This window comes from Uloborus diversus, unplaced genomic scaffold, assembly GCF_026930045.1.
Source record: "Uloborus diversus isolate 005 unplaced genomic scaffold, Udiv.v.3.1 scaffold_757, whole genome shotgun sequence".
NCBI lineage: Eukaryota > Metazoa > Arthropoda > Arachnida > Araneae > Uloboridae > Uloborus > Uloborus diversus.
In genome coordinates this window covers 30,594-97,860 of record NW_026558964.1, presented here as the reverse complement: position 1 = coordinate 97,860, position 67,267 = coordinate 30,594, and the positions used below count along the sequence as shown (strand labels likewise).

General features: G+C 33.1%; 2 protein-coding genes across 2 annotated transcripts; both read left to right on the top strand.

The window, feature by feature from the left end:
• The first annotated feature begins 9,459 nt into the window (after positions 1 to 9,459).
• Positions 9,460 to 37,385, top strand: LOC129233873 (uncharacterized). Its single transcript, XM_054867801.1, has 6 exons — positions 9,460 to 9,691; positions 12,382 to 12,483; positions 19,070 to 19,165; positions 25,222 to 25,392; positions 35,255 to 35,341; positions 37,248 to 37,385. Exons 1-5 carry the CDS (start codon positions 9,628 to 9,630, stop codon positions 35,332 to 35,334), a joined length of 513 nt encoding a protein of 170 aa, XP_054723776.1. The 5' UTR covers positions 9,460 to 9,627; the 3' UTR covers positions 35,335 to 35,341; positions 37,248 to 37,385.
• Positions 37,161 to 39,140, top strand: LOC129233872 (uncharacterized). The gene has a single exon (XM_054867800.1). It carries the CDS (start codon positions 37,365 to 37,367, stop codon positions 38,946 to 38,948), a length of 1,584 nt encoding a protein of 527 aa, XP_054723775.1. The 5' UTR covers positions 37,161 to 37,364; the 3' UTR covers positions 38,949 to 39,140.
• Positions 39,141 to 67,267: the final 28,127 nt, after the last annotated feature.

Genomic DNA, 67,267 nt, shown 5'->3' with positions numbered 1-67,267 from the left:
CTATGAAACGGAGTGTTAACGCCATTTAATAACAATGGCAGATATTTTGGAGTTTAAAAAAAAATCCAAAGAGCTCTAAATTTAAATTTCAGTTATAATTATTTTTTTTCTACACAGTGATGGAAATTTGACACATTTTTAAAATTTTATCTAAGCCTAATTGTTGAACACGCTTCATTCGACACAGCTTTTATTTTCTATGTAGACAGTGCAACGTGGTCTAGGAAGATTGGGCCGCCGTAAATTGGTCGCCGGAAATGTTGGGCGCTCTGAACATTAGGTACCCAACGTTTTTGGGTGTGGAGATCTTTGCGTACCGAAAATGTTAAATACTGGGTTCCGAGATAGCAGATTTGTACGCGGGTGAGGACGTTGTCGTGCTCATGGCATCACCTCATTTAGTAGCGGAAAAAGAGCTGATTTCTTCTGCGGCAGCCTTCGGAGGTGCAATATGAATGGAGTATTGTAGAGCCCCTATATAAAAGCTAAGCTTCTTAGGGATTCTGGAATAGAGTGCTCAGGTCATCAAGTGATTTTAGGAAGGTTTTTTTTTTTTTTAATCTAATGGGGCTGCGTTAGGCGCTTTAGCTTTTTGCAGAACGAGTGCGCTCCCCTATACGACATCCGCGCATGTATAAAATATCGATAAGTGTAAAAAAAGTTTATCAATGAAAAAACTTATATCTCAGTTTGTACTATTTGCCGAGCGATAAAATTTAATGGTAAATTACAAATGCATCAATTGTCTGTTGCGTGCGACCCATATTTTTCCTTTTAAGCTCACTTTGTCTTAAAGCTCAATTTTGATAATTATTAAAAACTCACAATCACAATCACAAATTTTCCAGACAATGTGTAAGAAATTTATAAACTGTATATGGCTTTAAATGTAAATAAAGCTTGGAGAAATTATTTTATACTTTTTAGTTCATTTTAGAAACATGGTACTTTAAAACTTTTTTTTCCATTGATTATTTATTTTTACTTTCTTTTTCTTCTTCTTTTAACAGTATTCACGCTTGAATTTTCAAATGAGCATCGTCTTTGGCAGCAAGATTTTCTTGTATATCTACAGTTTCCATCTAGACTGCGCCATTGAAATTTTTACGCTTTTTTCTAGGGGTGTGCGAGGGGGGGAGGGCTGCTCCGCATTTATTTACAGGAGTGCACTGCGTCAAAGACAAAGTGGCTATCGGTGTGTCGAACAGCTCAACGTACACTACAATGCTCGAAAGATGTGAGGTGACGCGATGCGCACGACGGGAGCCGGACAAAAGGTCCAGATCCAAAACGTCCACGGACATAACATCGATGATCAAAACGTCCAACGGACAAAACACCCTAGGGACAGAACGTTCGGCCGAAATAACGTCCAGCTGACATAACGTCCAACGGACAAAAGGTCCAAGGACAGAACGTCCACATTTTTGGACAGCTAGGACATAACGTCCAGTTTTCTGAGCAGGCTGGACAAAACGTCCGGATTTTAAAGTTCTTCCTTCGTCTCAACCAATTTTGTTGAATATATTTGTGTTTGTGTGATATATGGTGCAATCACCAGCAAAAAATGAGTTTTTAATATAGAATGAGTGATGTGATGTATAGATCCCCCCCCCCACACACACACACTGACATGATGGGAAAATAAAATTTAAATATTAGGGTCCCCCTTTTTTAATATAACGACTCCTCACTCGAGGATCTGCTGTCTCGGAACCCAGTATTTAACATTTCAACATTTTCAGCACCCAAAGAGATCTCCATCTCTGTACCCAAAAACCCGGCACCCAATTTCTTCTTGGTGCCCACTGTTCCCGACGTCCAATATTCCCGGTGCCCAATGAGGCAGTGTGAAGAAAAGGGATGCAAGTGGCCAAATTAAAAATTTGCAGATAACCAGTACAAATGGTAGGTGAACCTCTCCTTTGTCTTTTTGCAAGAGATATTACTACTAGCCCTGGTAATTGCTACTGTAGAGCATGATTTAGAAAAAAAATCAATGGACGCCTACCTAGGAAGTTATTTTTATATGCGTTTTACTCAAAACTAGAAAATGTCCACTTACAGGAAGGGGCGGGAGGGGGGGGGGGCAATTGCCCCCACGTCGGAAACGTCTTGCCCCCCGTCGGGTAAAAGTTAATATTTCGTCGGGGAATCTATTTGCTTTGACGTTTATCGTGAATGATAAAAATTTCCCGGATGTGAACTCGAAAAAAAAATTAGTAGAAAAAAGTAGAAGTATCTGATACAAAAAAAAGAAAGAAAAAGTGTAAAAAAATCAATTCCTTTTGAGGCCACCCAAAATTTAGCCCGAGTTCGTAAAAGTCCTCTTTACGTCGTCCAGATGGGACATAAGGGATAGCTATTATAAGCTACGGGGGTGTGTTTTCATCATTGAAATTTCTGTTTGTCGATGAGCTGGTCGCTGGTGGCTTTGGTTTTGACACCTCAGGGTGTCCATCCCCGCCTCTGCCGACACAAGTGGTGATTACCGGCTAGACAAGGCGTCGTCATTTGGTTATCAAGTTATTACGAGATATATACGTTACGCTGTACGTCACGTACCGCTGGACAATAGCCAGGGGAGAGACGAGAGTTGGCTTCTAAGAACCGGGGGGAGGGGGGTCATCGGAACATGCGGAGAGAAAACATGCATCGGAGATTTTCAGCATGTCAATTCAAACTGTGTAGGCACATTTTGCGTTTTAAAGTACTTCTCTTGGTAAGTAACTGCTAAATTATATTTTATTTTCACCCAGAAGTTAGAGGTAAGTTATAACTATTGTTATTTACAATGGGGTCGTTTCCAAAATTTTAAAAGTATTTTTTTTCTGAAAGAGCATGCTTCAAAACATAGGATCTGACCATTTTTTAAATAATTTGTTTAAGTTTAATATTTTTTAAAAAATACTTAAATTGGAGCACTTTTATTGTTTACGGCTTGTGCCGATGACATCACAAATAATGAAATGCCATTCAGTGTTGCCATTCACAGAACAAAATATTTAATTCGCATTTTTACTCACGTGTATTGGCAACGATATGGTTTATAGCAAGCGTAGAGTGCAATTTAAATTCGCTACTTGATTATCATAAAAATAATTAAAAAATAACTGTTGGGGAATTGAAAATATTTTCTGGGTCTATGTTTTTTTTTTCCTTGCTTATTCTATCAATTTCAGTGACAAAAAATACTATTTTTGACTGAAGGAAACAACCCCATTATGATTTAATTCTGTCATGCATCATCAATAAAATTCTCACGGATACATGGCGGTAGTTTTCTTTTTATTTGATCTTCCATTACTTCTTTAAACTTATCGAATTCTGTAAATCTTTCTACTATTTTAATCCACACATGATGAAAAATAAAAATGGTTTGCATCTAACATGCAAAATCTCGCCAAGTGTTCTTTGATCGCACAATACTAAAACTATAACCCTAAATTATAATTTCACTATTTTGGCGATGAAAATTCTAAGCGTTAAGCATTTTTCATTTCGTTCTACGATAATATATTCAAAAAAATATTTTGCATACTGTCCATTCCAACTAAATGCTGCAGTAAAATAAGGTTAGATGAATTATTTTTAAACTAGGCGGAGATGAAAGCCCTAATTCTTCTGCTAATGCTATCAAATCCTTCTTTTGAGCTTAAGATTTTAAAAAAAAAAAAGAAAAGAAAAGAAAATTATATTAATTTGAATTTTTGGCATCTTGAATTCAAATTATGTTTTTCGCAATCACGAGCGTGTGTATGCGCCTGTGTGTTTGTGTAGGCGCATGTGTGGGGGTGCGTGTAAGTGTATGTATGCATGTGTGTGTGTGAGAGAGTGAGTGTTGTGCACACGCGTGTGCGTGTAGGCGTTCGTGTGTATGTATGTAGGCATGTGTGTTTGTGTCTGCGTGCAGGCATGAGTGTGTGTGTATGTGTGTGTGTGTGTGTGTAGGAGTGTATGTAGAAGTGTGTTTGTATGTGTGTCAGCGTGCGTGTGTGTAGAACATGGATGCCTCCGACCAGGAGAAGCGGATAGCTCAGGACCGGGGGACAGCCGCGTCTGGAGGACGGCGGGCGTGGTGCTGCAGGGGCCCCTGGTCCAAGCTGAAAAAGGAACCGTAACATCAAGGACGGTCAAGTGAGAACAATAAGCAATCGTGATTGCTCAAAAAAAAAAAAACATTTTCTTACAAATTCACACAAAACAATAAAAACATTTACCTGCCATAAAGTTATCCTCTTCCAAAAAAAAAAAAAAAAAAAAAAAAAATGCTTCGAATAGACTTGCAAATCCGAAGTCCTCTTCCAAAAAAAAAAAAAAAATGCTTCGAATAGACTTGCAAATCCGAAGTTTATTAATCCAGGGTTTTCTTGTGTTTAGGATTTCGCGCTATTTACGACAGTCAACCCACTTTTTAGAGGGAAATAATGAAAACTAACATTATTTTGAGGAGCTCGAGAATACCATTAAGGGACAAAACACTTTCTGTTGCTGAAAGCAATCTAAGACACATCGAATGCGTTTACTCATAACAAACTGCCTATGTTTGCCAACACACACACGTGGAATGCAATGTTTTACCTTTTTCTTTAATCTTATAAATCACCGCAAGGTAGCGTATTCGAGCGCTGGAGACTCTAGTTTGGTGAGTGTTCACTGCGAGCGATTATTAGCAGCACGTGAATTGTTTATTAAATCATGGCCCCACTGAATACTTAACGGCCGTGGCAATCGCTGAAACTCATGGCAACAAAGAGGGCGCCACTGGCTACCCCTGTTTTTGCTTCCACTTGGCGTGATTGTGAGCGTTGGCGCTTTGGCATCTGTGAATACGTGATTATTTCTCGACTTATTATCGGACGTACGTCATTTGACGAAAATTTCAATTTTAAAAGAAGGAATGAAGAGAAAAGGTGCTGAATAAACATTGTATTACAAAGGTGAAGAGCATTTCTTATTATTATTTTAATATCATATCAAAAATTACGCGTAATAAAATTTTTTAACTAAACTCAGAAAATATATGATTTTTTTTAATATTAATGCGTAATTCTTAATATATTTTTTCAAACTTTTTTTTTTGAAAGCTTTGCAAATAATTTTCAAATTTTTTATTGAAAATCCCTTGGGGTTTCCTTTTTGGATACAACAGTTCTAAGATTGATGATATATGGCAGGCAGCCCTCATTTCTAATTTTACATGCTCATTTACATGCGAATTTTTTTCTGCTCAATAAATTACATCGAAAAAAAAAAAAAAAAACACGCTCCGCAATCTGTAAATACATTCATTTCTCAAAACTTGAGAGGGTCATTCATTGCCCCTTTGACCCTGATGGGTATTAGAGGGGGGGTATAGGAATTTACGTTAACAATTGCCATTCTTTTCGCTCGTAATGTAGTGCATATTTTACAACGAACAGAATTTAATTAAAAATGTACGCTTGGGAACAGGCCTGACATTTAAAAATTCGCGGGGGGGGGGCAAAGGTTTTGTGTTCGGGAAAAAGCAACAAAACAACCCAAAATACGAGCATAATGCCTAATTTTAGTATGTTTGTAAAATTTAGGGGTGTCATAATTGCCCCCCCCCCCCCAGGTGATATCCCCACTTGACAGGCCCGGTTAGGAATATTCTTTTTCAAATGAAGAACAATAGAAAAGTTAAAAATATGACGGCAATTTGAGAAAATGAACCATTAACATAATTTTAAAAACATTTAAAATCAGAGTGTGACTAATATATGGTTCTACGACGGGTCCGTGGTTCTCGCACGAATATTTTACCGACACTAAAATAATGTCATTTATCTTTTTCCCCTTCCATTTTTAGCACATCTCATGTTATAATAACTTTAGTGTAGATTTTAGTAATATATTAGTGCACAATACGCATAGAGATGCACAAACGTTTAGTGCACAAAAGCTATATTTCGAAAAAGTGCAGATTTTTTTTCCTTACAAAAGGAAATTCATAGCATAATCAAAAAATAAATAAAAATAACACGGAGCTAGAAAAAACTTTCATTTTTCTGAAGCTTAGTTTTTAATTTTTTAAATGTCTGATTTTGAAAATAAGGCGTGGTCTTTATGACGTCACAAATGATGTATTTTGGCGCATCTGTCTACCGCGTTTCTACGTTATGATGATCAAGAAGCGAATTACATATTGCACTCTACGCTTACTATCAATCATATAGTTGCCAACACTTGTGAGTAAAGAAACTAATTGAATATTGTGCTCTGTGAGTGACATCAGTGAATGGCATTTCATCATTTGTGATGTCATCGGCAGAAGCGTAAACAATGAAAGCGCACCAATTAATGCATTTTTTTTTTAAATATTAAACGTAGTCAAGTTATTTTAAAAAATGGTCAGATCCTATGATTTTAAAAATGTTCTTTCAAAAAAAAAAAAAAAAATCCCTTAAAACATTTTCGCTCGTTTTATAAATAATTTTTATAAACTACACAAAAAAAAGTCCGCACAAAAACAGGTTTGAGAGTACACACACACATCGGAAGGCGCACAGACCGGAGAGCGTTCACTTTAGCTTAACGGTAAGGCTCCCACCTTACCGTTAGCATCCCAGGTGCTATTACTTCAATATATTTTTCAATTGTTATAAAGTGTTCACGCAGTAAATAATTTTTATGATAAAATTCAGATTCGGCCATAAAATATTTATCTTATTTACAGACTCGTATTACCTATTCTAGAAAATTAACAGTCATATTATGACGGGTGCAAATTTCTGGGTCATTTCCATTTCATTCCATTTGTAAAAACACGAAACCCAACGAGTAGGATCCTATCGCAATTCATGATCGTGAATAACTTAATTCGAACTCAAGCAGCCAAAATTCAAATTATTATTATTTTTTTAAATTTATTTTTAACATTTAACAAATACATGCAGTAGGGAAAGAAACTCTTCAAATATCTACACATGAATTTGTGAAACTAATTTTTTAAAAAAAAATGGGGAACATATTATTTTACAAAATATCAACACTGTTGATATTTTGTAAAATCCTAGCAGGGGAGAGTTTCGTACAAAATTTATTTTGTCTTAGCAAAAGCAAAACAATGATATGATTTTTTTTATTTGCCATTTTAAAGATGTTTTTAAACATACATTCGATTTGCGATAGCTCGAATGTAAAAAGACAGGCGGAAAACTTCGACTTATCGAAAGTTTGAACATACGATAGTTTTGGTTTTTGATATTTTAATACTAAAAACCATCGAATGCTTTAATATGTACACATAACAGACAAAATTATAGAACTTAAGTTTTTTAGCACAATATGCACAGTTTAATCAAATGTATTGATAGAAAAAAAACAAAAGCATGCTGGAACCGCTTGAATAGAGCTGATTCTACTTCAGGAAATGTGCACATCTTCGTTCGTTTCAAATTCGGATTGGAAGTGAAGGTGAAATAATTATTCTCCCATAGTCACTTCTTTCTTTTTTTTTTTCGTTCTTTCGAAATAAATTTCGAGTAATCCTGGAAAAAACTTCGAGTTGAAAGAAGTTAACTTCGAGTTATTTATAATAATTAGAATGGAATTAAAGACAAAAAAGTCGGGACTTGATAAAAATTTCGAGTTATAGTAATATTTGAGTTATCGAACTTCGAGTTATCGCAAATCGACTGTATTTTTAAGAAAATTAAAATATTTAGCGATGTAAAATCCTGTAAACATTGAATTCTAGTCATAAAAAAACTATTTTCTACACTTGAAAAATGAATGAGAAAGGAGCTTTGAACTAGAAACTTTGTAAGATATTTGATCGCCAAGTTTGGCGAAAATTTGGATATGAATTTCTGTTGGAAAAATAAAATACACACACACAGTAGACCGTCAAGAATACGCAGGAGTCTAAGATCTGCTTAAAAATTTTTGTCATCTTCTTCTAATTGTATAGCATTAGGAGCAGCTCTAAATATCTAGCATTTCTTAAAATAAAAAAAAGGTGGGGAGGGGGGTAATTTTTTCGTTATAGGTACGTAGCGGTGCATTTTTTAAGCTGGCGATTAGGGTATAACTTTGATATACCCCCCCCAAAAACTAAGCGCCAAATCTGGCACTCCCTACGGACCATTTAGGGTTAGGTTTTTTCAGCTTTTAGGTTTTTGTTGTTTCCAAATTTAATATTTTCTTGTATTTTGTACCATTTTTTGAGTTTTTTTTTTTTTTAAAGTTTTGTGGCAACAATTTTTGGATTTCATATATGTTTTAGCGCCATTTCATTTATTCGCCATTTCTTTGTGAAGTGATCAAGCAGATTTCTGATTTACTGTATTTTGCTGCAAATCTGGTTGTATTTTCAAATTATATTTTTTTTCTATTAATTATTTTTATCTTTTAGCTTTCAATATGCCTACTGTATGTAGTGTTGTTGAAAAGTTTCAGGGAATTTTGAACCATAAAACAGGTATTTTGCTTGGCGAGAAAAAAAAGTCGCCAAATTTCCGATTTAGGGGGGTATATCAAAGTAGTTCCGCGATTAGTTTCAATTTTATTTATTGTCATGGACTATTTCAAGTTACATATAAAGTACTTATTTGGCGATACCATGAACTATTTTGTCTTTTTAAAGACTTTTAAGCGAAGCAAGCCTAGAAACAAGATCAAAAAGTCCATCAAAATAAAAAATAATCCTCTGAATAATTAAGTTTCTCCATTAAGCGTAAAATAATCCAACAAATGAAGCACAAACTATAAATGAGCATGTAAAATTAAATTAAAAGAAATTGCCAAACCAACTTTAGATGCTCAATTTACGCATTAAATAATCAGCTGAATAACATTACTGATTCGATTCGAATTGGTTGATTCGGTATATTTCTGAGCATCTTGCGAAAAATTAATGTTTGTTTTCTGTTTCATTTATTAATTAAAATAAACAAGCTCTGAAACTTGTCGTTGATTGGTTGATGCAACCGTGGCTTGTGGCGCCTCCTTGCGGTCAGAATGGGCAAATATGAAGTTTTGAAGTTTTTCCATCTATTGTGGCCATGTTCAAGTGCAGAAATAGTTGCTCCGGTTTAACACAGGAAAGTCAAAAATTGTCAAGGCCTGGTAAGCGCCAGCGCATTCAGTGGGGCCATGATTAAATAAAGTATTATTTTCGGCAAATTTGGCGAAACCCGAAATTTTACTGTGGTTACCTTAGCAGCGCAACAATGAAAAATCCGATCAAACATCAAAGGTTAACTGAGACTACGTTCGCCGATCATGACTGGTAGCTACCGATCGGTTGATCACATGATAGCTAATGCCGTCAGATGAATAACACGCAAAAAAAAATACTTATTTATTGGTCATCGGTTACTCACTGGTTGACCAGTACCAGTCAAGGTCGGCTAACGCAACCTTAGAGGAATAATCTTTTGTCTTAGATGAATTGGCAACAAAAATGCTTTTCGAAAAGTAAACAACTTTTGTATGATTTGTGGATTTGTGCCAAATTGCGAGTATTTTCCAATACTTAATGTACTTTTTTTTTTAATTAAGGTTTAGATGATATGAGGATAATAGGTTTTTATGTTGTTAGGGGTCTCTGTTGTTAAACTAATTCCGTTAGTAATGGAAAAAGAAACTATTGTTTAAAGCATGTGCACACCAACTTCGTACAGGAAGTTTTTTATCTGCGAAATTTTCAACAGTATTTCTCTTGGTAATCATCTTGTAGTATTTTAGAAGATGTTTCAATAATTAGGAATCTGGGGCGGTCGTCTCCAGGGTTCATATGCTCTGGGAAAACCTGGAATTGTCAGGCAAAATGAGACTGGTAAAAATGTCAGGGAATTTTCCAAATTTGCCCCCCAAAAAATTTTTTTTCGCAGGGAATTTTGTTTTATGAGATCTAATCTTCATTTTTATCGCTGTTTCCTAAAAAAAATTGTGAGAATTTTGAGGCAAAATGACGCTAGCAATAAAAGTGGCGACCCAATAAAAATTTCCGCAGCCGCCGCCTTTTATGACCTTCAAGAGTTCCTAAGAAAAAAAATTTTTGGAAAAAATGATTCGGAAGCACAAGCCTGAAGATAGGAGGGTCGATCGGGGAAAGTTGTTTCTTTGACCGGAAAGTTTTTTCAGCCATGTGTGAAATGTAGTCGCCATGTTTGGTCATTCACAAGATGGGAGTAGACACTAACTTTAAATGCCTAATTTCCAAAATCAAAGCAGAATTGGACGTTTTCTTTAATTGCAAACTATTGAAAATAATGCAAAATGTGCTGCAATTTTATTTTAAATTTTATTATTATTATTTTAAATAATTTTCTTGAAAAATGAAAAATTTTGTTCTTAAATCTTACTTATTGCCTTGGATGCAAATATGCTAAAAACTTTTCAACTGAATCGTGGTTTCATGAAGATTTATTTATTTTTGAGCAATTATGAAATGCTTATTGTTCTTACTTGACGGTTTTGTTGTCTATGATTTTATTTTCCCCCCGCCTTCCTCTGCAGCCCCACCGTCGACCAGCCCCTCCCGATGCTGCTCCTCTAGCGAAAACCGTCTCCTGGTTGCTACCATATCCTGCACACACACACATGTCTACACACATGAATACCTATGCACTGTCACATACACACACATACACGCCTACATACACGCACATGAACGCCTACACACATGCGCATACACAAACGTTCGCTTACATACATTACTGGGGCATTCCACGATATTTTTGACATTATGTAGAGTCCGTAACATGACATTTTTTTGCCATAACTTTTTAATTTACCGTTTGATTTGCAAATTATTTTAATTTGAGCTGGTGTGTTGGTAGGAAAAGATCAAAATAAAATAATAAGCTAATCAAATAGTAAATTAAAAAGTTATGGCAAAAAAGGTCACGTTACGGACTCTACATAAATGTCAAAAATACCGTGGAATGCCCCTACTTCCAAAACAGAATTGGATGTTTATCTCATTGTAAACTATTGAAAGTAACATAAAATGTGCAACAAATTATACATTTTTAAAAACTAATTTTCTAGAGAAGAAAATTTTTAATTTTAATGTAAGCATCCTTTAATATGCGAAAGAAAAAAAAATGATGATTATTGGCATTGGCCTATGTTCGGCTGATGTTTATTTTTGTTATTTTGCATTACATGTTATGCCAATCAATGCAACAAGTTAATCATATTTGAACTGAAAATAGCTTGTATTTTATACTCGATATTTTTTGTGTTATATAGTAATAAGATAAAAAGAATTGTAAATCAAAAGTGGGTTACAATTGCTGCATGACTACAGCAAAACGCTAGTATTACGCATTAAACGTGACATCGAAGAACCGCTAAAACAAGTTGAAAGTACTTTGTTTTCAACATGTAGCAAACCAATTAAAACAATTTTGTACAAAGTGTTTGAAAAGAACTCAAAATTTTGAGAGAGAAAAGAAATAACAAAAAAAAATTTTTTTTTTTTTTCAATATTTTCAAACTTAAGATTTATTTATTTATTTTTTAATCTAAGGGGAAAAGTTTCACTTCTTCCACATTGCTACTTTAAACAGTTTCAATTATTTTTAAAATATTGCTTTTTAAATTTAATTTTTTTAATGAAGCGAGTAACCTTGAATTTTCTAAAAAACAACCTGGAAAAGTCGGGGAATTTTTTTTTAACACAAGTGTATGAACCCTTGTTTTATTTTTGGCGTAAATAATTTTATTTTTATAACCCTGCTGATTTATAGTAAACCTATGTGAATAGATGTTTCTGGTCTCTTTGTTTAGATTTGAAATGAAAAGCAGTAGATTCCCTATTATCGAAATATCCCTGTATTTTATGTGAATATATCTTAGAAATCAAATAACTTATTTACTTCTTAAACTATTTCGTGAGTGTCCTGGAGCGTGAGCCCGGTTTCATGAGTGTAAAATGGCTCATCATTTAGTTGTTGTTGGAAGAATTTATAATTTTAAAATAATTTTCTGAGCCCCATTTTTTGTTAATGTATTGAACAAATAGTACACTAAGGAATTGTTTTATTGGTTTAACTGGTTACTGTTCTTTAATTTTGCTGACTGAAAAGTCTGTTACATTTTCAGAAGTATTGCTTGAAATTTTTCCTTCTCTGGGTATTTCTTTTTTTTTTTTTTTTTACAAAAGACACTTTTATTGTTACCTGATGCCCAAAATATTGACTGAAGAAAAAACTAATGAGAAAATAACTGTTTGACCCCTTTTAGTTTTTGTGCGCTACAATAAAACAATTATAACAAATCACAATTTGATTTTTGAATGCTTGAATCAGTTTAAGCTTGAGTACTTCTTTTTTTATGTTCTTAATAATATATGATACAAAAGAAATTTTGACTAAAAGTTGCTCTTTTTTGTTCACATTCCAGATGTGGTTCATAAGTCTGAAACCTCAAAGTGTTTGATGAAGATTCAAGTGTTGGGTGTTATAGTTAGTATAAGGAAGTTTTCTCAAAGGACAATTTACACTAGTAATGTATAATTTACATCTTTAATTTTTTCTGTTTTTAATTTTCTTTTTCTTTAATGTCAGTTCCAATAATTATCATTATTTTCGTCTTCATTATCAACATACCAGTGATACCCACACGGTTTTACCCATAGTAGACAGTTAAAAGGTGATTTGGTTCGCCTATGTCAGTGGTTCCCTACCTTTTTCAAGTCACGCCCCTTTTTTGAACAACTAAACAACCCGTAACTCCTTATGTGTTCCCCATTATATATGTAAAAATATTTATGTGCATCAGGGCCGGGTTTAGCTTTTGAATCACTCCGTGCGAAAGTTAAAAATTGCACCCTTATATTTAATAAAATGGTAAGGATAATCCCCCCTCTCCTCAGTCCCATATAGAAAACTTTTATTTCTATTTATTTTATCAAACATAAGAAAAAGTAACACATATGTAATACGGTTATTAAAATATTTTCAAAAAAAATTTACTAAAAATACTTTATTTTGAAAAGCAATTAACTGGAGCAATTCAGATGACTTTTTAAAACAAATTAATGATTCCTGAAATTTTTTTCCAATACAATAACAGCTCAACAGTAACCGAGTTAATACTTAGTTCAATACTCAGTTCATACGACAACCAGGTCTGACAAGCATGTTTGCGATGTTATTTGCAAATAATTCTCATTCTTCTTTACTTTGCCACCTTACCAACAAGCCAGTACTTCTTGAAAGAGTTCGTAAAATTCTAAGAGCAATGCTTAAGTTCAGTTCAGAATTTATTTCTATAATCGATTTCGAAACGTCTTTAAGATTGTAAGTTACCTACTATGAAAAACATCACGGGAGATCAGTACCAAATTCCAGCATGCCTATAGCCGAAAAAGATAGAGCCGGCAGTTGAAAGTTAAAATAATATGGGGGGCGGGGGAGGGGGAGACAGAGAGATCGATTGGAGATACTTTTAGCTCCTTTCTCGAAGAGATGGATTGAGGGACTCCTACGGAAATTTTTCGAAATTGAATTTCCAGAAACATTTTTTGGGGACTTTTCCTCGGAGGCTTTCAAAATTGAAGTCCTGAAAAGGGAATTTAAGTCCGACAAAAAAAAATTTGGTTAAGAGTGAGTCTCGTGAGACTTCCATGGAAATATTTAGAAATTGAAGTCCTAAAAACGCCTTTATGACTTCCAAGACTATCCCATGGAAATTTTTTGTGTATGAAATTGTATGCCATCTTTGACTACGTTATAGGATTCGGGGATTCTCTCAAGAAAAGTTTTGGAAATATGAATTTCAAAAAGCAATTTAGACAATCGTCGATGATGTTAGGATGACGAGGGCTTGGCTAGTGAAGATGTAAAGAATTTGATGGCTTTAAAGAAATTTTTCAAAAATATTTAATGATATTGATGCGGGTAGGGTATGGAGACCCTCGCCAGGAAATTTCTCAACCTTAAAGTATTAAATTAGCAATTGTATGTCCTCTGTGATGACGTTAAATCAATGATTTTTCCTCAGAATGTTTTCAAAATTTGAAGCCCTCGAAATGCATTTTAGGCTCTTTTTGAGGATGTCTGGAGAGGCATTTCCATTCATGAACTATCTTCAGAAATTTGTTGATATTGAAATTTTTAATATTTAATATTGATTTAGATCTTGAGAGGTTTAGTGAGGGCTGTGCCTTGGAAAATTCTCGATATTGAAAGTATAAAAATTCCATTCTTCGTTTTGTATCGCTAGGGGATAGAAAAGTTTTTCGGGGCATTCCCATGGAATTTTCAAATTTGAAGTTCTAAAAATGCAAGTTTCAATAATCTTCAAAACTGAGTTAGGAAACACGTGTTTCGGAAGTATGACGTTAGGGGAAGGCATGGGGTTCGGGACACTTCTCAATAAAAGTTTTTAGTTGACTCCCAAAAATGCAACTTTAGACGATTTCCGATGATGTTAGGTACACATGGTTCGAGGACTTTCATTAGCAAATTTTTCTAAATTGAAGATCCAAGAGGCAGTTTTAAGCTATCTTTGGTGCATGAAAGGAATGGATTAGGATAGGCGACACCCTTCCTCTCCCTCCTAGGATACTCTCCTACATTTATTTATCTTAAATAAAACATGTTGTAGGACCCCCCCCCCCCCCTTGTTTTCAAGTATGAAATTTTTAGTTTTTCACCCTTATATTTTTGATACAAACATCTGTGGCCTAAGTAAGAAGATAGGTTGCCACTATGAAACAATCATGTTAATTTTAACTATTTGTGTTATTTAAAAAACTGAGACTTGCCAGTTTTTACTATAATGTACTGAGTGCTTTTTTTTCTTTTCGCTAAAAAAGGTTTAAACGTACACGTATTTTAATAACATATATTCTCGTATGTTCCTAAATAATATTAAATTTGATTTTTAGTGCTATTATTATTATTATTTAAATTTCATAGAAAAAAATATTTTTGAGTTTTACTCATCTTTTTTTTTTTTTTTTAAATTTATATATTGCAAAGGTTTTATTTCACCATCGCTAAAAAGAAATGGACAGCCCCTTTCTTTAAAAGCTAGACATAAAGGAGGGATGAGGGACTGTTAAAATATCTTTTAAAATGGTATTCAAAGTCCTGCCATATTCAAAATTACAATATCACTAACTTTGTACTTCATATGCTGACCACGACTGACTGTAGAGTTGATAACGGGGAGATTTCTCATCGCTCCTTCTTCATATAAACGTACCTTTTTGTGTTAAAAAAATGCCTTGGAAATATAGACTGCTCTTGTATTTAAAAAAAACAGTTTTGAATGAGGATTTATTTCAGATGTTTCTTCTATCACCTCATAAAATGTTTTGCTATATTTTTGTAAAAAAGAAAAAGAAAAACTGTCCTTCATTTGGTCGCTGTCACTCGTGTAATGCATTGAAAAATGTTAGGTTAGTGATTGGATTATTTTGATTTTTGGAAATTTTTCAGAAAAGTTTCTTTTTGCTTCCTTTTATGAAATAAAGGAAGTATTGTATCCACAAAACAATTTTGGCCCAAAAATAGGCCTTAATTTTCATTTTGCTCGCCCCCGAATGAATGTTGAGTTTTTTTCAACCCAACCACACGTGGATATATCTCTAAGAACGTATGGATACCCAAAATATCCATTATGAAAGAAGCAATTATTGCTAGTTTTCTCACGATGTCTGTATGTGTGTATGTATGTGTGTATGTGCATATGTATCTCGCATAACTCAAAAACGGTATGTCCTAGAAAGTTGAAACTTGGTACATAGATCCCTAGTGGGGTCTAGTTGTGTACCTCCCCTTTTGGTTGCATTCGGATGTACCTAAGGGGGTATTTTACACCTTTTTGGGGGGAAATAATTGTTAATATCAATGCAAACTCAAGTGGTGTTATAATTTTTTTCAGACACTTGGCATCATATCACCAAGCTTTTAATCGCCAAGTTTTTTTTGCCAACTTGTCAACAAAAAATTTGGCTTTTTTTTTTCTAATTTTTAATTTGATTTCATTTTGGCCACTATTAGCGATACTTTGAGAGTTAACCATTGAATCACATTAAAATGTTCAATATTGGGAAACTTGGGGCAAAAATATTTAAAGTATCTTTGCTTACTCCAAGGCATTTCTATTATCATTAAATTCATGTAAAAGGATGTCATGTGATGCACACATCAGATCTTTTTCTTTTCTTTCATTTCAGAAACTTGGCTGCGATACTATTCTTACTTTGATTTGGCATTTTTGCCCCTGTCAAAAGTTTTGACTCCGTGCTGGGGCGCAAAGTAACGGAGTGTTAGTCCGGCCCTGTGTGCGTGTGTGTGAGTGTATGTGCATGTCATGCCTTGTGTCATTATTAGCATACCATATGCTCAATCAATTGAACTGTGTTATGTAAGGGGAGAAAGAGAATTAACAGCATGAACCTAAAGTCGTACGTATAAGATTTGCGAAGGTCCTTCCCCCAAACATTTTCGAAATTGTAGTTCCAAAACTACAGTTAACACAATCTCTGGTGATGTTTGGAGGAGGAGAGGTTCTGAAACTTTTATGAACGGTTTAAGCTCAGAGACTTTGCCTTTGAAATTTTTTGAAATTGAAGTCCTAAAAATGAAGTTTTAGACAATTTTAAACGATATGGAAAGGGAGGAAGAAGTTCGGGGATGCTCTCTTAATTTTTCAAAAATGAAAATGAAATGTCCTTAATAAGCTCAGTTGTAGACTATCTTTGCTGAAGTTAAGAGAAGAAAAGAGGTTTGGGCGATGGGGTTTTCTTGGAAATTTTTTGAATTTGAGGCTCTAATAACGCAATCATAGTCTATCTTCGTAAACGTTAAGAAAAAAGCTTTGATTCAAAGCCTCCTCTCCTGATTTTTTTTTTTTTTGGAATTGAAGTTTCTAGATGAATTTTAATGATGTAAAGGGAGAGAATGTTGGGGGTATTGCGAAGGAAATTTTCGAAATTTTAAGTCCAGAAAAAGAGTAGTAGGTTTTTTATGACAAGGAGAATTGTTCAGGGAACCACAAATTTAATTTTTTTGAAATTCAAACCCTAAAAACAAAATTTCATACAAGCTTTAATAATGTAAAGGGGGACATTACGCACTCCCCTGGATTTTTTTTTTTTTTGTTTGGAAATAAAATCATAAAAACCCTTTTCCTGGCTATTTTTGATGAGGTTAGGAGACGAGATGGGGCTCGAGGCTCTTCCCAATGGGTGTGCAAAGAAATGTTCAATCCCATAACAACTGACTTTTACAGCCCCTCCCTGCCCCCCCCCCCCATACCGTTCACCCCAACATCTCTACATATCATTCACCCCCATTTTGAAAATCGTGGGCCCCCTTCGGGCCTGGGCCAACAAGTGTCCCCCCCCCCCCCCCCGTGCACATCCATGGCTTTTCCCACAATATTTCTTAAGTTCCATCCTAAAAACGCAACTACAAGACATCTTTCAGGATAAGAGTTGGAGGTTTAAAGAATCTCTCACAGAAATTGTTCAAAATTGAAGTTCCAAAAATGAAATTTTAGACGATTTTGAATGATGTTAGAGAGAGTTGGATTCGTCACTCTTTCGCGGAAATTTGTGGAGACCAAAGTCCCTGAATCAAAGTTTAAAATAGTCTTAGAGGAAGTTGGGGGTCAGGTACTTTGGTATGAGAGGGAACGGGAGGGGAAGCTGCTGCATCCCTGTAGTTTTACTCCTGCATTCGTCATCGCGCTCAAGTATTGATGCTACTCTAAAATGATGCTAGTTTTCTCCTATGCATTTTAATTTTTAAACTATGCAATGATTCATTTTTAAATAGAGGGATAATGTCCCGACCCCTTAAAAAATGCTCCGCGACCCCCTTAGAGGTAGCGAGCCCCTGGCCTATGTATTTACAGTTAGCGTCTACTATGCATTAAGTTTTCTTTTTTAATATCTCTTCATATTTTTGGCTGATTTGAAAACTTGGCATGTAACTGAACAGAAACCAGCAAAACCCCTAGAAACATTTTAAAAGTGGAAGGAAGTTTCCCTTTCTTGCTTAAAGCTTGTTTTTTCCGCCCAGTAAGATTAGATTTTTGCCAGTGATGGCTAAAGTGGCAAAAACAAAAAGACATTTGTCCAAAACTGTCCAGGATTTTTCACAGATCCCTTTTTTGTGAAAAATTTAAACATTTGGAGACAAATTTAATATTTCAAAATTTATACATACAGTAATGTATCTGAAGGGAAGGGGGTATTATGGTGCAAATTGCACAATTGAAATTATTATAATACAACTTGTTTTAATCAAAGGAAGTGTTTCAATATAATAGCTGCTTAACGTGTTTGAAACCATTGAGAGTTAAAGCCGTCAGGTGATAGGAAACACCCTGTACAGCTTTAATAGCATTTCCAAGGGTGTAACTGGTACATGATTGCTTCTTTTAACTCAGTCAAAGTAAGCCAATCTGTGTTACTCACATGACTTTTAGTAGCTCTACAACCAAAAGTCACTAGGTGTAAAATCTGGAGACCTTGGGGACCATTCTTGTGTATTCTTCATTTTTCTAGAAGTTTTCTGAAAACACTTTGTGAAGAAAAGCATCATGTTTGAGCTCGGAAGTTAAAGATAACATTTTATCGAAATTTGTTTTAAATTCAGCTTTTTGAATCTTCGAAAATCGCTTGTGCAAAAGTGTTTCTCAAAGTAACATCAAAACAACATCCTCTGAGTCTAGATAATATGCAATCAACTTGTTTGTTTTCATGCATTATGCAATTGCATTTTATATTCACTAGACCTACATTTTAGTCAGAAGTGTATAACTAATATATATATTACTTATATTTATTACATGTATATAATTATTTTTCCATTAAACAAAAATACCCCATGCTTCTAAGCATTTGTGTACAAACCACCTCGTTTTATTGTAAATAGCTCGTATTACGAGCTTTTAAAGAGCCTACTAACGTTTGGATCACCTCGTAGATGAAAGTATTAATGTATCCTTGATACACTTCAGTTTTCCAAAACAGTTCTTATTAAAATTAAAGAAATCAAACTATTTGCTTAGTGTTCAGAATGTTTTTTTTTTGTATTAATATTTATTTTCTTTTTATTGCATACAGTTGATGATGGCTCAGCAAAAATTGATTGTGCTTCATGGCATAAGGAACCAACTGTGATTGAAAAAATTAAAGACTTAGAAAAAAAAGTACAAAATGGTATGTTTACTCAGGTATAATTTCTTGCACTATATTTTATATTCCGAAATCATGTTCTTGATTATGTCTTCTGACTTTTAATGGAGTAAGATAACTAAAAATACTATTGGGATACCGCCTCCTGCTCACTGTCACTTGCCAGCCCCTCAGAAATGCTTTGCAGCTCCATGCAGATCTCTTTGGGTTCTGTACTCACTGCGTCCCTCACTGGATTGATTGTACATAGTAATTATTATTAAATATGTAAATCGATTATTTCAGAAAGGGCGTAAATCCCAATAATGCAACTTTTCAGGAATCAATAAAAAGTGATTATTTTATTCGGAAATAACTAAACTCTAACAAAATTTTTCATGACTAATCTCGCCACAAGTTGGATCATTACCTCACCTTAAGTTACGTTTCAGTTCATCACTGAAATTAATTATTTTTTTTTAATTTGGACTTATGCCTTTTCTGCAATAAATATCCTGAAAGACTAGTTTAGAGTGATGAAAATGTAAATCAAGTGAAACAGATTTGTTTCAGACTCATTTATGATAGTAAAAAATAACATAACAAAGTGACAAAATAATTAGTGAAGTCCGTATTCATAAATTCCTTATCTTTAGAAAAGACATCTTGTATTTTCCTCTTTCTCTCGTCTTGGTTTTGTGAAATAATAAAGTCTGGTGTAAAAAAAAATAAAAAAAAAGATACAAAAACTTGCAAACTGTGGAAAAAAGCAAAAGTTTTATATGTGTATTAAACTATATTCATATTCATCAAATATATCCTTCATGGAAATCTCTTTTTTTCTATCCTTCTCTTGTCTAATTTTGTGTACCAAGTTCGATGTACATATTAGTGTGATTATGTTCAAAATTGCACTGAATAACTATCTTGATGTATTATTTCTTCCTACAATATGAAAATTTTCCCTTTATACTCAATATTGGCAAAGGTAGTTCAGCCAACAAGCGTTACTTTGCAATATTTCCTTGAAAACTGTCAATAAAATAGCTAGCCTGAAACCGTTGCTTTAATGTTCTATCGAATATTTAAACATCATGAATGTTGAAAATCGAAACCATTTTTTGCCCAGTAGAATCTTTTTTCCAAAATCTCAACTTGTTAGATAAGTCCTCTTGAAAAATGAAGGCCACATGTTTTAGCAGTTACAGATTTCATTGTTTTCAACAGATTTAACGGTGAATCTTGATGTAATTTCAGAATTTCACTTGTAGAGATTGAATTTCGCATAGAAATAATCTGTCATGTATCTGTTTACAGAGGCGTGCGCATGGGGGTCACCAGGGGTGCCGTTGAAAGTCCAGGGAACTATAATGTTTTGCTGTATTGTGCAGGGGGACTGAAATGAGACTGAGGTGGCTGTGGCATACTGCCAAAGAAGTTTCTCATAACCTTCTACATCACACACCCAGCCTGCATCATTTCTTCTTCAACTATACCCATTGCAGTTATGTTATATTACGAGGACAAATCAAAAAGTCTTTGTGCCTATTTTTTTAAGCCAAAATATGGCTGGGAATACAAAACAAATATGTACATTCCCAGCAGTGACAGTTCCATTAACCGTACCAGCCGTATCTGCTTTTTGCTCGGAAGAGCGGAACTGCTATCAGTCATTTAAGATGATGAACCATCTTCAGACGTCCACAGCTTATGAGCAGCAAAGTGTTATTTGTTTACTATGAAGCAAAAGAGACAAACACCCCTTGTGTCTCTTCAAGAGAGACACTTTTCCCCATGTGTGGGGAGCATTTCCCTACGAATTGCTATTTGTGTTTGTCCGTTGCTCCGTAGAAAACGAATAACATTTCGCTGCTCATAAGCTGTGAAAGCATATGAGCTTTCACAGCTTATGAGCAGCGAATTTGTTTTGTGTAAATAATATTATTCAATGGATAAAAAGGTCAGTTTCACAGATGATAAAGGAATTGTATCATCATTATAGGTAATTAACGAATTATCTTTACGAATTTAGCCCAGCTGGCAACTAATTTGCCTTTTGGTGCTTCCCTGGGTTTAACTATGAGTGATCCTCCCAAGGTCCCCTTTTTGATCCTAACTGATCCTCTTTAGTCCCTTTTTGATTGAAAATGGTCCTCTTTTACCCTTTTCTGAAGCTAAAATGTGTTGAGAGCCCTGAAAGTTATTGTGTATCGTATCAGATTTTTCGAAAAGAATAATAAATTTGCTTACATGTAAATTCTTACGAATATAAAAATGTATGATGCATTGGAATCCAAAAAAAAAATCTCGCCAAAAAATTTTAGATTTAGTAACAAAATAATTAATTAAAAGCTACAATTATTTCATGTGTATCACTAGTCATTGTCGCATTAATTGTTTTTTGATTATAGTAATTGCTGAACTAGTTACGTTTCGCTTTAACTTGAATGTTTAGAAACATATGTCCAAAGCATAGATCAGATGGTTACGGTTTGATTTTCACAAAACACTAAATTAGATTTTCTTGCGAAAACTATTTTTTTTCTTTAAAAATTGCATCCTGTGAGTCATAGAAAATTACGAGCAGAAGTCAGGGAAAGTCATGGATTTCAAAACTCAAAATGTAGCAGATACCCTCTACTCATATTGGTACAGCACCCGCCACTAACAAAATCACTGGATTATAAAATCAGCCACTTTTTAAAATCATATCTGTAAGAACAGAATCATTGCAATATAAAAACATGTTAAAACCATTCTTTAATAAAATCATTGTTGCCGTTTTATAAAATCATTTTTGGACATCATACTTAAAAAAATGATAAAGAAGCACCATGAAGTGACGGAATCCATCTCAGAAGATGAAGAAATCACAGTACCAAGTTTCCCCTGTTTAATAAATGTCAGTAAAGCGCTTGACATTATATGATGCACTTTAGAGTAAAGAGGAAAATATAATGTTGAGAAAGTTACAAAACATTTTGTTCACTTACAAATGATTTTGAATCTTTACACTCCAATTCTGTTAAAATATTGGCATATTGCTATTGGGTTAAGACCCTTATGCAATTAAAAATATGCACCTCATTTTTATTTGAAACACCTAAATCAAAAATAAATGAAGTATTTCGTTTTGTTTATAGAGTATTTAAACTTCAAAACCTTTCATTTTTTAAATGAGTGTAGGCATGCCGATTTATAAAATCAGCCATTTAAAATTAAATGCCCTCAGAACGAATGTGATTTTAATAAGCGGCGGGCACTGTACTTTCAATATTCATATATTGATATTTTGCAGTATGCTTTTTTGATGTGAGATGATACACGTAATGCTTTGAAAGTTTATTAAGTTTGCTTTCTTGTAAGATTGAAATCTGAGGATAATTCTTTTAACTGTAGCTAGCATTTAAGTCTCAAAAAGTTTTAATAATTTGATTTTTTCCAGATCAAATTGTTACTGCATCTGTTGTACCTTAAAATAGTGGATAGTTAGGGGATTGCGTAACTTTTGTCTGTTAGTGGAAGGGTGATTGCTAATCGGGAGGATTACTTATTGACAATAAAAATTATATGATTTGAATCGTATAATCTCTTCCAAATACACAACAAGCCTGAAAATTAAAAAAAAAAAATTGAGAATTTCAGTTTTTTTGATTTTTTAAATTTTTTTACATTTTTGTTTGGATGTCTTGTGTAATGCTCTGGATGGAAAAGTTGCTCTTGGTTAGTACTTAAAAAACAAAAGAAAGATTATTGAAATCAAATAATATTTTCCAATCCTGCAACGAGCCTGAATGTTCAAAAAGATATAGAAGTTCACCATTTATTTGATTTTCTTAAGCTTTTGCTTCAATATATACTTTTTTTTAAGTCGAGGGGTGTAGTAAAAGGGATGCTCAGTGGAGTGGTGTACTTCCTCTGGTTTATTGATTAAAGTTATATGTTTAGTTTTAAACTTTTTAATGAACTACAATTGTTTGACAAAGGAATCAACGAGTTCCGGGATCTACATCTTTTTTAAAAACTTGTGCAACTTGATTCACAACTCTTTATAACTGAGGCTCCCAAACTTCAGACCTCCCCGGACCCCCTCCAAAAAAGTACAAACTTTGCCCCCCCCCCCCCCCCTTGGCGCACAAAAAAAATATTTGACACAGTTAAATCTATTTTTTCTAATATATTTTTCACTAATTCCAGTGGCATCAGTGCTACTACCTTTCTCACCGCTCTTGTTCACCACATACTAACTGCATCAACAGAGTCCAGCAGGTGCAGGTTCAATATAGGATGAAGTATGCTAATAATATCAATATATTCTGAGCACTGAATATTTAAGGCTTTGGCGATTTGGCCAGAATGAAAGGATGATTGCCCATAATTTAATTACTGTATGAACATCTCAAACGTCCAACATTTACTTTCACTTCAAATTTTTTTGTCGAATAAACGCAAGATTATTATGCAGCAAATTTATATAACAGTGGTACTCCATAATTATTAAAATCAACTGCAAACTATGGCATGTGATTTGAAATTTTGAATGTTGACTTGTGAATTTAGTCTTGAAAAATTTGGAGCACAAGTTTTATTTGAAGTATAATATACCAGATATAAAAATGTGCCTCAATGTTTGCATTTTGCTTTGTAATATAGTTTTGTAACAATATGAACTTCGTCATTTACACAAATTTAATTAACGTGTGGTGTGTTTACTTTCGAGAGTTCCAAGGGGGGGGGGTGCTGCTGTGTCTAGCATGTACTTAAGCAAGAACTTTTTTAGAAGAAATGTGTCCTTGAAATAGAATGAAATAAAAATTAACACATAGTTTGTTTTTTGTATTTCCTAATAACATTTTTTTCATTTTTCTATTAAATTATGTTATAAAATTAAATTAAATGGGAAAAGCCTGATTTTAAAGTGTTTATAATTGAAGAAATTTAAAACCAAATGTAGTTAGAAACAAGCATTTTTGTAACATTTTTATATTGCATTTATATGCATAAAATGTTCGCATTTTTAGCTTTCCCCACAAATTATTTGCCTCTGGAACACTGATATGGTTCCAGACATATGATGCACATGTAACTTGTTAAAATATGAATAGTGAACCCTGTAAGAGAGACTTCACCAGGAAATATTATTACAAACTATGATAATTCTCTGCATTCTTAAAGGAAAAGATCTTTATCAATTCTGTTTTTAATGAACAATATTATGTCATCAACTTCGTCTTTTTGAATTTAAGTGGTATGTGTACTTGATTGAAATATTATAAGTTCTAAATGATGGAGATCTTTCCACAAAATTTTGAAGCGCTTAAATATTGGAATATCGAGTCTAGAGAACTAAGAAAGGCAAGAACTTCTTTAAAGACACTCTGCAGTACGATTTCAAGTGCATGATGATAGCAATACAAAATGCAATATATCACCGTTCAGCTTTTGCTCTTAAAAGTTACATGCACAATTTATACGGCCGGTATTGTAAGCCGCTGTATAAAACACTACAGCTTGAACAGTTAGCAATAAAGAGCAATCATCTAAGATATCATATACAACTGAAGAAATATCTCTGAAATTCTGAGTAGCTGTTCAACATTGGAACCTGAAGCTATCATGGTAAGCCTATGGGCGTTTTTTTCCAGTTACATCTGGATGTAGCTTTGTATCCCAGGGAATAGCTAAAAAACCTAAATTTAAATTCATGAAATCTGATTTTACCTCTCGAAGATTTTCTCCTGCTTTCTTATGGGATGTACGATTCATTACAAGGTCATTTGGAGTTAAATTTACTGCATCTGCATAGGCTGTTAATAAATGAACAGCATCTTTATCCCTAATATGGCATTTGTCTAACAGTGATGAAAGGCGAGCAGATATCAATAGTAAAAAAGTTCAACAGGTTAGGATAGATACCCATTTCAGTTTCTAAATCTTCTCAATCGCAAGAAGAATTTGATGATAATAAAGGACTATGTACTGAAATTGAAGAAAATTAATTTAAAGTATAGATTTTTACATTATTCTGATCTGGATTTCATATCATATTTTGTATTTATTTAATGATTTATACTTTTTTGAAGTGTCCAATACATTTTTAGATAATCAAGAATTGAGCGAGGAAGCCAAAGAATTTTCCCACTTGCTGCTAAATAAAGTTGAGCGTACAGAATCTCTTCCGAGAGAAAATTATACCCATGGTGATGTTTTAATATGTTTGGGAATTGTGAAAGCTGTAAGAGGGAAATTGTTGATTGATATTCATCACCATTGTATCCTTTCAAGAACTCTACTGGTTTAATCTTAATATATAAAAATCTTCTGTGCGAACCATAAGGCTTTTTAACAGCTAGACCGATTTCGATCAATTTTTTTGCGTGTGATTAAGTTGTTGCGAATATGGTTTAGAAGCGAGATGGATCGAATTGGAAATGTTTTTGTTAATGGATTAATTAATTTAAACATTGGATGGTTATATCTCTCTAATGATTAATATTTATTTTAACCTATTGTTGAGCAAGAATTGAAATAAATATTTGACCCATTGCCAAAGGACAATAAGAAAGCCAGCTGTGCTTTTTGTGATGAAATTTCCTACTGTGATATTTCAATTGAGAACAGATAAAACGTAGAGAGAGAGAATGAAGCCTTCATTTCTTAAAAGCAGCAATTTTTGGTCCCGTGATACATTTTAAAGTAAGGTACTGGGAGAAATCGGGTTTCTTTCATTAGGTTCAAGCAAAACGTGTCATCTGTCGTCGTAGTTGAACCATGTGACCGGATCGGTGCTTTAAGTTTTCCTAACCAAATGATCCATCTAAGTTTTGGCACCAATGTCAAGAATACTTTAGGGATTATCAAACTTATCAGTACATTATTAAAGGAAAAGATGATGGAATTTAGAAACGAATCAAATTTTATTTTCGTCTAGATAAATTACAACAGGGTAGTTCTGCACACAAAAGATCAGTGCAGTGGAAGTTCTTTCTTGAAGTTCTTCAAGTGATGTGTTCTTTGGTGGAAAGAACACATTAGGCAATATATGAAGTTTTAAAAGTTTTTGTTTAAAAGGTCAGACCACTAATTGGTCGGAGTTAGCTTCAGTCACTGATCGGCTGGATTACAATAACATGGTGGCTTGGGGACTTTGGCTATAAACAATAGAGTTGCTAGATTTGTTTACATTTTAAAGCTACTGTTAATGTATTATTGGGTTTTTTTTTTTTTTTGTTTATTTGGCGAAATGTTTCAAATTGCAAAGAATAATTTTTTGTTTTTAAAGAGTGTCATTTTAGTTGAAGAATGTTTCATTTTACATCGGAAGGGGGGTTTCGTTTATTCAGAGATCTATTTTTACCTTTGCACAGGCATCGCAGCGTTCCTATATTCCTATATTTTCCTATATTTCTGAAAAAGTTCCTATAATTCCTATAATTCCTATATTTTCCTATATTTTCAGTTTCCGATTCCTTTTTTTTTTTTTTACTTTTCCCCTCGACTTTTGGCTACCGCCTTTTCCGCGATCCACGTGCAGCCGCCATTTTATCTTTCCTACTATGCAGGGCTCCCAAATGGTTCGCTTTTCCCGCCAAAGTCCGTGTTTTAAAGTCCGCTTTAGACTTTTGACATTATGGTCTGATTAGTTCGCTTTTATATTATTTTTACTTAAATATCAGATTTTAAAAGTTTTTCATTTCGTTAAAAGTTACTGTTCTCCCAAGCACGCCGCCGCAGCGCGTGTTAAACAAAGTTCGTACGCCCATGAAAAACCTTGAAAAGTTCTTGGGGGGAAAAAAAAGGTCATACACACACATTTTCTAGTGTTTGAAAACCTTGAAAAAGTATAAAAAGTTTCTTTATTGCTTGAATTTATTTATTGTTTGGATTGTGCTTGTAATTCTTTTAAAAATATTTCATTAGTGCAATTTTCTGAACATATATATTCGATATGATTTATCGCGAAAAATTGCTTTCGTGTTTGAGGTTTCAATCCTTTTGCATCTTGTTAATATTTTGATTCTTTTTACAATCCAAAGTGATTTTGACATGTGCTTACCTTAGCTTAGCTTATTTTTCGTTTAATTTCAATAATTAATGAAGGAATTATTTTGGAAACCATGGCAACATTGAACTTACTCGGCTCGGACGCGGAAAAATGCTTCTCGCTTTTCAAATTTCAATCCTTTTGCATCCTGTAAATATGTTGATGTTTTCCACAATTAGAAGTTATTATTTTAGTATATGCTACTTTAGTTTAGCTTATTCTTCGTTTGATTTTAATAATTAACGAAGGAAATATTTTGGAAACCATAACAATAACATTGAGCTTATTCGGACTTCGCTGAAAATTGCATCTCGCGTTTGAAATTTCAATCCTTTTGCACAGTGGCGCCGACTCCATGGGGCTTGAGGGGGCCCGAGCCCCCTCAAAAATATTTTTGAGGGGGCAGAGCCCCCCCCCCCCCAATAAATCAAGAAAATTATAAGTTACATTATGCTTTCTAAACTCATAAATTTATCTTTTATTTTCCTTGTTTGAAGATAGTTTACCTTGTAAAATATATTCAGTAATGAGTTAAAACAAATAATTATTACGGTTGTGTAAGCAGGTTAACTGAAAACGAGTGGTGCGAATGATGATAGTGTTACAGTGCTGCGAGTACTGTAAAAATTTGTCCCAGTGCGCGAACTTACGGGTCAAGTCTGTTGTCTGTTGCCGGTGGGCAGCGCTGCGGCGCGCTCACCTAAGTGTTGCTGATCTGGAAAAATATACATGAGAGTTTGATTTGTACATAAAATGGGAGGCGTGATAGTTTTGAATACTCTTGGGAATCGTGTTTAAAAGAAAACCTTCACAAAATGATGATCCTTCCCTTCCTCGGAATCGACGTGTACCAAAGAAGTATGAAAACAATGCAGGCAGCTTACCGCACACTTTCAAAATCCCAAAGGAAAACATTTGACTCGCGCTACTTATGCAAAATAGCTATAACACGATTTTTTCTCCAGTATTCAGACCTAACGCGAATTCCTCACCGCAACACGAAAATTCTCGGAAGGGAATCGTGGTGTGTTCGTATCAGCTTTGTTATTGGCTACTGAAAATTTTTTTTTCATAAATGGATCTTTATCCTTTTAGCATCGCTGAGAGTAGAAGTTCCCTTTTCATTTTAAATGCGAAAGTTAATGAAATATAATGACACCTAAGAGCGCTGTTTCATCTAAAGTTTGTGAAGATAAAAAGAGAAAGTTTCATGACAATTAAAGAAAAGCTAGAGCTTCTTGAAAAGCTGATGGTCAACTAAAAAATGCGTTGAAGGTAGCACGAGAATTAGGTATGAGTGATTCTTTCGTACATACAATTACAAGTCAAGAAAAGGAAATCCGTAAAAATTCACCGAGTAGTGTCTTGCAAAAATTTATGAAAATGGAAACTGATCATGTATTGTGTACGAATATCATTAATTGATCGACTGTACAGTACAACTAAAGATGCATTTGCTTTTCTTACTATATACTGTGTCTACCGTATACGGGTTTATTTTTTCTTTCTTTCCCATTAATCATTGATTTTGTACATTGTAGCAGTATTTTATGTTGAATAAAACGTTTTTTTTAAATACAAGTAAACATTCAGTTCTTTATGTAAGAGACAGTAATGTACAGTTAGTTAAGAGATGGTTTTTAACAGTTTGAGGAGGTGTTTACAAGTGTCTAAAATAATTGGGTACGTTTATAAAAAATTTTACACATACCCTTTTTCACAACGCGAAAATTCGACCTACGCGAGAGGTCTTGGAATGCATCCCTCGCGTAAGACGGGAGTTGACTGTACTACAAGGCAATATACATTGAGGTTTGTAAAATTGTACAATTTTGCATTATTGGGCGATTTACATCAACTGGACGCACACAGGTTATTGCAGTTGAACAAGAGTGCTTGCTTTTATTAAACAGAGGTGAAAGAGAAGAGAACATTTTGAAAAATCAACTGAGTTTTTCAAAAATGACCTAGACATTGAGAGACTGCGTTTACACTTTAATATGTTAGCCGATATCACTAATGTAAAAACAATTGGTCTTAAAAAGCATGCGCAAATTAAATTTCCTTTTTACAAAAATACTGTGTGTGTTTGTATTTATTTCTTCCGTTTTTCGAAGCCAAAAAATATGTGTCGGGCTTGTCGAGTTTTCGAGGTTCTAGTATTGATTATATGATTTTAAAAAAACTTTAAAACTCACTATTTTTCATCTCAAATTTAGAAAATTTCCTGCGGCATGCCCCCTTTCCCCCGATATTTTTTAAGTCGGCGTCTCTGGCAGTGCCCTTCAATGCAAGTCAAGCGCCCTACCTTTTCCATGCCTAGCCACGGCACTGCATGACTCCCCATAAAATAGAACAAAAAAATGTCTCTTACTAAGACAAGTGACATATGATCTAGTTGAACCAGAAAAATTTGTATACCAATTTTTTGATTGTTTTACTTTGAAAACGCCATGCCACATACTGTTTGTTTTTTAAATTATACACACCAGAAAATATGTAAATTGGCATTTTCAAGGCACAACAATCAACCTTTATTTGGGGGGGGGGGGAACCTCCATGGGATTACATAACCCCCTAAACCCCCGATGATGACTGGGCCAGCCTCCCCAATGATTTTTGCAAGTCGGCGCCCCTGCTTTTGCATCTTGTAAACATTTTGATGTTTTTGGCAATTTGAAGTTATTTTGACGTATGTTTCTATAGATTGGCTTATTTTTCGTTTTATTTCAATAGTTAACCAAGGAAATATTTTGGAAACCATAACAATAACATTGAGCTTATTCGGACTTCGCGGAAAATTGCATCTCGCGTTTGAAATTTCAATCCTTTTGCATCTTGTGAACATTTTGATGTTTTGACAATTGGAAGTTATTTTGACGTATGTTTTTATAGATTAGCTTATTTTTCGTTTAATTTCAATAATTAATGAAGGAATTATTTTGGAAGCCATGGCCACATTGAACTTACTCGGATTTCGCGGAAAAATGCTTCTCGCGTTGGAAATTTCAATCCTTTTGCATCTTGTAAATATTTTGATGTTTTCCACAATTGGAAGTTATTTTGACATATGCTACCTTAGTTTAGCTTATTTTTCGTTTAATTTCAATAATTAACGAAGGAAATATTTTGAAAACCATAACAACATTGAGCTTATTCGGAATTCGCGGAAAATAGTTTCAATCCTTTTGCACCTTGTAAACATTTTGATGTTTTTGACAATTGGAAGTTATTTTGACATATGCTACTATAGATTAGCTTATTTTTCGTTTAATTTCAATAATTAACGAAGGAATTATTTTGGAAGCCATGGCAACATTGAACTTAATCGGATTTCGCGGAAAAATGCTTCTCGCGTTGGAAATTTCAATCCTTTTGCATCTTGTAAATATTTTGATGTTTTCCACAATTGGAAGTTATTTTGACACATGCTACCTTAGTTTAGCATATTTTTCGTTTAATTTCAATAATTAACGAAGGAAATATTTTGAAAACAATAACAACATTGAGCTTATTCGGACTTCGCGGAAAATAATTTCAATCCTTTTGCATCTTGTAAACATTTAGATGTTTTTGACAATTGGAAGTTATTTTGACATATACTACTTTAGATTAGCTTATTTTTCATTTAATTTCAATAATTAACGTAGGAATTATTTTGGAAACCATGGTAACATTGAACTTACTCGGACTTCGCGGAAAATTGCTTTTAATGTTTGAAATTTCAATCTTTTTGAATCATGTAAATATTAAAATATTTTGCCCAATCGAATGTTATTTTCCCATATTCCAACTTAGATTAGCATGTTTTAGGTTTAATTTAGTAGAAAATAAATAAATTTATTTTATGGGAAGCATGCCAACATTGAACTTGGTTCGTGAAAATTTGCTTCTCTGAGCTTTCAATCGTTTTGCATCTTATAAATATTTTTATATTTATGGCAATTAGAAGTTATTTTGACATGCTACGTCAGATTAACTCGATTAAATTTTTACTTAAATAACTAAAAAATTAATATTTTTTGTGTTGTTTAATTCAAGCTTATTTAGTTTTCCAAACATAATTTTGATTATCATTAGCTTATTTTCGGTTATTACTGTTTTTTTGTGTGGGAGGGGGAGGGGTATTAAATTTAAACAATTGAGCACATAACATTTTAAAGTAGCGTCTGTATATGAAACAAAGTTGAATTATGTAATTATATGAAGTTGAATTTGTACATCATTTCATTGTCATGATGCCTGCTGCTGTTGTTGTCGTGTGCCAAGTAGGCTGGCAATTTGAGGTGCACTGCTTCACTTTTCCAACTGTAGAGTAATTTGGTGTGAAGTCCGACTTCTACAGTACACACATGCCATAAGGACCCGTTTATAGGGGACAAGGACAGGAGAGAGAAAGTACGTCCATGCCCGAGCCGGGATTCGAACCCGGACCTTCCTATCGCAGTCGGACTTCTCTGACCACTAGACAAGGCAGGCGGCATGATGCCTGCTAAAGGGGGGGAATTTGTTCCCCCCCCCCATAAAAGTTCAAAGCACTCATGGCCCTGCAATCATGGATTTTTTTTTTTAATGTAAGCTTTATGATTCTTGAAAATATACTTTGAATATGAAAATTGCAAAACTATGCCTCATGTGATCTGCTTCTCTTTGTGATTGAGAATTTCAGACATTTTTAGGGAAACTTTCAATACAGTAGATCTGTTTGGTGTGTGATGGATTCATATCGGTGGAGAAGGGATATAAATGCTATTAAAGAAGCATTACAATACAGAAAAACACAAAAATAATTTTAAACTATTGAAAGATGAAGCACAGCTTCATCTATCCTTCAGTGAGACTACCAGCATCCCTGATTCAATTCAAAATGTATCATTACGCCCATTTAGTTCTATGGAGGCTGCCTTAAGTGCTGCGCTAAGTGCCTCCCCCCCCCTCCCATCCAAATGTTTGTGTAAATAATATTATTCAATGGATAAAAAGATCAGTTGTGCAGAAGGTGATAAAGGAATTGTATCATTAAAAATCAGTATTATGGTTAATTAACAAATTATTTTCAGGGATTTAGCAGCAGGCAGCTAATTTGCCTTTTGATGCTTCCTTGTGTTTAAATGAATGGTCCTCTCAAGATCCTCTTTTTAATCCTAACTGGTCCTCTTTAGTCCTCTTTTTGATTGAAATTGGTCCTCTTTTACCCTTTTCTAAAACTAAAATGTGTTGGGAGCCCTGCATTAGTTTCTAGAAAAGTGAAATTTTATCTGCACAATTGCATTCGATCCTCATTGATTTGGAGGCTTTCGTATGAACTTAAAGAAACGGTTTTGATTACTAAAATGCAGTTTCCTAACGACTTCTCATTTATTTATTTTGAAGTAATTTAAAAACCTATTTTAACTTAAATTTTCCAAAATGCATGTTTTTGTAAACAAGTGCAAGGTTCTATTTATTAATTTTTTTTTATGAAAGTAGTAAAAACTAACCCCCCCCCCTCACTTTTTGTACTTTAAAACTTTGGGACAGTGGTGGCCACCAAGTTTTTTAGGTCTGGATTATTTTGCTTTAATGACCAAATATTTCTAAATCAAATATATATTTTACTGGGTGTCCTTCAAAGTCATGGGAAATCGTGGATTTCAACTATGATCGAATTTGGTACTGAAAAGTCAGGATTTTCAGGGGGGAAAAATGGTCAAAAAGTATCATATCAGAGATTTTTCTGAAAAAAAAAAACACAGTATACATTTAAATTTTTAATTTCCATACATTTAAATTTTTACCTGAACACTTTTTTCTAGAAAAGAAAAGGAAATTCACAATAATTTCTTTTTCACAAAAATAAAGAAAATTCACAAAAAATATTTTGCTTTTTCGCATAACGGGGACTTAAAAAATGAAACCTGGATTGACCCCTGATATTACTGTGACATGTGACTTTGATTTCAGCATAGCACATGTTTCAACAACTTATAAAACTTTAAGTTTGGCTTTTACTGCATTGTCAAGTGATAACATAAATTAGAACAGAACTTCACGAATTTCATTCTACTGTACAGCTTGCCCATCGCAGTATCGGATCATGCAAAATCTTTCATTAAAAATTAGATTAGTGACACAGCTATTTTAAGAAAGATTTGTGTTCATCTACAAAAAGTTTGGTCTATTTTTTTTTTATTTTTAAAGAAGTATGCCTTAATATGTTTAGTACAAATTACAGTTTTACGCTCTTTTACTGTTTGTAAAATTGATTTTGTGTGTATTTTTAGACTTATTTATGCGTATGTATTGCACTTATGTCAGGTAGTGTAATTACATGTTTTTAATTGAATAGTAGTATTGCATTTTGAAAAAAAATTTTATACTGGCGAGCTTTGTTATCGAAATTCCTGTATATCCTTCTTTTTTTTCAAAATATTCCTATATTATTTCGAAAAATTCCTATATTGTTTGCAGAAAATTCCTATATTTTCCATCGAATTCCTATATTTTTTTCAGAAAATTCCTATATTTTCCTATATTTTTGTTGGCAAATGTCACTTCTATCCCTGCTTTGCATAGCTGCCAACATGCCAGCTTAAAGAATCTTATAGTGTGCAAGGTGGCTATATTTCTACCTTTTTTTGACCACCATAAAGCAAAGTATTAAAATTTAAAGTATTATAATATTTTCAAATGCTTAATTTTCAATTTGCCTTGACATGATTTGTGCCTTTATAAGCAAAAAAAAAAAAAAAAAAAACATAAATTTAAACATAAGTCAATAAATAAAATTTTATTTCTTTGAACTTAAACTTTGAAAAGTTGCTGATTTCGAAGCTTTCAAAAATTATCTATCAAAAACTTGTTTAAAACAATAGTTTTTCTGCTTTCAAAAGTGTTGGAAGTAAAAGAAAATTTAAACTGTTTGCAATTTATAGTAAAATTAAAACCAAAACCTAAAAATGTACAAATCTGCCATAAGATCGTACAAAACTTACGAAAATTTTGCAATGTACGGCTAAATCGTACAAGTTGGCAGCTATGCTTTTATCATTTTTTTAAACGATACTTTTTTGATTGTTTTATTCTTTTTCATATGGCGGATGTTGCTGCTGAATTTTCCGTTTGTTCTAGATGGGTCTTTAGTTTTTTACACTTAATATCTGAGGATGCTTTTTATGCTTTGAGTATGGCTGAAAGAACAAGCCATCAAGTATGGGAGAAAAAAAAAATTAATAAAACAACTGCTCAGTGGGCATTAGATAAATCAAGTTATAATAAATACTATACGCATTCTGATGCCAAGCAGCTTAAAACATTTTCTTTTTACTTATTTTTTTCAACAAAACGGTTCAAGCACTTGATAGTTTATTGAAATTTTTTAATTTTTCAATTTACAAAGTTTGAACCGAACAACATCTGTCAAGTCCTTTAGTAGCACATATATAATTAATCAGAATTTCATTATGTTTATCCACATAAGTCATAGATGCTTTAATTAAAAGATAAAAACTTTTTTTACTTTCGAAATTTTGACTTTTATAAAGGTCCAAGTATAGGTGTTTATTCTCTTGTATCTTGTCTCTCTTAGAATTCATCTAAGTTGGAAATTTATGAGGAAAATATGAATTTAAGAAAAGAAACTTCCAATGCTCAATGAGTACTAACCAATTTTTTTTTACTCCCTTTAATTATCAAATTTTTGAAGGTATCTCTTTTTACTGATTTATTTTTTGACTGAATGCTCCCCATTTGTTGCTACATTTAATATATATTTTTTAATTTTTTTTATTTTTTTCCAACTGTGAATTTGAGAAGTTGACTTTTAAAAGCCAGTAACTACATGATTAAACACACCTTCTCCTTTTTGCTTTTTCTAAAATGCAAAAATCAATGTTGAAAATTAGATATTTTTACCAATTAGTGTTTGAACTAAATTTTACATTGTCAAGTATTAATAGTTCAGAGTAACATATGCATCATGTTAGATAAAATAATAGGTCAGAGTTGGGTAATAAGTGTTGAAAATGTTTTGACAATCCAAAAATTATGTTGATAGATGACAACTGATTAAATATTCATTTATTGTGGTTACTTTCTTAACCTTCTTTCAGATAAAGTTGTTGATGTTGATGCAGAAACTATGTGGACCTATGATATTTTGTTGGCAAGAAAACTGACCAAACCTTCTTGATGGCACAGTATGTTAGCTAACATATTCAATAAATATTGGGAGGGATGGGCAACCTCAAAATATTGAAATATTTAGTTTATTACTGTTAGAATAAAGCAAATTGGTTTAAAAATACCTTTTCTTTTGGTAAGCTCCCCCCCCCCCCCCCAAATATTTTTCACCAAACTCAGCTCTGTTGACATTAGTACAGTAGAACCTCTCAATAAGGGACACTAAGGGGACCAGGAGTTTTGTCCCTTAAATAGAGGTGTCCCTTATGTGGAGGTATTTGAGTTGAGATATGCAATGTATTAAACCCAGATTATTTTGTAATAAACATAAACTATTAAGATAAGATGCTAAAAATAGTTTGTGTATACTAAATAAAATTCAAAATTATTCAAATTTCAAAATTTATTCCTTTAATAATTAAAACTTAATTTAAAAAATTGGGAATGGTATGGTTTTATAACTCACATGAATTATTTTGGAGTAATTCCTTGCATTAACTTGCTAGATTTCATGCATTTTAAAATTCAGTACAATATAAATTTCAATCAATGATCACATTTCAAATTTTCTACACAAAGCTATCCATCAGCCAATAGCCTACATGAATAAATTGCGTTGAGGGGAAGACATGCATGTAAATTTTAGCAAGAATTTTATAATGCATCGTAAACATGCAGTTTAAAATTCTTTAAAAAATTCATCATATTAGTACACGTTAATGTCAAAGTTTTACCAGTTGAATTTTAAATCCTTAAATTCCAGTAAATTCAATACTTTGCATGCATTCACACATTTTTTCTTTTTTTTAAGTTTTTGCTGTAACTGTCCTTTAAATAGAGCGTCCCTTATTCAGAGGCAAATACATGGAGCTCCCAATTCAAAGGGTCTGGAACCAGAAAAAAATGTCCCTTAAGGGAGGTACCACTATAAATGTTTTTTTGTTTCTTCAAATCAAAGGCTTTCGTTTTCCACACAAGGGAAAAAAAGTAATGAATAAAATAATAGCAATGAAAAAAATTCAAGAATCTGGCAAGATTTTATAAAATGGAATTAGACACACATTAGATGTAGACTATTCATCTTTTAAATTCAATTATGCTGAGGGAAAATTCAAATTCTTGAAGATTAAAGAAAAGGTAATTATTTTCATAATTTACTAAATTTTATTTATTCTAGTAAATTATATTCAGTTAAATAATAACAATTTGAAAATTAAATAAAAAGTTAATAAACTTAAATTTGCACAGTAAACTCCAGATTATCCACAGAATGGAATGGCAGGTTAACCCTGTATAAGAAAATTTTGCGGGCGTGGTAGTATATGCAACACTTGCATACATAACTATAACTGAAAATAAGTGTATGTGAAAAACACTTGTAAAAACTAAAAAGGAGCACTCATTATTACAACCTGATTACACACACACACATGAGCAAATAGTGCTACCAGATTTTCTTAGCAAGGTGCAAGCTGCTAAGCCGTCTGTAAAAATTAGTATTTTTCCTCAGTTTTTATGTTACGTTCTTTGAGATTGTAGGAAATAAAATTAATCTGTAATTTTGATGGGAGACATTTAAAATGGAAATAAAAGGCAAAAATCGAGGTATTCTAAAGCTCTGGTAATTAATATGCAGCCCCCTCCCCCCAGTGAAATGAACAATCTTTTTTGTCTCTACTTGTTAGTAAAGTTTTTTTTTACTTGTATTTAATCGACCAACTGTGCAAGTACGAAACTCATGACTTTGCATGGCATATTCTTGATTGTGACTCAGTTTTCTCTGTGTACAAATACACAATTTTTTACTTTCAGAGCAGTATGTAATTTATAATTAGAACAAATGACCACAATCTTTTAAAAAAATATCTTTATATCATGTTATTTTTGTAATATGTTTTCTAATTAATATTTCACATTTTACAGAGGTCCAGCTTCTTAACTCTTTTAGTGCTAGCCTAGATTGATGACTGACTAATTCATCGTCATTTTTGCTTTATTACAAATCATATTTGCATTACATTTTGAAGTTCATATTGAAGGATGAAAACTTATTGTTGTGTTCCATTTTGTAAGTCAAAAAGCGCAAAAGGAAATGGAATTTCATTCCATGAATTTCCATCAAAATTTTCAGTGAGAGCAGAGTGGTTGAGATTTATTTCTTTGGATAAATCCACAATAACTGATGGCAAGAATTATAACAGGGTTTGTAGTTTGCATTTCAAATCAACTGATTTTGTTATAACTCTTCAAAGAAGACGCTTAAGCAGTTATGCTGTACCCTCCCTATTAGAACCTAATGCAGACACAGCTATACAGGAGAAATGCAAGTTCAAAAGTCGTACCTCTGGAAAAAAATGTTCTTCCCTGAAACAGAAGAAAATAAATGTGCGACAAACTGATGATCAAGTTTCAGAGAAAGTCGCTGATCCAGTACCTTTGTCATCTGTTGCTAACAGCAGCAGACGCTTGAACAAAAATGCTGTGCGCTCCATTTCCCCCTCCTATACAGAAAATAATACACCCACAGCTAAACATAAAAAATGTAAGTTCAAAAGTCGTGCTTCTAGAAAGACAGCTCTTAAACAAAAGGAAATTGAAGCTCCACAAACTGATGCTCATGTTTCAGAGAACATTGCTGAGGCAGAACTTTTATTAGCAGTTACTGATAACCACAGTGGCTTGAAAGAAAATGCTGTGCCCTCCATTTTCCCCCTTTGCACAGAAAATAATACATCCACAGCTAGACATGAAAAGTGTAAGTTTAAGGTTTGTACTTCAGGAGAAAAAGCTGTAAAACAAAAGAAAATTGACGATCTACGAACTGATGATCAAGCTCAAGAGAACATCGCTGACGTTGGACTTTTATCATCTGTTGCTAACAGCCACGGATGCTTGAACGAAAATGGTGTGCCTTCCATTTTCCCCTCTTTTACAGATAATAATACACCCACAGCTAAACGTAAAAAATGGGAGTTCAAAAGTCATGCTTTTAGAGAGAAAGCTCTCAAACAAAAGAAAATTGATGCTCCACAAACTGATGATCAAGTTTCAGAGAACATTGCTGATGCAGAACTTTTATTAACAATTGCTAATAACCACAAAGACTTGAAAGAAAAGGCCGTGCCCTCCATTTTCCCCCTTTGCACAGAAAATAACTCATCCACAGCTAAACATGAAAAATGTAAGGTCAAGAGTCGCATATCCAGAAAAAAAGCTGTTAAACAGATGACAGTGTGTTCACTACAAACTGAAGACCAAGTTTCTGAGAACGTCACAGAAGCAGAACTTTTGCCATCTGCTTCTAACAGCCATGTTTCTGAAGAACGATGGGAAACAACACAAAATGTGAGCAATATTACCAGCACAAGTACGCAAACTAGTTACAACATAATGAAAGAGTTGGAAAAAAAAGATGTTCAGCTCCAAAAATTGAAAGCTGCACTAGCAAAAGAAAGAGAAAAAATGAAGATGTTGACCACTAAATTTCAGTCAGTGAGACAGAAACTGATCTATTATGAAACAAATGATTGTCACCAAGCTGTAGAAAATATCATTCTATTGGGAAAACTTGCAGACAGCGAGCGTGCCAAATTTTTAACAGAACAAATTCTGAATTTTTTCTAAAATCCAACAACTTAAAAAAAAAAACTTGATTTGCGAGACAGCATTGTATTGTTTCCAAAAAGGAGGAATGCAAATTTTTTTTTTTTTTTTTTTTTTTGGAGTTGCAATTGCTTCCTTTTGCCTTTCAAAAGTATCCTAGCAAAATATTTAAGTAAAGTGACCTGACCAGATTTCAAAAATTCGTGCCGCTATATTTATATGTACAAATTCTGCATCAGTATATTTATCAATAAATATTTTTATCATTGTTATTGTCGTTACTTTCTAAAAAAAATCTCAAAAATTTCTTCACAGAGAACTTGAGAAAAACTCAAGGTACTTGAAGCCTATCTTCTAAGGAAATCTGCAGAAAAAAATTGTTAGTCAATATTTTCTCCAAATAACTTGTTATTTTCTCATGATGGCAATTCCCAAGATTTTCCTTGCAATTATGTTTTAAAAAAATTATTCGACTGCTCAGCAAAAAAAAAAACCTCCAATTACATTCTTGCTAATTCTTAAGCAAAATGACCCCATGAATGTAAATATGACTAACTGTTTTTCCCTAAAACCCATTACATTATGGACATACCCCCCCCCTCTCCCCATTTTTTTTTCTTCAGTTTTAACAGAGGCATAGCCACTATTTTGATTTGAAGGGGAAAGGAGCATCATGTTAACCTTTAGCATTCGTCCGAGGGAATAAGAAGGTATGTATAAAGCATGAACATTTGCTGCAGGGAGAGAGACCCATGAGAGTATTTCCTCCTAAAATATTTATGAAATCGTGAAAATCGATTTGTTTTCGCTTATTATATCTATACTTCAGAGCCAGGCTGACCAGTCCAAAAATTGCTATTTTCCACTATTAGTGCTTTGTTTGGAGACTATTCCGCATCGATCTATGTGAACATAATTCTTTTTAAAAGATCCTTTTAAATTTTTTACCACTTAAAAAAGAGTGCGTCAACATCCTTTGCATCAGCCAAAAAAAAAGTTTTTCCTTTCTCCTGTAAAATTTCTATAATGTGACTTACGTCCGTCTGGCTGTGAGGTACCGATGTTTCGGTGAAAAACTGGAGTACAGCATCACTCCTTTGAGCTCCATGTTCAAAAAAAAAAAAAAAAAAAAAAGAAATATATTTATTCAAGTTAAATTTGTGTGTAATTAAGATTAAAAAATAAATTAAGTGTGCTTTTTATATTTCTGGCACCACCCTCATTGTTTATCTTCACTATATGATTACCAATTGGGCAGTGTATCCCTAGAAATGTATATATATTTTTTAAGCTTACAAAATTTTATTTTTAATCTTATCTGTGAATGTAATGTAAATAAATGCAGTCCAACTCTCGATAACTCAAAATCCATTAAGGGACTGGCTAAAACCATCGAGTTATCGGATTTTATTTTCCCAGGCTTAAGAATAATTTTTATTTTATTTCTCAGCATAATGCATAGTAAATCGACTATAACCGGGCTTGGATAAAATTAAGTGTTGGTACGTACTACATAAAAACTACCTCTACGGAGAATAAATTTTATTAAGATACTTCAAAAAAGGAAATTATTTTTGAATACTTAAATTTTTTAAAAAAATCACATCATGAAACGTCATTTAGTTTGCTTTGTAAAAACAATTTTCGATTTTTCCAAATTTTCCAGGTACTGCAGTTAAATATTTGCTTAATTCCCGCCCCCTCCCCCACAGCCGCCCGAGGAGCTGGCGGTGCCCGGGGCTAATGCTTCCTGGCGCCCACCCACCCCCATTCACAAAGAATCAAATTAATTATAACATCAATGCATCGCATCATACTCGCAAACGCGTCATTCTTGCATTTTTTAAATATTAATGAACAAAATTTGTTATGAATTAACTGAAAAAAGAGTTACCAAATTTGTCGTTTTACTTCTACTTTTGAAGCTAAAAGCCGACAGTACCGCGAACCGTCGCAAACTGAATGATTTTTGTAATTGGCTCAATGTTGTTGGGTCTGTTTTGCAAATCAAAATGATCATCCTTGGTTTAAAAGCACGTAATTTGTGAAGAAAAAACATGTATATAAATGCGTTACAAGGCTCAATTTCAATGTAGAATGTACACTATATGACTAAAAGTATTGGGACACTTTTAAAAATTCACAATTTTAAGGATTTCTCAAGAATTAAAAGACCAATTGCTTTGTAACATAATTAGGTATGCTCCAGCTGTAAATTTCCAATAAAATCTATCACCCTTGAGTTGGGCCCAATGTGCTCGACGCCCAATCTTCCGAGACCGTTGAAATCACTAGGGGTGAACTGAAAGTATTTTCTTCTTGACGTCATGGGTCAGCTTAAACGCATTTCCTGTCTTGTACCCAAACATGACCCCCACCCCCTTACCTGCAAACACACGAGGGACTCAATATTCCAAGAAATTTGGTGGGATACAAAGAAGTGCTTTCTGTATTATTCTTAACAGGTATATTCTCAGAATTCATATTTGCTTCAATGATACAAAAGAGGCGAATACAGTAGACCCTCGTTTTACGCGGATTTATTTTACGCAGTTTAAGATTCGACACCTCTATTTTATTCTACGTAGATGAGTTTCGGTTTTACGCGGATGCGGCAATGCAAACAGATAAAATTTTCCCGTCCTTCAAAATACAAACTCCTAAAGATTGCAGATTACGCGTAATCAACTGCATTTTAGCGTGCTAATAATCGAACTTAGGCCACTGGAGACTTTTATGCGATTGGTTCCAGAGCTCTTTCCAGAAGTAAAGTTATAAAACTCACGCAGTCAGAACTCACTGGAAGAAGAGCTTTTAGGATTGACAAAGGAGGCCAAATCCAACGAGGATACCGACGTCGGTGACGCATAACCAAAAACGTTCACATTGAAAATTTTGAGCCATTCCTAGACAATAGAAATGATCTTTCTGATTTGTTAGTGAAGGAAGATTCTATCATGGAAATAACGCAAGTGACCATGGATGCGTTAATGCTCTGCAAAGAATTACAGAGAAAGATTCTTAATGACTGCCAAAGACTATCATAACCAGCTCCTCTTTATAAACAGAACACGAAATTAATTTATGTTTTCTTTATACATGTTGTGCATAAATGTCGATATAAGTACACAGTAAACTTATTATATTATTATTATCTACAGAACCAAATCCCTATTTTAATATTAGTATTAGGTCTCAATTTACGCGGTTTCGATTTTCTGCATTTCCGTGGAACGTAACCCCGGCGTAAAACGAGGGTAACCTGGCGAATAATATTTTCGTGCATTGCGAAAAAATAGCAAATCATTGCAACGATTCTCTATTTTGGGTGTCTATGATAGGTGTATCGTGATACACTCGCAGCGCCCCTTCATTATGTGGTGCCGGGGCGATTGCCTCGCTCGCCCGGGACGGTCCTGATCCCCCCTCTCTCAGAAAAATATTTCAAAATGATACCATTCGTCAGCTTCGTAATCTTTTTTTTTTTTTTTATGAAACCATGGCTCTAAAAACAGTTTCTGTCGTCAAAGCACGATTATTTGAGTCATCCACAAAATAAAGGCTACTGTTTTTAATATCTGACAAAATTTTAAATCTTCCAAAAATTAGCCGGATTTTTTTTTTTTTTTTTTTTTTTTGTTTTAGGTCATCACTCAATCAAGGCAAAAAGAAAGCGGATTTAAGTGAATAAATTATTTTGCAGCACAATGTGCATTAAGGAGCACCATTGTGAATAAGCGCCCACCTTGACTCCCAAAGGGCGCAGAAAAATAGAAGCTGAAGGTGCAAAAAAAAAAAAAAAAATGCATCCAGATGTGCAAAAAAATAAGTAAATAAATAAATAAAATAAAATTAAAAAAAACCCCCGAAAGTGCCAAAAAAAAAAAAAAACGACTGTACAAAGGCGCATAAGTTTGAAAGAAGAAAAAAAAAATAGGTGCACACGTTCGAGGACGCAAAGAAAGTAAATTAAAATAGAATTGTTTTTAAAAAAGATTCGAGAGAGCAGGGGGGAAAAAACAAGCTGCACACGCTCCATCAGGGTGCAAAAGAAAAGTCAAAGGACCTCTTAAATGTACAAATGAGAAAAACATTGCACAAGTGTGCAGGGTACTAAACGGAAAAAAGAAAACCAAATCGCACAAGTTTAAGAATGCAAAAAAAAAAACAAAAAAAACAAGCATAGGTTCGAGAGCGCAAAAAAAAAAAAAAAAAAAAAAAAAAAAAAAAAAAAAAAGAAGGCGTACACGTTCGAGGGCAAGTAAAATGAAACAAAAATGAAAAATATCGAGGGCGAAGAAAAAAAAAGGTGCACAGGTTCTAGGGCACAAAAAACCGAAGGTGCTCAGGTTTAAGAGCGTAAGAAAAAACAAAGTCGCACAGACTTCAGAGCGAAATATATATATATATTTAACGAAGGCGTTTAGGATGAGGGTGAGGACGCAAAAAATGAACAAGTTCGCGGGTGCAAAAAAGCCTAGGGCGCATAGGTTTGAGGGGGGAAAAAAAACGAAAGCGCGCAGGTTTGAGGGCAAAAAAAAAAAAAAAAAAAAAAAAAAAGAACGAAAGAAAGGGGAAAGAAAATGTCACACAAGTTAGAAAGGCGCAAAAAAAAAAAAATGTTTTGGTTTCATTTTTGTGAACAAAATGAAAATGAACTTGAGGTACATTCGACGCATAAATACAACTTTGTTCCGAAAACATTAAATTACTTGGGGTGATGAGGTTGAATGAAAACTTAAGATAAAGGAAAAATCGAGTTACCGAGAGTTGACTGAAAAAATAATATAACATTTCTTTACTGAAGATCTGCAATGCAACGTGCGGTGGTTCCTTTTTTTTTAAATGTGAAACCTGAAATTTATTTTCACCCATGAATATGAACATATGTCTAGTTCTGGAACGCCTGAACGACAGGGTTGGGCCTGCAAAAAACTTTTTCCTCAGGAATATTATTCTAGCTCACTGGTTTGGATGCGTTCTCTGACCTCGACTGATTAACCGCTGACTAACCACAGCGTTCTATGATCTACCGGTGGGCCGTGGTAGCCCGATCGGTAGAGTGTCGGATTCGGGGCCGGAGGGTCCGGAGTTCGAACCACGATGGTCGAAGACCCGCCGTCGTCATTAAAGGGGACTGGGCGACGTTAAATATACTCGTGGTCTCAATGTCCTCCAAGTGAAACGATACCTCTGTGGGTGCTAGCGCCAGGTAGCTATTAGCTCCTGGACTAGTTCTAAATTCTCATTAACTGTTCGATCCGGTGATGGTGCTGCCACCTATTGGTATATAAAATAATGGAGGCAAGGCACTTAGTATGCAGTCCTCGTCATAAATACAGTTGCAGTCAGTTGCGACTCTGAATAGGAATAGGATGATCTACCGGTTGGCCGGCGATTGATTGTTGGTGTTGAATCCTACCTTCGATCGAGCAGCCCATCAGCAAATGGCATTTATAATAATAAGGGAGCTTTGATTTACCTGTTACCACGCTATCTATCTGCCTAAGATGAACTAGGGGCCTCAGTGGCCGAGCGGTCTGAGTGACTGCTTGACATTGGCACACTTGAGGCGATTCCCACTCTCGCTCCGGTTGTACCTTCCATTTTTTGTGATGTAAATTCTTTCATGTGTTGTTTATATGTGTAATAGAAATATATCATGCGTAATGGAAGCAAGGCACTCAGATTGTAGTCCTCATCAAAATAAACCTGTGCAATTAAGCACCAAAAGAAAGAAAGAAAATGAACTATCTTTTTGGGCTTGTTTTTGCTTCGGAAATCGGTCGAACTGCTAACAGCTTTACAGGAGCGCCACCAAAAAGTAAGGCTGAATATCAAGTGAGCTATTCAACCGTCGATCAGTATAACGGCGCATTAGCCATGAGAGTTGTTGTGTTAACGTTCGGTTAGGGACCGACAGTGTCCGGGTGAAATGGTGCAATATATTCGCATTTCTTTTTGGTGTTGTTATCGCTCATGCTGCCATCTACTGGATAGAAGTATAAGTATCAATCAATTATAATTATAAAAATAAGGTTGCTTAACCCTCTTAACAAAGATTCGCTTTTTTTTTCGTATTCATTTATTCTTTATAATTATCAGAAATATAATTATGTAAAAAAATACGTAGGTTAAATTTATTGTTTACTGTGGAAAAAAAAAGAAAAACAGACTTTTTCATTTACGTACGTGATTATTTGCATTAGCGCAATCTTATAAAGGAACGATAACAAGAGTGCATTAGAATTGGTTACATTTGGAATTCGCAACTCCAACGAACTATAGGGGGCACTGAAGTCACTGTCTAATGGCGGACTTAAAAACTAAAACAAACGCACATGGTAACGAAGAAAATGCTAAAAGTGTTGTGATTTTTGTTCGTACGTATGATTTTTTTCGCTTTATTCTTTTTAAATTAATTTTCAAAGTCTTGTGGATATTCTGGCCCACGTAGAAAGAAATGAGAATTCAAGAAGCATTACTAAACGTCAAAGATTAATGCAAACTACGTAGTTCGTAGTTCTAAGCAGCTATTTCCGCAATGTTGAATTCGATATTTATCAATTCTTGATAAAAACTAAATAATAATTGTGGCCTGACAAGAATAACAATTAATGCTAGAAAATTCAATATGACATTACAAATTGTTATCGAAAGAAGATGATACTTTTTTGCCTTTTGCTTGGCTAGCGCTTATTGTTTTCCATTTGTAGCTGAGTTATTTCTCTCGAATTCCCGAATCGATTAATTTAAAAATTTTCAGTTTCGATTTTTCTAATTTCTGAGTTACGGTTTAATTGTGTCATGTTATGCAAATCATCAACAAAATTCTCACGGATATATGGTGGTAGTTTTCTTTTCAGTTGATTGACCATTATTTCTTTTCACTTATCGAATTCTGTAATCTTACTACCATTTTATTCCACTCATGATAAAAATTAAAAATGGTTTAACCAAAAACGCGAAATCTCGCCAAGGCTACTTTGCTCGCACAATACTAAAACTGTAACCCTAAACAAATTTGGCGAAACCTTTCAGCTGAGAATAAAAGGAATAAAGTAAATTCTTTCTCAGTTATTCATTTTGTTCTACGATAATATATACAAGAAAATATTTTGCATACTGTCCATTCCAACTAAATGCTGCTGTAAAATATGGTAAGTTTAATTAATTTAAGATTTAAAAAACCCCCATATTCTAACAAATTCATACAAAACAATAAAAATTTTTACCTTGTATAACGTTATTCAAGTTTGTTAATCCAGAATTTTCGCTTTCACCAATTATTAAGGAAATAATGAAAACTAACATTATTTTGAGAAGCTCGAGAATACTACTAAGGGACGACGAATTAATTTCTGTAGCTGAAAGCAAACTAAGACACATCGATTGCGTTAATAAATACTCAGAACAAACTGCCTGTGTTTACGTCAACAGACACACGTGGAACGCAACGTGGCAATGTTTTAGTTTCATTTGCAGTTTTGTAAATCACCGCAAGGTAGCGATTCGAGCGCTGGAGTTCCGAATAATGTAACAAACATAATATGTATTTTGAAATAATAATACATTTCAAAATACATATTTGAAATGCAAATAATATAAATGTATTTTGAAATAAATGTATTTTGAAATTCAGTAATATATGAATATGATAAAATTCAAACTGCCTAGAGTTGTTAGAAAAATGAAATTATTCAAAGAGACAAGAATAAGATAGCAATATTAAAAGTTTTTTCATTTGGGTTGTTCTGAATAAATACATGGCGCATTCACAGACTTGGGATATGTAAGGGCTACGATTCTTCTAAGGAGTAAGTAAAAATTGGACGAAATAAATAAAAAACATCGAACTTTCTTGGGAATTGGTATTTATTACATTTAGATGATTAAAAATTAATCCTCTGGTCGTAAAAGTTAAAGTGACCTCAACTGAGGAGGGTGTACATTCAATTTCGCTGAAAAATATTTTAGAAATGAATAAAAACGCATTTTTCAAGTTTTGAGTAAAACGCGTTTAATGTTAACATCTTAGGTACGCTTTCATTGAATTTTTTTTCTAAATCATGCTATACAGCAGCAACTACCAGGGTTACTAGTACTATCTCTTGCTATTAGCAACTACCAGGGCAACTCTACCTTAGCAACTACCAGGGTTACTAGTACTATCTCTTGCCCCAAGATAGAGGAGAGGTTCACCTACCATTTGTACTGGTTAGCTCCAAATTTTTAATTTTGCCACTTACATCCCTTTGAGGAACCTGCATGCATTTTTGTAATTTTTTTTTTTTTGAAATGAAAATTTGAGCCATTTTATAACGATAGACACCGGTTTCAGTTCATTCGGACTGCTAGTTATTTTTTAATTAATTTTTAAAGTCTCCCAATTAGCCCCGCCCCCTTAGTTTCCCCATCTCCGCTGATGGCGTCAAGATTCATTCCCGCTCCCTGCTCCTTCTGGCGCTGGACGTGCGTGTATAGAACATCGCTATCATTCTCTCAAGATGCCTACACGCACAAACTGCTGAACTGCAAGTACTATATTTTACCTCATTGAAATATTCAGCATCGTACATAACAAGTTGAATATTTTTAGAGTACCAAGAGATAAAAATAGTGCAATGCCATCAACACTATTAAAAAGAGAGAGGAAAAAAAAAAAAACAAACTAAACTGTGTTATTCACTCTTCTGTTGCAAAAGTTACTTTACAGAAACTAACAGAATTGTATATTAATTATATAAAATTGCTTTACTTTTTACAAAAGCTATCCGTGATCACTTCTCTCTTTTTTTTTAATTCTTCGAATTGAAACGAGTTTATTTTCTTTGAAGATAGAATGTTATTTTTCATGTATTGATTTATTTCATTTTGCTCTGCTTCAACTATTGCATTCAAAACAATTATTAAAATCAAAAGTCTCGATTTGAATTTTGAGTAATTTTTAAGATTTAAAAAAAAAATGAAGAGATTTTTTGAATGATTTGCATCTCTAGTCTGCAAAATTCATGAATAAAAATAATAATGAATAAATAAAATACTTTAAGAGCAAACAATAAAAATGATTAAGAAACGTATTGAAGAAATGATAAATTCTCAAAAATTTTAAATTTAAAATCATATATTTTTTTTTTATTTCAAAACATAGTGAAAGAAGTAGAAAATTCGGAAGGATTTACAATAAAGATTAATATAGTTTTCATTTATTAATTTGTACTACTTTCCTCTGCTCTAACTTCTGCGTCCAAAACCCGGGTCGTACGAAGACGTGACGTTACCCCCCCCGCCCCGCCCCCCCATGCGACCAGAAAAATTAAGCTGGTTCGTTGTAACTTCAATGCACAATAGACGAACGTCTTCGTAATTTAATTGTTGATGAATAAAAATCTGAATTATATAGGTAGTAAATATTTAAAAAGTAGCAAATGAAACTTTTATTTATATTTATTAACTGTTAAATTTTCAAAAACAATTTTCGAAAAAAGGAATACTGTTATAAAAAACTAAATTATATTTATCTGTAAAATGTCACTACATCAGATAAAAAAGAAGTAATCAAAAATTAATTCACTACGCATTTAAATCAATCTGAAAACATGTATAAGCATTTAAAAGCACAAAAATAATGAATATTAATTAACCTAACACATTAGGTGTTATTTTTCAGATCAATAATATCAATTTGTACTGGCCAAAATAAAAGAAAAGATATAAAGAGAATGGAGTTGTTTCCAAAATTTATAAGAAATATTTTTTCCTGAAAGAGCATGCTTAAAAACTTAGGATTTGACCATTTTTTAAATAATTTGACAAAGTTTAATATTCTTAAAAATTATTTTCATCGGTGAGCAGATTCAGTTTCCTTTTTTTACGCTTCTGCACATGACATCACAAGTGATGAAATACCATTCACCGATTGCCATTACCGCAGAGCGCAATATTTAATTCGCTTCTGAATTATCATAAACTGGAAACGTGCTAGACAGCAAGCGTAAACATTCAGCGTGCCAGTGGAGTGCGCGCCAAAGTTCATCACTTTTGATGTAATAAAGACCACCCCTTGTTTTAAAAATCGGACGTTTTGAAATATTAGTTAAAAATTTAACGTTTTGAAAATAAAAGATTTTCTTGGCTCAGTGTTATTTCTTTTTCGTTCTATAAACTTCAGTGATTAAAAGTAGTACTTTTGTCTGATGGAAACAACAGCATTAGGGGAAACAAAAGCGCGTAAATTTGACAAAGATAGAAAACAGTAAAGTTGATATCTGCTTAATGTTATGAAGTATTAAATTAAGAAGGTTTATTCCCTCATATTCCATGCGGGGAAAGGTATCTGCCTTGCTTGACACTAGCAATTGGTTTGATATCTTCTTAATTTATTTTTTGAGTGTCATTATTTTTCATGGCTAAAATGGCAAGTAGTGTTCATTTGCTCTGCCTCATTAATGAACACAAATACTGTTTTATGAATGTCAGCATCTTTTGCAAGCTGTGATAGTCACTCAGGCCTGATTAAGGCACATGTCTGCTAGGCCCTGGGCCTGGGGTCAATCTTCCTAAGGGGCTTCGAATTTAAAAAAAAAAACCTATGACAGCATTAAAAAATCATGTATTTTTGTGAAAATGAAAAAAAAAAAAAATCATGAATCATGTTTTAAGTAAATGTTAAACATTATTTTGCGTTGACTTAAAGTGATAGATTAGAATGGTGGGGGGGGGGGGGGCTTCCAAAGCATTGTAGGCCTTGGCCTTAATTTTAGTTAGTCAGGCCCTGCAGTCATTGGCACTGGTCTAGTTTGTAAAATTCTGAGTGGTATCCATAAATATAGAAATAAAACTTTCATTTTTGTTTTCTTTATTAATTTTTAAATTTTACTTTAAAGTGTTTTTATTTTGAATTAGTTAATGATGTACCGCTCAAAATGAATTTTTCAAAGGGGGGGGGGGTTGTGTCTCAATAAACCGTACGCCCATGACATATAGAGGGTCAATAAATGCTCTGTACTTAATTTATTGTGTAAACAATTTGAAGTAATTTACTCGTGAATAAAATATTGATATTCAATTCAAAATCAGTCGTTTTCTTGTTGTCGGAATTTCGGGGGTTGAGGATGGGTGATTCAGCTAAGATATACACCTCTTCCTCTTCTGAAGATCAAAATAAGAGCACCTTTGTTTTCAATAAACAACGGCAAACCACGCTGCGCTCCTATCCCCTTCGTTTCAACTCCTTCGGAACAGGTCCTATTGTAACCTCTAAGATTGTAACCCAGGGACTGAATCTTGACGTTGTGCATGCTCCTCCTCTTTTTGTGTCACGTGAGCTTCGTTCCGTTTTTAGCTAATTTTAAGCTGTGTTTTTGAAGAATCCAAGTCAGTTTTTTAAAAACCGATTTGATTTTTGGGAGTTTTATGTAGAAGACTATTCAAATTAATCAACGTTCCGCGATTACCCGAACCATGCAGGTTCCTCAATTCGGATTTTTTTTATTCATATTTTTTTGTAAATCTTCAAGCATTTGTAGATATTAATTCTTTACATTTGTAAAATTAATATGTTTCCCACAATATATGAAAAGCAAACCTTTTTAGCTATTTTCATTTAATGGCATTAACTAATGTTTTAATAATAGCTATAAGTAGACCAGTTTTATTACAAATAATGTATGATTCAAATGAAATTCAACTTTTAAAATTAAAAAAGAAGTTCATAGAATTTTTATTTTGATCTTTTAGTGAAAGTTCAGAGTTTATTTCCATCATAAAATGTATGTACATTGCGCATAGTAATTTATTTATCTACAATTTTTTCCCCAGTCGCTTCTCCCCTTTTTACTGCGTTTTCAAGCAAAATTATCTCTTTTTATAAAAAGAAAATTATCACACATGATGATAGAAGTTTTACAATGACAGCTGGAAATGCTAGAGCACAAATTTTGATTATCAACCTTTAGGTTTCAACTGTATAGCTGCTCTGCCCCCCTCCCCCTCCCGCCAGCATTCAACTATACTTCTAGATACCACTATTTCCTAAAATTATATTTTTCATACTTTTCAGAAGAAAAATTCTAAAAATTTGGCAGTTTTCTATGTTTATCAGCTTAGAGTCGACAAAAGTTCTGAAATAGATTCAACCGAGGTGAATAAGGCAATTGTTAAAACTTGATAATTAAGCAATCTGAACGAATTAACCATTCACTTTACTCTTAAAACTAGGATAAGTTCTCTAAATACTCGAAAAATTCTTAATATTTATAAATACGTTATAATATTTAGATAAGATGGGATTTTGTTTTATGTTTTTCTTAATGATTAAGTTTCCTTCATCATGTACAATTTTGCGTAAAACAATATGTTAAACAATTACTTTTCTTAAATATATTAGTCCTGGGCTGTAATTTTGGAATAAAAGCAATACTGCAAGAGTCTGAAAATCTGTTACACGCATAGATAGAGGGATCTGTGTAATTTAACTTGTTGAAGTTAAGATTGTATAATGCAATGTAGTTACATTTAGAGCAACACATTCTAAAAATTCAAATTCAATTTATAAAAATAAAATCAACTGATTTTCATCAATGTTTTTTTTTAAACAAATCACTTGATTCAAATCAATGATTTTTTTTTTCAAACCACTTAATTTAAATCATGATTTTAATCACAGTTCATCACACACACAGTTTATCATTCACAATCATATTATTTTTATTAATTGAATTTGAATTTTTATAATGTGCTGCTCAGAATTTAACTACAGTGCATTATACAATCTTAGTAACTGATTTTCAGACTCTTGCATTATTGCTTTTATTCCAAAATTACAGCACATAAAAAGAAAAATAATAATAATTTGCATTTTTTTTCTTAGACACCATGACTAATATATTTAAGAAAAGTAATTGTTTAACATATTGTTTTACACAAAATCGTACATGATGAAGGAAACTTAATCATTAAGAAAAGCATAAAACAAAATCCCATGTTATCTAAATATTATAACGTATCTATAAATATTAAGAATTTTTCCAATATTTAGAGAACTTATCCTAGTTTAAAGAGTAAAGTGAATGGTTAATTCGTTCAGATTGCTTAATTATCAAGTTTTAACAATTGCCTTATTCACCTCGATTGAATCTATTTCAGAACTTTTGTCGACTCTAAGCTGATAAACATAGAAAACTGCCAAATTTTAAGAATTTTTCTTCTAAAAAGTATGAAAAATATAATTTTAGGAAATAGTGGTATCTAGAAGTATAGTTGAAGGATTACTGCTAGTAGATGGCGGGAGGGGGAGGGGGAGGACAGAGCAGCTATACAGTTGAAACCTAGAGGTTGATAATCAAAATTTGTACTCTAGCATTTCCAGCTGTTATTGTAAAACTTCTATCATTATGTGTGATAATTTTCTTTTTATAAAAAGAGATAATTTTGCTTGAAAACGCAGTAAAAAGGGGAGAAGCGACTGGGGAAAAAATTGTAGATAAATAAGTTACTATGCGCAATGTACATACATTTTATGATAGAAATAAACTCTGGACTTTCACTAAAAGATCAGTATAAAAATTTTATGAACTTTTTTTTTTAATTTTAAAAGTTGAATTTCATTTGAGCATTATTTGTAAAAAAACTGGTCTACTTATAGCTATTATTAAAACATAGTTAATGCCATTAAATGAAAATAGTTAAAAAGGTTTGCTTTTCATATATTGTGGGAAACATATTAATTTTACAAATGTAAAGAATTAATATCTACAAATGCTTGAAGATTTACAAAAAATATGAATAAAAAAAATCCGAATAATAAAAAAAAAATTACAATTAAACTGTTTTCATATAAGATTTCCCTTTCTTTCCTATATTTAACTATTGTGTTCATCAATTGAGGCAGTGAGAAGCAAGGGGATGTAAGTGGCAAAATTAAAAATTTGGAACTAACCAGTACAAATGGTAGGTGAACCTCTCCTCTATCTTGGGGCAAGAGATAGTGCTAGTAACCCTGCTAGTTGCTAAGGTAGAGTTGCCCTGGTAGTTGCTAATAGCAAGAGATAGTACTAGTATCCCTGGTAGTTGCTTCTGTAGCATGATTTAGAAAAGAAATTCAATGAAGGCGTACCTAAGATGTTAACATTAAACGCGTTTTACTCAAAACTTGAAAATGTCCACTTACACCCCTTTGCTTCTCACTGCCTCAATTAATTTGTTGTAAACAAACTTAATTTTTTTTTCAAATTTTTTTGTTGATTACTTTTAATTAACTGACATTTTTCAGCACCGTTTTCATTTTTTAAAGATATGATTATCAACAAACTAGTTTAATAACTTGTATTCTATTGTATTTAATTGTTTTTCACCTGGCGTTAAGACATATGAATGCTTATTGTAAAAAGTAAATAGAAAAGAATAAAATAATTCTCTTAATGCGTTTTTATTCATTTCCAAAATATGTTTCAACGAAGTTGAATGAACACTCTCCTCAGTTGAGGTTACTTTAACTTTTACGTCCAGAGGATTAATTTTAAATCATCCAAATATAACAAGTACCAATTCCCAAGAAAGTTCAATGTTTGTTATTTATTTCGTCCAATTTTTAATTACTCTTTACATGAATCGTAGCTCTTACATATCCTAAGTCTATTTCATGTGAATGCGCCATGTATTTATTCAAAACAACCCAAATGAAAAAAACTTTTAATACTGCTACCTTATTCTTGTCTCATTGAATAATTTCATTTTTCTAACAACTCTAGGCAATTTGAATTTTATCATATTCATATATTACTGAATTTCAAGATATATTCATTCATCCATTTACACCAAGTGTAACCAACTCTAATCTTCATATATGATAGCAGTATCTGATGTAAATAATCATATATGTAAATGAAAAAGTCTATTTTTCTTTTTTTTTCTACCGTAAACAATAAATAACCTACGTAATTTTTTACATATTAATATTTCTTCTAATTACAAACAGGGGTGCCCACAGGGGGGGGGGGATATGGTGCAAGTTGCGCCAATTTTTTGGGGGAATTTTTTAATTAATTATTCATTTATTGAAATTTATTTATTGAATTATTTTGAATTTAATTAATTTATTTTATTTTATTTTATTCTGCTTAGATTTAATTTAATTTATTTATTTAGTTTGTGTGTGTGTCATTAATGTAGCACAGAACTTCGTTAATAAAACAATAATAATGATAACAATAATTAGAAATAAATAAATACAAAAATAAATAAAAAATATTTTAATAAATAAATGAATAAATAAATAATAAAACATATTAAAAAATAAATAAAATAAAAAAGAGAGCTAGAAAATTAAAAATAAACAAGGGAAGGAAGCTTGAAAAAATTTCGGGGGGGGGGGGAGGAGAATTGCGCCATTGAACTTGGAGGGGGGATGGGCACCCCTGATTATAAAGAATAAATGAATACGAAAAAAAGAACGAACCTTCGTTGAGAGGGCTATGCAACCTTATTTTTATAATTATTATTGATTGATACTCATACATCTATCCAGTAGATGGCAGCATGAACGATAACAAAACCAAGAAGAAATGCGAAAATATTGCACTATTTCACCCGGACACCTTCGGTCCCTACCCGAACGTGTTGTGTTATATTATGTTTGTTTTTCATTTCTGGTTATTTTAATGAAAGCATTAAAATTAAAAAGTGAATATGCCTAAACGAAAGGAACCCTTAACTGAAGACGAAGTGTCGATAGGTAATTAATGCTTTATGTGTCGCAGTCTGTAATCGTATATCTCGCATCTCAAAACAAAAAAAAAAAACCCTAGAAAATTTTGAGCGAGAAGAGCTGCGCTTGATTTTATTATCTCTGTATATTAAAAAAAAAAAGTAACGTCAATGTAATTGTAAAAATATGTGTTTTGAACTGCGTCCAGGAAACCCCATAACATCTGCAGACATGAAATATGTTGCAAAATTATTTTGATCCCCGGGGACTTGCACCTCGGAGCGTTTTGTTTTAAATTTCGATCTTTTTTAAATTAATTTTTATAGCCAGAATTTCACTTGAATTGCCTTTTCAAGGGATGAAAGGTTTCCCACATCCCTTAACATTCTATTTCATATGTTTTCTTCATCTTATTTCATATCATTCTATCATTTGAAAGAACTATTTTCACCGCATTGAATTACGCTTGTTTCAATTGTCTCAAAAATACGGAGTTGGAGCAAAGACTGGTAGATAACATAGACAGAAATCCTAAGAGGTTTTTTGCATATTCTAATTCGGGGAAAGTTCGAAATAGTCATATTGGACCACTGGTTGATGAGCATGGAATTTTAATTCAGGACGATAGTGATATTGCTAATGTTCTTAACTTTTTGAGTTTTTAATGACAACTGTATCTCAACAGTTGACACCAGTAAAACACAAGCTATAGTACAGCTTGAGGACTTTGTATTTTCCAAGGATGACGTTTTACTTCATTTGAAAAAAATTAAAGAGACTAAGGCTCTGGGACCAGATAATATTTATCCAAAAATTTTAGTTGAATGCGCAGAGGAATTAGCAGATGCAATTGTAAATATTTTCAATGTTTCTTATAACTTGGGGACAATGCCAGAGGATTGGAAGCTGGCTAACATTACAGCGCTCTTCAAGAAAGGATCTAAAGGGAGTGCGGAAAATTATAGACCTGCGAGTCTAACTTCGGTGGTATGAAAAATTTTTGAAACATTAATAAAAATTAGGATAGTAAATTTTTTAGAGACTAATAATCTATTGACTAGTTTTCAGTACGTGTTGCATTCTCATACCTTATTGAAATTATACTAAAAACCTGTAGCTATACTTAAAAATACTTGCAAAAGACTTGACTCCATAGTTATAAAGTTAACAGCATACTAATTTTATTTGCTCTTTCAACATTGCAAACTCTGCTCTCCTCTGCTTGCATCTTCCTAACCAAGCAATTTTTTCCAAAGCTGTTGCCTTGACAACAGGGATGCCGACACACGCGGCTCAAAGCATAACTTTATATAAACTATTTGCAAGGCTTAACATCCTCCCACCTTAAGTTGGCGAGAGACAACTATTAAAAGGGTTAAAGTTCAAAATTTGAGAAGTCCAAAAGTTCAGAAATAATTAAGTTGTTACAAAGTAAGTCGGTCAGGAGGTTTTATCCGTCTTCCGAAACTTGAAAATTTGGCATCATCCTTCATCAAACAGTTTGCTCTTTCTAAACTCATCACAATTTAACGAAATTTCCAACGTAAAAATCCTCTGAATCGGTCTAAGCAACTGTCCTTTGCTTGTTTGTAGACGCACTACTCTTGATATGTCATCCTTTCCCGGTATTAGCTCTTGTACACAACTTAAAGGCCAATCAATACATTTTGTACTATCACTCCCAATTAGAACAATGTCCCCAACTTTCATTTTCATATTGTGACTATTATCACGTTTTTGAATTAGAAACCCTAAATACTCTGAACGAAATCTTTTTCTCAAATCCACTATTAAATTTTGACGATACTTTAATCTTCTGTTCAGAGTAGTCGTGTCAGCGTGATCTAAATCAGGAACACCCAGTTGTCGAAAATCCTGTGAGAATGGATTGGGTGACAATGGGATTATTTCACTATCGTTGCCTGATACATGTGTAAGTGGCCGAGAGTTGATTATCCATTCTGCGTCACATAAAATAGTTGTCATTTCTTCATAAGAAAGAAAAGCCTTCCCTAAAATCTTTTTCAAAATTTGTTTCATGACACCGATCAATCTTTCCCAAAAACCACCCCACCAGGCAGCCGTTGGAGGATTAAACAGCCATTTAATTTTCTTTGCTGTACTATATTCTGCAAGTTTGCTCCAGTCACGTTTTAAGTGATTTGCAGCTCCAACAAAGTTGCTTTCGTTATCACAATATACTATAGAAGGTCTTCCTCTTCGTGATATAAATCTTCGAAAACTTTGAAGAAATGTTTCGGTCTTGGTCTGAAAAAGTGTTGTCATATTTTTTTTCTTTTTGACAAGAAATAAAAAAAATGCCAATAATTATGAACTAAAGAAATTTACTTCGAGAAGGTAGTTCAATTTTTTTCCCCACAATCTTGATGAAAACCATTAAAAAAAAAAAGTTACACAGTTTTCTGAAAATTACTCAGTGTTACTGAAATACGACTTTCTGGAATAAAATTTATTCAATGTATAACTATACCATGTGATTTCATTATAGGATTTGTAGGACTATAGGTGCTATTTGTTGATCATAAAATAAAATAAAAATATTAATAGTATTAAAATAATTGAGACTGGACCATCGTGCCTCACGGTCCAATGTACCCCACCTTCCCCTACACAATTTTGAAATATTTAGCCAATATGAAGAGATTACTTCTTTAGTTGAGGCAAACCATTATCCTCCATCAGTTTTTTCTGTTCTGAAAATGCAGGCAAATGATTTTCTGAGTTATCTAAATTGTGAATGTACTCATTTTTTTTTATTATTCTTTGAAAAATTTGGGGGTGCAACCGCCCCCTTTCAACCCCCTCCCTATTTACCATCCCTGAGTAGGGGTATTAGTTATATTACCCATTTTTTCAATTCAAAAAAATTAAAATATTTCAATTTTTGAAAATCCTAACATATTGTCTGGTCTGTGCTAATTTTGTATTAGATGCCAGTTTGTTTGGCTATCTCTGCTCCCTTAAGAGATTTTCCACCTCCAGCTCAGACCTTTCCTATTCCAGGCAAATGAGCTTGCTAAAAAGCACGAAACTGCAGTCCTCGGATGGATTGACTGAGCTGGCAGTGTATTTTACCTATTATAAGTTTTTTTTTTTTTTAAAACTTTAGTTTTATTTATTTACATAATTGGTTTTTTTTTTGAACATATTACAACACTGCCTTTTGCATATGTAATCGCTAATTTTGGCCCCTTTTGACATTTAGTTTATATAAATGCATAAAAATGGTAATTTTAAAAAAAGAATGCATATTACTATGTTTCTCACAAGATTTTTTTTCTTCTTTCTTCATGTAAGTTTAAAAAAAAGAGCAAATTTTTTTTTTGCTGTTTTTAGTGCATATTTTTTAGCTTTCAGTGAATATTTTAAGCACATATATGCATGCATTTTTTCATCACTTTTTAGTGCATATAATCCAGGCTCTAATCAATTTCCTTGTCTTTTTTCACTGTGAAAGTGGGAGTTATTTTTCTTCACTATTTGCAATTTTTATTATTTGTTTCTGGAAATGTGCTTAATTTAAAATAATTTTTATTATATGATATTCATGCTTCCTTGTATGTTTTATAAATTAAAACCTTCCTTATACGTTTGCAGTGTGACAGAGAACCGTCAATATGAAACTTCATAGTATTTTTCTTGCTTAGAGTGATTTTGTGTATATTTTAATGATTGAGAAATGTTTTCATTATTTTTTTTCCTTTTTTGTATTTTCAAACTTTTGTTTCTCATAATATTGCAGTACTGTTAGCCTTTTAATCTGTGGTCTGTTACATTTTTAAGAAAGTGATATACAACAAACCAGGAATGTTTTTTAAAACTCATATTGTTTTGTCCATGGATGCATACAGGGATTTATTTGAGGAGGGGCGCACAAGCCAAACATGAAGGTAACTTCACAAATTGAAGTTATAAAACATTAGTTGCTCATTATTTTGCAGGAACGTTTCTGAATTGTTTTTACAGTGATATTTATTAATCCTTATGAAGTCTCAAAATACCGAATATTATATCCATTTTTCATAATGTCTCCAGGGGAGGGGAGGGGGAGGGGGACAACCCCGGACTCACTGAAATTGTGGATACTCTATATCCCTCTAAAGGGGGTCTTTGCATCTATCGTTCAATATCCTGAAAGGCAATGAAAAGAAAAAGCAGGAGCATTATAAAAAAAACGAATAAAAACATGGGGTTCTGTATCAAAGAAAAAGACACACATGTTTGCCGCCAACTTAGTTGTCCTGACTACAGAAGAGGGGCATACCTGAAATAACTTAGGGCTTCGTTAAGTCTTAATCCGCCCCTGCCTCCCACTAACATTACCAAAGATCATCTGAAATTGCATTTTAAAAGCTGTAAATGAAAAGTTTCTGGGTAAGATCTCCCTCCTCTCTTTCCAAAATTATTAAAAGATAAACTTAAATTTTGCTTTAAGAGCTCCATTCTTCAAATATTTTTGGAGTAGAGCCCCCGAAAACTTTTCTCCTTAACAACATTAAAGGCGTACTAAAATTACGTTCCTAGAGCTCCAATGTCGAAAAATCACATGGGCTGATTGCTTTTAAAAATGGTCTGTACTCTACAATTTTTAAGACTTCAATTTTGATGAATTTGTAGGGGAGATCCTCGAATCTCTCCTTTCTAACCTCATCAAACTTTGTATGAAGCTGTGTTTTCAGATCTACAATTTCAAAGATTCCCCTCAACCCCCACCCCTCAAAAAAAAAAAAAAAAAAAAAAAAAAAAAACAATAATCGTCAATTGCGTTTTCAAATTTTTTAAATTTTGAACAACTACAAACAGGAAAGTGTCTCTAAACGTCTTCTCCTTTCAACCAGGGTTGGCAAAAAACCCGGGTTTTTTTTTAAAAAGCCCATGGACCCAGGTTTTTTTTGGGTTTTTCTTAAATAAAACTCAACTAAACCTGGGTTTTTTAAAAGAAATGTGGGGTTTTTTGTCTTTTTTTTAGGGAAAATATGGGATACTTGTAGCATATTGTAGCGAAAGTATATGGACAAAGCGCACAAATTGTCTTGGGGTAAAAATTGCTGGAAAAATTCAGTGCTTTCTGAAGAAAAGTGTAAAAGACGAAACCCAAGAATGGTGAAGTTTCAAATTTTTTAGTTTCCATGATTTCCAACAGTTAAGGCAAAGTTACTTCTTGAGTGATAAAATCTATTCTAAAATCTCTATCTAATCTTCATTTTTAATTACTACATTTTTTTAAAAATAAATTTATTTATTTATTTATTTTATTTTATTTTTTTTTTTATTTTTTATTTTTTTTTTGCATTTTACTTTATTGTCTTTCATTTTGTTATGCAAAACTACTGTAGAACTTCAAGTAGTTTAAATCCCTTTTTACTGAATTTCAGCTTAAAAAATACATTTCTTTGAATTTTAGGTTGCCAGTTTTTCTATTTTTGTGTACAGAGTAAGAAATATTAAACTTTTTTGTAATATAATGAAAATACTGTATGCAGTCAACCCTCGTTTATCGCCGTTAATTCGTTCCAGACTTTACCACGATAACTGAATTTCCGCGAAGTAGAATTCTGTATATATTTTTCTAATTAGAGAGCATAAAACTTACTTATTGCAATTTAAATAGGTTTTTATCATAGTTAGAGCACCCTAGACATAAAACAGCATCCTTAGCCATCATAACATTTGTATTACTTAATATATTGCACAAAATATGAGAAAATTAGATATGTTAGACGTAATAGATATCACATTGTTAATTATTGGGAAATAAACTACACACACACACGCTGTTCTTACACACTACAACTAGTCTATGAAAAAAACCTCAACTTGTTCGATGATGAATCAATTGCCCGTTAGTGACCGTAAAAGCCCCCGTTCTTCCTATACATTTACGTATACAACTTAAAAAGCTAGTGCATTGTTGAACACCATTTACAGTTGTATTTATCCCCTAGTAATAATACAGTGATTTATACTTTCCAGTTAGTGCTTAACGGTTAAAATGAGATAGTGATTAACTACACTTTCTTCGGCGATTTTATACCTCCACTCCCTCAACTAGTACAACTAGCCCCTCAGACCTTACTTAAAAGCTTACCTTACTTAAAAGACATATACTTTGTTATTCTTTTGTTGAAAAAGGTTTACACGAGCGCGTAAAAGAGGCTAATTACTATATTTGAAAAAAGAAAAAACCGCGATGTTGTGAAGCCGCGAAAGTCGAAGCGCGAAGTAGCGAGGGACGACTGTATCCTATTCTGTTTTCTGTCCAACCGTTTGAGGAACTTGTTAATTTCTAAACAATATACCTTGTTTATTGGAGATTGTGACATGTTGGCTTGTAGAAAATAATTCACATGAAAGCCTTTTAGCTAGAGTTAGTTTCCTCTGTACAATCTACAAGTATTGAGAAAATCAGACGTGACAGGTCTTAGTCAAGATAATTTGAGTTATTTATTGACCAGTTTAAAGAAAAAAGTTAAATATATTTATTTAAAATCTTTGAAGTATTTTTTAATGCCATTAAAAGTTAAGAAATACTATTAAAGCTCAAAATTTATTTTTTATGTCCATTGTCTGTGGTGAAGAAAAAATAAAAAAGAAGTTTTAATTGGGAAAGTTTTAAATTAATTAATTTTTTTAAAAAAACTTCTCTGAAAATTAAAAAAAAAAAAAAACCCAAAAATGGGCTAAATAATGGGGTTTTTTAAATGGGTTTTTTCAAAAAAAAAAAAAAGAAACCCATTGGGTCCAGTCCGGTCAACCTTGCTTTCAACAGTACCAAAGATCGTCTAAAATGCATTTTTAACACTATTTTTTAAATATTCTGACGGAGAAGCATATGGACCCCCTATTGATATATGACTGTTCTACTTAGGATTAAATTCATGATGCTAAAATTTAAATTTAGTAACATCTCGCTCCTGAACAAGATGCTGAATAAAAAATTGTCTCTCTCTCTCAGTGTATTTATATATGCGTTTGAAAAAATTAAGGGGCGGTCAACTACCCCCACCCCATTTTTCGGCCCAATCTTAGCCCCCTCCAAAAAAATTTCTGGCTCTGCCACTGGTTAATATACATACATAAACACACATCTCGCATTCTCGCAATTAAAAAAAATTAAAAATGTCTTACTTTTTGTCCTGATTTTTTTGTAATACTGTGTCTTGGTTTTTTTTAAATGCCACTACTAGGTCTGAAATGGTTCCATATAATACCCCCCCCCTTCCCCGTTTTTGAAAATATAGGTCGCTGCACAATGTTACATTTCCTATTTATTCTTCAATACAGATACAAATTAAACATGTGATCTAGAATGGTGATTAAGGCATTAGGAGTGAAGATTTCTCCGATGTATTTTATGAGATAAAAATGTGTTTGTCTATTTTTCTTTATCATAGGGTTTGCACTTTATTGGCACGTTTGGAAGAAGGGAATTGTTATGTATTTAATAAATGTTTGTTGTTTCTTTTAATTTTTCATTTTAAAAATTATTTTTCAACCAAAAAAAGGTCCTCTTCTGTTGAAAAATTAGTTGTTTGCAAAAATTTAGAATTTTTTTTCCTTAAAAAAAAATAATAATAATGCATTCTTTTTTTTGGAACATATTTTAAGTTATTAAATTAAATTGATTCCAGATGTTTTAGGGTTGCCACACAAGAAGCACAAAAAGCACAAGCACAAAAAACATAAGAAAAAGAAAGACTTGGAAGATGGCGATGATTGTTCAGGAGGTGGGAGTCCTGGAACACCAAATGAAGGATTCAAACATGGCCTCAAGTTGAAAATAAAAATTGGAGGTCAGACTTTTGGTGAAGCAAGGTTAGTTTTTCTTAAACATTTTAAACATATAATGATTTAAAGATAAAAACAAATTATAACTAACTCCATCTAAGGTTCAAACCAGCAGGGAGGTTTTCCCAGGAGTGGCTGATAAATAGTGGTTAAAGTACTGTTCAGCAGCATCATTTATGCTTTATTATTTTATTTTTGATGATTCTTTATATAATATTACATACTTCCATCAGAGTTGGCAAGGTTTTGGCCACTACAGTAAAAACGCAGGTTTTTGCGTAGAGGCATAGCTAGACCCGACTTTTGGGGGGGGGGGGTTCTTCTTTTATATATATATATATATATATATATATATATATATATATATATATATATATATATATATATATATATTGTGTGTGTAAATTTTTTTAGTATTAAAAAAAAATAAGTGGGAGGTGAATCTTACTTTGGAATGGGGTGCCCTAATTCCGATACTTGTGTCAAACAAAACAAAAGCAAAGAATTTTTTATCTTTTTAATGTTATGGAAAATTCAACTTTTTTTTCTTTTCCCTCCATTTAATTTAAAGTGAAATTTTCTAGCAACGTCTTGTCAAAACCAGTCTATCCAAATCAGGGGGAAATCAAATATCTGATGAGCATGTCCCATTCATTTCAGTGTGACTGCTTAATTTAGAGGCTAACACACATCTACAAAAGCTGACATCCCTGAAAGCTAATAGATACTTCCATTTCCGCCTGTAAACTGGATGTTTGACTTTCAATCTCATCGGTGGTCAGTAGGGTGGAGCTTATTTTTCAACTATGAAAATATTAACCTCTTATCCTCTCATTTTGTTCCTTTGTATGAAAAAAAAAATCAGGCCAAATATTAGCACATTTAAAGATTATTTAGAGGTAGCTCAACAACTGAAAATTTTAACATTGCGGGGTCTTTTTTTTTTCGAAAAGCAAAGATTGCTTACTTTTCCATTATGTGTATTTGTTTTCAGTATTTTATTTTTGCTTCAGTTTTGAAAGCAAATTGACTGCAAAAGCCACAAGATCTCAAAATGACTTGTATCTTCTTGGTGGGTCAGTTCCAGAATTAAAAGATGGAAAATTGCCATCCTTGCGTATGGCTCTGGGACATTTTTTGCATCATCATCTTGAATTGAAGAAAACCGTAAGACAAGCTTCAACTCTGACCATCACAGAAATTGCCAAGTTTTGGCAAAAAGCTAGATATCTTATGTGATGCAACCAAAATTGTCAAATGAAGCTTGAAAAGCTGTATAAAGAATGGCAGCTTTTGAAGAAAAATAAAGATTGATGTTCATCAACACAGCAAGCTAAGGAATCAACTTTTCTCTCTAAACTAGAAGATCTTTTTGATGTTGCTCATGCTGATGTTTTACGGTAAAGCAGTCTTACAAGACAAGACTTTTTAATAGCACAAAGGAAGAAAGGTAGGTGTGGATCAATGTTAGGAGTTGATAAAAAGCTTGATATAAAAGAGAAAAAAGCTCTTGAACGAGAAACGAAAGCAAATGTCTGAATACAGCAACAGAAAATTAAAGAATTAAAAGATTCTATAGTGGAACTTGAATTATCTACTGATACTGAAACTGATAGCAAATTAAGTTCAACGGAAGAAGGTAAGAAAATGGATATCACAGAACAAGCATCAAAAAGACAGAAAAGGAAGCGAGGGAGAAAAAGTATAGTTACTCCCCAACTTGCTGCAGCTTTGGACAGAACAAAAGTGTCAGACCGAAAGGCTTTCTATATCATAGCAGAAACTGCAAAAAACTTAGGATTCAATGTCAATGAATTTTCTGTAAATAAGGACTCAATTTGCTGTCAAAGAAGGAAGGAAAAAGCTCAGAAATATGCAGACATAAAGGCTAAGTTTCAACCTAACCCCCCTCTAGTTATCCATTGGGACAGCAAATTAATGCCTGATTCGTTGCAAAAGATAAAGTGGATCGCCTGCCTGTACTAGTAACTGGGAAAAGAATTCACCAGCTACTTGCAGTTCCCATGCTTCCATCTGGGACAGGTGAGGCAAAGGCTACAGCAGTATTTAAAGCTATTGAAAAGCTGGGGAATATCAAACAACATACATGCTATGTGTTTTGACACAACCAGTTCAAACACTGGCAGTAACTCGGGTGCATGTGTTCCTTTTGCGTGCAGGCATCATGTGTTGGGACTGATTATAGGTTCAGTGTTTCAAGTGTGCAAGGGAGCCACATCTTCTCCTGAAATTCCATTATTCAAACGTTTCAAGGAATTTTGGAGCTTCATTGACACCGACCAGTACGAAACTGGAATTTCAATTGACGTAGTTGATGAACTGATAAAGGATATAAAAGATACAATTGCTTATGCAAAAAAATACATGGAAGAGTCTTATAACCAACTAAGAGGTGATTATAAAGAATTAGTTGAACTTGTGCTTATTTTCCTTGGAACTGTCCCTGTTAGAGGTGTTAAATTTATGTCGCCTGGAGCCATGCATCACGACCGTTGGATGTCGAAATGTATTTATAGTCTCAAAATCTGGATGTTTTGATCACAATTCAAGCTTACATCTAAAGAAGAGAAGGGATTAACAGCTGTATGCATTTTCATTGCACGTGTATACATGAAAGCATGGATATCAGCACCAGAAGCTGCAAGTGCTCCATATAATGACCTGTTACTAATGAAGTCTTTGATTGAATATTCGGCTATTCATACAAATATCTCGAAAGCAGCTGCAAATAAGTTTTCCAACCATTTATGGTATTTAACAGAGGAACTAGTTTCATTGGCTTTTCTTGATAGTCATGTCAGTGCATCTACCAAGATAAAAATGGTTAGTGCTATGATAAAACCAGCTAAAGAAAATTCTAAACAGAGGAAGATTGATCTTCAAACATTTGAGAACAAAAATTTGGATGATTTTGTAACAGCAAAGTCTATGTCACTGTTCCAGGCATTAAACCTGCCCGTAGATTATTTTTCTGTTGATCCAGCATCGTGGGAAACAAGAGATGTCTACAAAGAAGCCAAAAAAATCATTCAAGCTTTAAATGTAGTGAATGATCATGTTGAACATGGAGTGGCACTCATTCAGGAGTTCAGTGGACTGATAACATATGATGAAACGCAGTTGCTGTTTCTGCTGCAAGTCATCGAGAAACACCGCAGAATATACCCTGACAGCAGGAAAGTGACTTTATCTGGGACTGTTTCAAAACAATAACTTGTTTCCAGAACAATGCCAGGTGCATTTTATAACCCAGAAACCACCTTCTTTCATGTCTCAATCGATTTACTAGTGCTATATAAATAAATGTGTAACTATCACTTTTTGTCGAAATTTTCTCTATGTAACAAACTTCAAGTTCATTGAGCTACCTCTAAATATCAAAATTTTTCATTCAAACTTCATATTTAGTGGTTTTTCATCAAAAGGAACAAATTAAGAGGGTAAGACCTACAAAAATTAAAACTTTATTTTTTCAGTGCAAATAAGCTCCACCCTAGTGGTCAGACTATAAATATATTATATTTATAAAGATATATCTATAAAGATATTTATTTTTAATTTTATTAGCTGCTTTAGAATTTACATAAATATCTATTTGAGAGAGCAACAGCAATTTTCGGGTATTATAAACAGAAGTCTTTCTTATTTTCTACTTTTTAATCCTAACCAAGCTAATAGAAATAATCTAGATTCATCTCGTTTTTAAACATTTTATTCATGTAATGCTATGCAATTTTTCTTTTGAATTAAAATAAAATTACCTACAGAAGGGTCCGATGAGACTAACGCTGCTTTGCAGACTACTTCGTTTTCTTCAGACGACGTTAAACTTTCTCTTTTTAGAGCAATGATTTCGTCATTTTAATTCTTTTCTTTGAGTTGAAAAAAGCTTGTTATCGGTCTTGTTCGTTTCATTATGCAGCAACTTTCACTTAGAATGTACTATTTTAAACAGACTGTACGGTTCCAAAAGAATACGCAGTAAATACTGGCTGAAAAATCAATGTGATTGCAATGGATACTCTGGTTAGCAAAGGGCGTTTTGACTATGACCTATGACACACACGAGACTAGACCAACAAAAACCTCTATCGTCTCGAATTCCGGTTATGCTATCATTTTCGGATTCAAAGCCCAGATCTTTAAAGCAGCAAACAAAAACATTTTCTTTGACTCAGAAACAGAGGAATTGTCTTCAAGAGCTGAGGAGGCAGTGGAAAAAAGGGAGAAATGCGTTCCATGAATAGGCTTTCCAGGAAGATTAACCAAAGGACAGTCGTTTCGCGCACTTTCTTGGAAGAAGAGTAAAGGGGTGAAATTCACAGGTTTGACATGCAAGATGAACATTTCAGGTTCATGGTTAAAGGTCATTCAAGTTAAAAGCCATTTCGCTCTGTGATTTGGATTAGTACTGTTCTTTGGTTGCTCTCTTTCTTAAAATTGTGATTCCTTAGAAAACCGAAATGATAAGAGCGAAAAAAAAAGTATAAGTTTTTTTCAAGTGATGAAAAAAGGAAAATCGTAGAATACTGGCCAAGTTAGATTTGCAGCAATTGCTAACCTCAAAAGGATAAATAATGAATCCAAAAAAAAAAAAAAAAAAAAAATCAGAGACCAAAAAGCAATGAAAGACTTTTTCTTGAAAAAGATATGCTTAAAGTTTCTTTTACTGTCAAAATGATTCCTTAAACTCTCAATAAAGCACTTAACAATGTGATAATAGAATAAATACCTAACAAAACTAATAAAGAGGAATTTTAATCAAGAGCCCATATTGTCTTTAGTATCGATTTCAAATTTTCAC

What these genes read in the sequence shown, in the direction of transcription:
- LOC129233873 (XM_054867801.1), top strand. Translation starts at nt 9,628, where the DNA reads ATGTGCACACCAACTTCGTACAGGAAGTTTTTTATCTGCGAAATTTTC. An exon ending in TTTCAACAGTATTTCTCTTG is followed by an intron (nt 9,692 to 12,381) that starts GTAATCATCTTG and finishes TTCACATTCCAG; the next exon opens with ATGTGGTTCATAAGTCTGAA. An exon ending in TCAAAGGACAATTTACACTA is followed by an intron (nt 12,484 to 19,069) that starts GTAATGTATAAT and finishes TATTGCATACAG; the next exon opens with TTGATGATGGCTCAGCAAAA.
- LOC129233872 (XM_054867800.1), top strand. Translation starts at nt 37,365, where the DNA reads ATGAAAACTTATTGTTGTGTTCCATTTTGTAAGTCAAAAAGCGCAAAA.